At 39.0% G+C, this 72,089-nt stretch overlaps 1 protein-coding gene across 1 annotated transcript; it reads left to right on the top strand.

Annotated features, from left to right (window-relative positions):
* Window positions 1–27,203: 27,203 nt before the first annotated feature.
* On the top strand, window positions 27,204–43,764 carry CLDN1 (claudin 1). The gene is made up of 4 exons (XM_049628414.1): window positions 27,204–27,662; window positions 36,688–36,852; window positions 39,345–39,429; window positions 41,127–43,764. Exons 1-4 carry the CDS (start codon window positions 27,440–27,442, stop codon window positions 41,287–41,289), a joined length of 636 nt encoding a protein of 211 aa, XP_049484371.1. The 5' UTR covers window positions 27,204–27,439; the 3' UTR covers window positions 41,290–43,764.
* Window positions 43,765–72,089: the final 28,325 nt, after the last annotated feature.

The raw sequence follows: 72,089 nt of genomic DNA on the forward strand, positions 1-72,089 counted from the left end.
CAAAGAGAACTGTGTCCCCAGTAGCTCTATAACACCAAGGCCAGCTTACTTCACTGGGGGATCAAATACCATCTTTCACTTTAGATGGCTAATAGATAAAATGACCTGGACTCTCAGTAATTTTTTTTAGTTCATATTTGCATTACTTGTGTATATAGTTTATTTCTTAGTTATTATTTCATTTTTCGTTGATTCTACATCTATTTCTTCCTAACAGTCTTCAGCTCAGAATCTGCTAATGTGTTGCATGTTTTTGACTCAAACAACAACAACAACAACAACAACAACAACAACCTATTAAGGAGTAATAATAACAAGAACAATTATGAAAGGTTCCATTAATTAATTCAAACTTCATAAATGCCAGTCACTGTACAATTTGGCTTTAAGTTCATTGGTTCATTATAATCCTACGGAATAGGTTGTCTTTTTCACATGAGGAAACTGAAGATTCAGGGAGACTAGGGTATTATTCTAAGTGCTCAAGAAGCAGCTGCTGGGGCACCTGGGTTGCTCAGTTGGTTAAGAGTCCAACTTCAGCTCAGGTCATGATCTTGAAGTTCGCAAGTTCAAGCACCATATAGGGCTTTCTGCTGTCAGCTTAGAGACTGCTTTGGATCCTCTGCCTCCCTCTCTCTCTGCCCTTCCCCCTCCTGTTCTCTCTCTCTCTCTCTCTCTCTCCCTTTCTCAAAAATAAACATTAAAAAAAAAAGAAGCAGCTGCCAAGATGGTATTAAATGTGCAAAAAAAAATGTATTAGAGGAAACAACTGTGTGGAAGAAAATATGGATAGAGGTGAAGGAGACAGACCACAATACAATTGGGACCCAAAATGAAGGAGGTGAGGGTGTGGGGGGTTGGGTGTAAGCATCCTAGACTGCCTGAAGTCTAAGGAAGTTTTGGCAAAATTGTTGGGAGCCCTTGAGCGAAAGTCATTGACAAAAGAGAATGGGTCAGCCAAATATGTTTGCCACTCTCAGTCATTGGCCTGAGCAGCCCATGGAAAGGATGGCTTCAAGCAAAACACAGGAAATGTTTTCAAATCCAGCAGCCAGAGACATCAGTCAGTTACACTCCCTATAGTTCTGGGAGATGGGTTCTCATGGCAGCCACAGCTAAATAAGTAGTGAAGCGAAAATTCAACCCAGTATATCCATGACTACAGACACCATCCCCTTTGCTGTTAGGTTTATTATTTTCTTCATGACCTTTGCATATTCTCTCAATTTTGGTACTATTCAATATTTTACAACTGGAATTAACAATTTTTGGCTGCTTTTAAAAATATGCTTTGCCATTTTTCTTTTTTAACATTGAGTAAATCATTTTCAATATCTTTAAGATGATAAGTAATTTGATAATGTAATCCAATATCTAGAATGTAGTTTGTTACCATAAATTGTGATTCTTAAACCCCAAACCCTGCTCTCATGTAGAAAACCTTTATAATTTTACCCTGGGTTTTGGGTCAATTTAGCAGGCTTTATACAGGGAATAAAATGAATCATGTCTCACAAACATATTCCTTTCTAAACCAAATCTGCAGATATTTCTATCAGACTCCTAGAACCTTTGTGAAATATTGGGATGTAGATGTGGGAGATGACTAACTGCTTTTTCCATGCCCTTTCTTGATGCACCCATCAGTACCTCATTATCCCATGGCTCGTTCAACCATTATCCTATGGCTTGAAGGTCACCCCCTTTAAATATTGGTGAATTGGGAATCGTGGTGAATCAAACCATGCCAAAACTCAACAGTTTTGACAGCAAACCTTCATTTTCTAACCTCTATGGTTGTGAGGTTGACGGGGCTGATTTAGGCTAATCTGGGCTGGACTCCTTTATACACCTGCAGCTTAGCCAGGGGCCTCTGCTCTACGGTGGGCTCGATGGGGCAGGGGAACAGGGCAGCTGCTCTCTATGCATCTTTCTCTTCTTCCTGGGTCTAGCTGGGACATGTCTTCCTCATGATGGCAGATGTGCAAGAGTCTAAGAAGACTGGCACACTACCGCTTTACCTCATGCCACTGGCCAAAGCTAGTCACCCAAACAAGCCCTATGAAAGTCAAGGGTTGGAAAATCATACCATATTATTTTCATGGAAACAAAACAGTAAAGTCACATAGCCAAGGATGTGGACTCAGGAAAAAAAAAATAAGAACTTGGTGCCATTGGTGAACAATACCACAAACAGGGAATCCTACCTTGTCTTTGTTCTACTGTTGTCCTATTTGAAATTAATGTGTTGAATATTTACTGATACAGCTTTGTGCAAGATGCCTTTTTCTGGCAATTGAGTGGACGTATTTCAATTTAATAGGGGAAGTAGACACAAAAGCATATTATTTTCTGCTCTATGGTCTGGCCACCACATCTTCACGAGACTTATGTAATGGTAGGCCTTTCTTTTGCCTCACTCTGTTCTCTCCCCCTCTCTCCCAAGGTGGTATCTTCCATTCTCATGGCTTAAAACAAAACAAACAAACAAACAAACAAAAACAAAAGAAAAACTTCATTACTTCCAAACACACACACACACACACACACACACACACTTTTAAGTCTTCCTAAGGACCTTGACATACTGGTCTCATCCCCTACTATCCCCAACCACCCCCACTCCCTATGGAACCTGGCCATGCTGGCCTTTTTTCTGTTCCTCACCAACTACAAAAAACTCCGGGTTTTTGTACACTTAGACCCACGAAGTTAGCTACTATGCTATGCAGGTCCTAGTTCAAACATCACCTCCTCAGGGAAACCTACTCTTACCATCTAAACTGAAGAAGGTAATCTGTAACAATCATTCATTTTCACATTACCTGTTTTTATTGTCTACATATCACTTCTCTCTTTGAAATAGTCTTATTTATTTTTGTTGTTTATTGTCTGACCCCCCTTTTTAAGAATGGCATTTCCATGAGAGCAGGAACTTTCCCTGTCTTGTTCCTAGCTGTGTCCTTGATGGTTACTACACACGGTAGGCACTCACAAATATTTGGTAAATGATGAATGAATGATTCAAATTTCTGATGATCTAGCCCAAACCTTTCTCTTAGGTGCTAGTCTATTATATCTGTCTCTAATCAGATGTTCCATGGGTACCACACTCAACATTGACAGTGCTGAATCTACCCATTTTGTCTCCAAACCCAGGCTTTGGCCAGTGCTCTCTATGCTGGTAAATGGTAGAACCTCCACCCAGTTGCTCATGTCAGAAAGTCAGATAGTTTTTCTTGACTCCTTCCTCTCAGTTACTCTTCACATCTCAATTGTTAACAAATGTTATTTATTCTGATTTAAAAATATTTATCAGAACCATCCATGTTTCTAGTCTCACTGCCACCGCCATCACTCTGCAATGGTTTTCTCACTGATCTCTGTCCACAAACCCGGGTCGCATATTAGCTGTGTAATCTTGTACACATTTCTTAACTTCACAGTGACTCAGTTTCCTCATTTCTCAAATTGGGTTAATCTCTTACAGCTATTGTGGCAGGTTAAATAGTATCCCCCCTCTCTGAAAAATTCATATTGATCCTCAGAATACAATCTTTGGGAAATAGTCTTTGCAAATGCAATCAAGTTAAGATCAGGTCACACTGCATCAGGGTGGGCCTGATAACAAGAGGGAAATCTAGACACAGAGATAGACAGAGGGAAGAATATTGAAGACCCATGAGACAAGGCCATGTGAAGAAGAAGGCAGATATTGAATTGGTGAATTTCCAAGCCAAGGAGCACCAACGACTGTCAACAACCACCAAAAGCCAGGTAGAAGCAGGGAAAGATTCTCCCCTGGAGCCTGCAGAGAGAGCATGACCATGTCAACATCTTCCTTTCAGACTTTGAGCCTATAAGAGAATAAATTTCAGAACTGTAAGGGAATAAATTTCTGTTCTTCAAAGCCATTCCTTTTGTGACAATTTGTTGCAGCAGCTGTAGGAAACTAATATGGTTGTTCTGAAGATTAAGTAGGATCATTTATAGCTATGCCCATAGTAAGCAGGCAGTAAAAGTTATTTTATTTTCATCATCATTATGAATCTAGATTGGAACTCCTAAAATGTAGATATAAGCAAGGAACCTGCCTACTTAAAACTTTTCAGAGGCTTTTCACTGCCTACAGGAAAGAGTCCACAACCTTAAGATCATTCAAAATGCCCTGATCAAAAATCTAACCATGTACCCACCTCTGTTTACTTCTTTCTCCTATATTCTTTCTTCTCCAGCTATACACACTTTCTTCCAAATCCTTGTTCTCTCCCGTCTGCAGGCTTTCTAAGATGCTATTCCCTTCTGGAGTACTCTTCCTTTCCCTTCCCAGGACACTCTCCTTTGGGTCTCTGTCTGAAGTCCTTTAAGGGAGGCTTTCCTGATTAGGAGACACTCCTCTGTCTTGCATCCCTGAGTACACTCTACTTCTATCTTCTGCTACTTTCATCACACTTGTGAATGTTCATTTGTATTCCTAGTTATACAGTAAGCTCTGAAAGGACTGGCTACAATTGTCTTATTCCTTGTGCTTAGCCAATACCTGATGTACAGTCAGCACTACCTTAATAAATATATGTTACATAAATAAGGTTATTTATTTATTAATTTACCTATTTGCCATTAAATTTATCTTTTTTAAATTTTTTAATGTTTTTATTTATTTTTTGAGACACAGAGAGACAGAGTATGAGCAGAGGAGGGGCAGAGAGAGGGGGAGACCCAGAATCTGAAGTGGGCTCCAGGCTTTGAGCTGGGGCTCGAACTCACAGAGTGTGAGGTCATGACCTGAGCTGAAGTCAGACGCTTAACCTACTAAGCCACCGAGGAGCCCCTAAATTTATTTTTTTTAGTTTAAGTTAGTTAACATACAGTGTAGTATTGGCTTCAAGAGTAGAACCCAGTGATTCATCACTTACATATAAGACCCAGTACTCATCCCAATAAGCATCCTCCTTAATGCCCATCACCCATTTAGCCCATCCCCCCCTCACCTCCCCTCTGGCAACCCCCAGTCTGTTCTCTGTATTTAAGAGTCTCTTATGGTTTGCCTCTCTCTGTGTTTTTATCTTATTTTTATACAATGTCACAAATACAATAATAAATACACAATAGTGACCCATAAAGGGAGAACAGACAGGTTAGCTATCAGATCACCTAGAACAAACTAAGAGTCACAGAAAATTATGGATAGGGAAGTTGCTAAAGTGTGCTTATTTCAGTCTCTTCCTATATTTCATAAATGAATAACCAGAAGCCCAGAGAGGTGAAGCATTTGCCCAACAGACACCAATGACAAAACTAAAACCGAAATTCTGTTTCTTCTCCAAAGAGTTCTTCCATAGCATTATGGTGCTTTCACTGAAGAAAGATGGGGCCAGGACAACTGAAAAATAAATGAATGAGAGTTAACACAACTGAAGGAATGGATCTGGGGAAAACACTAGACTTGTTTACAGAGGACAGGAATAGTGATGATATGAGAGTATGTTCAAAAGACTCCAGGATTGCCAAATAGGGTGATTAAAAAATGATAGGAAGTAACTCAAATTCCTTAAGTGCAGTGAGAGAATGTGTAACTAAGGGAGGAGAAATTAAATTCCTGCAGTGCAGTGAGTATGTAATCTGGGGAGGAGGAGGAGAGAAATTCCCTAAATTGAGATGCACCACAGAAGGAACAGAGAATTTATGAAAGACCTATTATCTAGCAGTATCCATCCTGGTTGCCCTCAGAGTCTGTAGGAGAACAAGAGCCAGGAACTAACAAAGCAGTTTCACACAGATAACAGCATTGTGTGTGCCAGGGTAAGGAGGGACATCTTTAGTCAGATTCCTTTACCCACTAAATCCACAAAGTCCTGGGTCAGCAATGGTGTCAGGGTAACTTTTCCTCTGTCCCAGAACTCTGCCTATTTTTCCTATATTCTTCTCTGAGCAAAAGCTGATCTTCCTATGCCCTCTATTTACAATTCTGGGTAAATAGAATTATATCCAATCAGTAAACCAATCTGGAAAACTTCCTTTCCTGATTCTCCTCTGCTACATTCAATCAGTCCCTAAATCCCAACCAAATTTCTGGCATGGACAAGAAGACCTTTTATAATTTGGGTTAGCTAACTCACTACCCTCTCTGCAGAACTTTATCCTCATACATGCTATACCTTAGCCACACTGTTCTCTGAAATCTTTAGGTAATTTTCACATTTTCACACTTTTACTTGTTACTCATTTCTAGAGGAGCAAGGGATAACTTTGTCATTCAATTCTGAATGTCTTTCCAAAATAAATATTTGAGCTAAAAATTATATACTCATGAAGAATTTCAATATATTATACAATTTTAATATATTTTCACATATAGAGAATATATGTTATGTTCTAAGTGTATAGCATGTATAATTATGAAGTTTATATACATAACATGTATTCATTACTCCGCTATACTTACATGAAAATTTAGAGTTAGCAATTATATGCACATTAAACTCATCAAATGCCAATGACTGTTTAAATAATATTTAATAGCAACTTCTTTGTAATTCTTTTAACAGTAATAGTGACGATGATTAAGATAATTAAACAGAGCCCCCGGGGAGATGAATGCCTAAAAATCCACATATTCGGGAAACTTTAAGAAGTTACTTAGAGCTGTTTGGGTAATGTAACAATTTCTTTGCAAACATGTATTTAGTTACAGAAATTAGGCAATTCTGGGGGCGCCTGGGTGGCTCAGTGGGTTAAGCGTCCGACTTCGGCTCAGGTCGTGATCTCATGGTTCGTGAGTTGGAGCCTCGCGTCGGACTCTGTGCTGACAGCTCAGAGCCTGGAGCCTGCTTCAGATTCTGTGTCTCGCTCTCTCTCTGCCCCTCCCCTGCTCATGCTCTGTCTCTCTCTGTCTCAAAAATAAATAAAACATTAAAAAAATTTTTAATAAGAAAAAGAAATTAGGCAATTCTGCACTTTATAACATTAGAGCGATGGTTACTCCTTGTTATGGGCTTTCATAGTCATTTACTTATAACTCTAGTATAGTATTTAATTTGTTTTTATAATAACTCTCAAAATAGGCATGATTTTCCATTAAGACCATAAGCTCCTAGAGGTAAGAATAAATTTATATATAGGAACACAATTATTGTTAATGAATTCATAAGACAACATATATGGTGTTTCAGTAAGCTAGGACATTTTTATCCTTAACCCAATTTTATGGCCTGCCTATCTCTCAAATTTCCCCCCAAAATGCTATGTCCATAAATATTGAAGTTAAAACCGTTTCCATTATTTTCTAGATTATTACAATAACCTTTAACTTGCCTTTCTTACAATCTCTCTCCTACACTGCTGCCAGATTGATCTTTCCAATGTAAATTTAATCGGATCACACTTCCTGCTTGTCCTTACTTTATTAGTCAGGATTGTGACAAGAAATCAATGTCAAAAAAAAGGGGGGGAGGGTGTTGAGAAGAATTAAATGAAGGGACTGTTTTCAAATTGGTGAGGAAGATTAAAGGAAAGACCTCAGGATTATCAGCAGCAGAAAGCCATTATCATGAGGCATCCTAAAGGAAAGGGGGAAAGAGCCTTTAGTAAAACCCACCAAGAGGCTGCCTCTATAGGAAAAGACAGCCACAGGAAACTGCCAGAGGAAACTGAGGAAACTCAGCCATCAGCACACCCAACTGATTTAGATCTGGCAGCCTAGAAGGAGAGGTAAGACAGGTAGTCTTGTGCAAGTTATTGATGAGGGAGTACTCAACTGAAATCTGCAAGGTAGTAAAGGGAGCCAGAGAAGGCTAAGAACAGAATTAGTCAAAAATATGACTCCTTCTCCTACCCTTCTAAATTCCTCTTATTCTCACCTAGAGCTTCAGATGGCCTAAGGTAGCTTGTTTGGTGAGATAACTCAGACTCTTATCCCAGAGAGTTGATGCCCTGGTTACCATTCCTTTACCGTGGTTGCTATTCTTTCATTTATAATTCAAGTTGGTCATGGAAGTACTAAGAGATACCCTGTTGTCCACCTGAGTACCAAACATATTCCTCTTATTAATTGCAGCAACCCTATCTCCATAGGATTATCAGGCTACAAGACCCTAGTGTGTATTAAAATATCCCAACGAGGGGCGCCTGGGTGGCTCAGTCGGTTAAGCGTCCGACTTCGGCTCGGGTCATGATCTCACTGTTCGTGGGTTCGAGCCCCGCGTTGGGCTCTGTGCTGACAGCTCAGAGCCTGGAGCCTGTTTCAGATTCTGTGTATCCTTCTCTCTGTGACCCTCCCCCGTTTATGCTCTGTCTCTCTCTGTCTCAAAAATAAATAAAAGTTAAAAAAAATTTATAAAATATCCCAACGAATACAATTGTGTCACTTTAGTAACTCCTTTCTTTACTTGTTGGTTTACTTGAGGAACTCGGAGTGATCAGGTATCGGCCATGGCTTAAGTTTAGTGGAACTTCTGCATATCTCTGAGTGGAAGCATCCCTCCTTGTGGAAAAAAATCTCTAGATCCATAGCATGTAAAGTAGAGGAGACAGGAAGTACAAATTCTTCCAGGTAAGCCCATGAAGTAGGGTCATGCTTTCCTCCTTCTTTTGATTTCTGAACTCATGTATTCTAGTTATTTGGAATATGGTGTAACAGCCATTGGGTTAGGATAAATAGAGTGCTTTCTGAAGACTCATGTCCTTATTACAGGGTATCATCTCTGGTACTGAAAACTGTGCCCTAAAATTGGCATTTCCATGCTCTTTCAGGTCAGCAGCCTCTAACTGATTGAATATATGATAGTACCAGAGGATTCCTTTGCCATGTTCCTCTACCTCCACACCTCTTTTGCAGTAAAGGGGATATCTTGGTCTGAGGTGATATTACGCAGAACCCCAACCAATAGATCACTGCATGAGCTCGTGCATGTGATACTGACTGAGATATTGCTGATAGGTAAAGTTAAATACATGCTTAGAATATGTGTCACTCTGTTCATGAAAAATTATTGCCTCTGTCATGGTGAGAAGGATCCAATATTATCAATTTGCCATCGAGTGTCTGCTTGATTGTCTCAAAGGATGATATCATATCAGGGGCTCAGAATCAGAATTTGTTTCTGGATAGGTTCAGCATTTGACTGTGACACTAACTGGATCAGCTTCAGTGAGAAAATGGAGTCCATGCTTTTGAGTTCATAAATAGTCTCTGTCTCTGTCCACCATGGGTACTCTATTTATGAGTCCCTTGAACAACAAGAGGTTGATTTATAATGTATCAGACCAGTCATCCTCCATAGCTGGTGGTTTTGTTTCTCTTCAAAAGTGGATGCTTTCTGATGAGTGTTAATATAAGGGAGTAAATTCCTCTTACTTTGTGTTTGTTCCCATATGTTCATCTGCTTTCCTTTTCCCTGGGCCTCCATGTCCCAACTATGCCAGTTTCATTCCTTACATCTCTCCAACCAATGAGCCAAGCCATTCACCACTGTCCATGCATCTGTGTATATGTTTACTTTGAAGGATGTGTCGCTCAACAAAATTGGATGATGAGTAATACTGAACAAAGCTCCATCTACTTTTTTTCATCACTACTCTTTGTCAAGACTACCCCTGAGTAGGGCTGTATTGTAACAGCAGCTGATGTGGGGTCCACACTAAAATACAAAGTTGAACCATCTAGGGAACAAGTCTGAGCAGTTTTATTCTAAGCATTTCCCCAAGAGGTCAAAATTCTGAGCTGCATGACTAGTGTCTGGTGAGACTATGCTAGGTGACATGAAAGTGTGGGACATTTGTTTATCCAGCTTACTTATGCCCTTTGGAACTGCTGAAGGCTCATCCAAGATGTAATCCTTCCATTTTAAAAGTAATTTTTTTCTGGAGCTGCTAAAATGTGTGCTTTGGTGAGGCCGACAGCTACCAGGTCACAATGAGCATCTCTGATGCCATGGTTCTTTGATGTCCTTTGGGCAGGTATTTTACCACTGTGATCCCTACCACCAAATGGAAATTGGACTACTCCACAATGGGGTAAGGAGAAGTATGCCCAGAAAGAGGAGATTCTTTATGGCATCTCTTAGTATTAACATGCCTCGTGAATAAGGTCAATGGAAAATTACAAGCCATTCCAGGTAGAACTATTAATAGCCCAGACACCTGAGGAATGAAGGTTTGTGTCACCCTGTCAGGTAAAGAACCATGACCACCTGAGGTGTTTGCTGAAAGAAAGGGAATACAGAATGTGTAGTAGAAGAAGGTAGTCAGAAACAAGGAGTAGAACTGTCATGCGAATTTCCTCCTAATTTTGTTATGAATATATATATATATAGAGAGAGAGAGAGAGAGAGAGAGGGAGAGAGAGAGGGAGAGAAATAGATAATAGATAGATAGATAAAGCAAAATATCTTTGTTTTCTTTTCTCTCATATTTCTGTGTCACAAAACATAGATTTATTAACTTTATATTAGTATTTAAGTATTGTTAATTTTATTTTACAGTATTTAAGTTATGAGATATCAGAAGAAAAGTATATATCACTCAAGGACTTTCCCACCTGTTCTGGAGAGGGGATAAGACATTTTCGGTTGTATGCAGAATAGTTAGTTATATCATGCAAGATTGGAGGTATGACCATGTTAATGTCTTTATCTGGAGATTAAGTATAGTTGAAGAAGATGCATACAAACGCCAAGTTGACAAGGAGTGGACTTGTGATGGTTTATCAACTGGCTTCAATCTACTTCTCCCACCGTCTAGAAAAAAAAGGCGCGAGAAACCCTGGCAGCCTTGAAGCTGCTTCTTTGAATTTGCAATTCAATATGTTAGTCACTACAGAGCTTGGCAAAAAGAGGGCTTGAACCTCTGTCTTTAGATTTACAGTCTAATGTTTAACTTAGCCATTTTACCCATGTTCATAAACCGCTATTTTCAACAAACCACAAAGATATCGGCACTCTTTATCTCCTATTCTTTGCCTGAGCTGGTATGGAGGGGACTGCTCTTAGTCTCCTAATCCGAGCCGAGCTTGGTCAACCCTCCTAATTTATTAGGAATGGATTGAAGGATTGCGTATGCAAATAAGAAATATCATTGGGGTTTAATATGTGGTGGGGTGCTTAGAGGGTGCTTGTGTCAACTTGACTGGGCTAAGGGATGCCCAGATAGCTGATAAAACACTATTTATGGGTACATCTGCGAGGATGTCTCTGGAAGAAATTAGATTTTGATTGGTAAACTGAGAAACGAAGATCTCCCTCACCAGTGCAGGTGGGCACCATCCAATACACTGAGGGCCTAAATAGAACAAAAAAGCAAAGAAAGGGTGAGTTTCCTCTTTATACCTAGGACACTGGTCCTTATGATTCTCTGGTCACTGGACTTAGACTGAAGTATAGTACCAGATTTCCTGGGTTTCCAGCTTACCGTTGGCAGATCATAAGACTTCTCTGCTTCCATAATCGTGTGAGCCAAGTCCTATGATAAATATAAATAAAATTAATATATTTTACAAATAAATAAGTTTTATATAGTATTGGTCTGTTTCTCTGAAGAACCCTGACTAATACACCATGCCCAGTAACATTCCAACAGCTGTGTTTTGAATGGTGTTCTCTACTGCAGATGACATAATCTTGCTCCAGAATCTCAGTCTCCTGCTTTGAAATTCTTCCGTTGGGTCTGGCCAGAGACTCCACATACATTTTGTATCCTGCAGACAACTCTTGCACCACTGTAGGATCTTCTGGATCACATGATCCAAGTGGTAGGACTGCTTGCTTTATACCCTGGATGTGCCCTTTCTTGTCCAGGGCTCTCACTGAAAACTGGCAGCTTTCCATATCAGTTGATGCATCATTCAATGATGTATTCCCAAGTGTTGTATTTGCTGCACTTTGCTTCTTTTTTAATGTTTATTTATTTTTGAGAGAGAGAGCGAGAGCAAGCGAGAGAGAGAGAACACAAGTGGAGAAGAAGCAGAGAGAGAAGGAAAGAGAGAAGCTTAAGCAGGCTCCGCACTGTCATCACAGAGCCTGGCACACACAGGGCTCAAACTCTGGAGCCATGAGATCATGACATGAGCCAAAATCAAGAGTCTGAGCCACCCAGGCTCCCCCCCCCCACACACACACACACTTTGCTTCTTTTTAAGGGGCAGATGGATAAGGTGTAATGATTTCCCCTTTACCTTCGAGGGGATGTTCCACTGTGCCCTAGACCATTGGATCCCTAAAAGTGTCACAGATGTGACAAGCCACTCAATTTTTGTATGGCTCGTCTCTCCCCCTCTCTGAAGCACACGCGTTTTTATCATGGCTTCCAGAGTCTACTTTGGCTGTGAATTCAGCCTTCTCTGAAGTTCTGTTATTCTCACAGTTAAGTCCTGCTTCTGTCCACCAACTCAGTATATCTTCCAGCTACAGATGATAAGACTCTCTTTGAAAACTGCCAGAGCACCTGTGACCTTCGCAGTTCGTTTTAAATCGATGATTCGTTGTTTTCTCTTCTGAATGTGCCAGCGGGCAACCACCAATTGCTACTTAATTCCACATTCCTTAATTTTATTATTTTGCCCGCATCTCTCAAATGCCAGAGACACTGTAAAAGCTAATGTATCTCTGTCATCTTAGTAATTGTACTGCTACAACGTCCAAGGAACTATCAACACTTCACTTCTCACTAGGGGCAGGGTCGTCACTGCCATCCAGCTAGTGTATGATCCAACTCCAAATTTAAAAGTTTAGAATTTCCTTTCCAAGACAATTTCTGGTACTAATTCTCTTAATTCATGTGCCCTGGAAGCAGAATCTGAGGCAGAGAGTCTTATGCAAATGATTTTTTTTTTTTTTTTTTTTTTTTTTTTTTTTTGGAAATGCTGTCAGGATAAACTGTAAAGGGGCAGTGGAAATGGGTCAGGGTAAGGGAGGAAGCTGGACAAAGGCATCGTTTCAGGAGAAATTCATCCTCAGCCTGAACCCACAAAGAGCTCTGGAGTGTCAGTTGTTTACAGAGGTTGTACAACCTAGATCCAAGGGTGCTGAGCTGTATAATATTCTGACATTAGCCAACCACGGGTTACTGGTCACTGCTAAAGTGGAGGGCTGCATGATTTCCTAGACATCTCTTAGTAAAAGAGCCCTCACGAGCCTAGGACTCTCCTCACGGCTGCTAAAATATGTTGTTGGCGGCCAACACCTGCAGGATCTGGGGGGATGAGTGTCACCATGGTGACAAAAAAGAAGAAGCAGGGCACCAATTGCATCTGCCATAGCAGCCCCACTCTCCTCCAGCTCTCTGATTTCCTAAAGCTGCTTCTCACCATCAAAGCCAGAGGGCAAGAGAGACCATTGATGCACCTATAAAGATGCATTTCCTGGTACACAGAGCCGGGTGGAGATGACTGCAGAATGGATGTAGAGGAGTGCACAGAAAAGGTGCTTATCCATAAAATCATTCCGGATGTCCACATAATCTGACAGATAAAGCCCAAAGTCCTCCGCCTGGCGGGATCTTCACCTGTCTCCTTCTCGCCTGCCTTGAGGCTTTATATTTCATGGTTCCCTACCTAATATAATGTATGCTCTGGCCAAAATTTCTCTGACTTTTTTAAAAATATTTATTTATTTTTGAGAGAGAGAGAGACAGAGTGTGAGCGGGGGAGGGGCAGAGGGAGAGGGAGACACAGAATCTGAAGCAGGATCCAGGCTCTGAGCTGTCAGCACAGAGCCCGATGTGGGGCTCGAACCCATGAACTGTGAGATCGGGCCCTGAACTGAAGTCGAGTGATTAATCAACTGACACCCCAAAATTTCTGTGACTTCTATTTCTGAAATAATTTTATTCTTGCCTGATAGTCCCCTTCCCAATCTCCGTACACTTCCCTGCCACGCTGGGCGCCCCAAAATTTCTCTGACTTCTATTTCTGAAATAATTTTATTCTTGCCTGATAGTCCCCTTCCCAATCTCCGTACACCTCCCTGCCACGCTACCACTACTGTGCCCCCCCACCCACACACATACATAACCTTATCCTAACAACAACCATTTTATAAAATACTTTTTTTTTTTTAATTTTTTTCAACGTTTTTTATTTATTTTTGGGACAGAGAGAGACAGAGCACGAACGGGGGAGGGGCAGAGAGAGAGGAAGACACAGAATCGGAAACAGGCTTCAGGCTCCGAGCCATCAGCCCAGAGCCTGACGCGGGGCTCGAACTCACGGACCGCGAGATCGTGACCTGGCTGAAGTCGGACGCTTAACCGACTGCGCCACCCAGGCGCCCCTATAAAATACTTCTTTATAAATCCATTTCTCAGGTAGATTTTAAATTACTTGAAGAAAGGGATGACTTTGTTTTTCCATTGTTTTGGGACAGAGGAGCAATGAGTGAATGAATGGAATAAATAATGATTATTTATTCATAGCCCTCAATATTCAGTTTTAACGAACCTCTTTTTAATGACTCTTTCCTCTCCCTCCTGTATTGAATTTTAGATACCCCTCCACTCTATTTCCATCACCCTTTGCTTAGATCTTTTATAGAATTTACATTATGGCATTACAGTGGTTTGTTCAGGTGCCTGTCACCCACACTGGAATATGGGCCTTTCATCAGTATAATTCTAGTGCCTGACAAATAACAGGTCCTTGAAAAATACAAAAGATGAATAAATGATTGAATGAGTATAACAGACAGTGAGGAACCATACAGGCTCCTGGTGAGGCTCCTCTTATTTTTCTTTTTCAGAATCGGAGGAAGAATTACAAATTATAGTGGGATTTTAATGAGTGTGGCATGTTCAGCAGGCTGCACAATATTTGACTGAATGTCATAGACAGATGATGCATTAGGTAGAAAGAGAGATAGAGATAGAGGTGATGAGGATACTGTAGTTTTATCTAATTAGTTTTCAATGCTTATAAGGGAAATTTTCCAAATGATAGTATATGTAATTTTATCTATAGTCTTTGAGTAAGGATGCATTTCAGTTAAGAGTGTTTTAAGGTACTCAACACTGTGAATTTGTTAGTATATTTAGAGTGTCACTGGCTAAAAAATTTCTAAGAACCTGATTGATCTCTAGAATAGAGACAGAATGGTTTGAAAATACCTTGATCTGAACGTTGTGGCTCCTTAGAGTTCTCAAACCCCAAATTTCATTCAAAAAGCTTCTCTTTGCAGAATTTTATGGAAAAATTGCCTTTGCAAATCATTCTTTGGGGTGATCTTTCATGAGCACATGCATAACATACATGTTAATGCCTCCAGCACAGTCTCATTTATGAACTCTGATGAGTACAAAAGTTTGTGTAAAGTCTGACAGCCTTTGACAGAATTGGAGCTCTTCTAATGGCAACAACATCCATCTGCTTTTCTAAACACCTGATGAAAAGAAAGCAAGAAAATGAAACCATGTTTCAACATGTTTCAGACTAATAATTAATGTCAGTCCAACACAACTGGAAATACAACTGTTCCCTTGGTGTCCCCTCTCCTAACCTTGGTTCTTAATAAAGCAAAGTGTATGCAATCACAGTTCCCAGTCTCAGGTTGACTATTTTTACCCCATTTCCTTCCCTCCTAGTTCTAATATATCTTACCAGTAACAAAAACAAAAACATGTTCTGCTATCTCCGAATAAATCACCTGTGTTTAATTCTTTCTGTACCTACTGTTTTATTTTATTTTGAAGTAACATGAAGCAATTCTACATTGCTCAATGCTGTGCTTTCTTACAGTCTTATCTTTCCTTCTATCTTAACTCCTAAGGGAAAATGTTAAGAGTTGGAAGGGACCTCAGAGAGAGTTTTATCTGGTGTCCTTCTTCTATCTACCTGAAAAACTTAAATCCAGAGAAATTGCACATGCGGGTCAGGTGGCTATGCTAGGAAGAGAACCCCGGTTTCTTGACTGATATTCCCCAAGTCTTCTTCATGAAGTCCACACTACTTCTCAAGGTGCTATTCATGTCTTTCCTCACTCATTCATTCATGAGTTCATACCTGTAAGCTCTTAGAATCTTATGGTGCCCATAATATTTATCAATATCTTATTTTTCTTCATTACATTATTTCATTATATGTAATGATAATTTTTGTTAAACCAGAAACATATAAATAAATATCTGTAACATATTTACACAGCTGTCTCTTTAAGGAAAGTCACTGTTACTTTTTAAAAACATTTACTTATCCAGGTAGGTAGAATAATAGCCTTTTCCAAAGATGTCTGGACCTTAATTCCCCAAACCTAGGAGTATGTCACATTACCTGGCAAAAGGAGGATTAAGGGTGCAGATGGAATTAAGGTTGCTAATCAGCTGACCTGCAGATGTAGAGATGAACTTGCATTGTCCCAGTGGGACCAATGTTATCACTAGGGTCCTTATATGTGGCAGAGGGAGCAAAAGAGAGGGAAGCAGAGAGTTGGCAGTGAGAAAAGAACTTAGCCCGAAGCTGCTGACTCTGAAGAGGGAGGAAGAGAGGCAAGAACCAAAAGGTGTAGGTAGCCTCTAGAATCTGCAAAGGAAAGGAACAGAACTTCCAGAAAGTTACCAAGCCCTGCTGACAACCTAATTTTAGCCCAGTGAGACCCATTTAAGTCTTCTGAACTACAGAACTGTTAAGATAATAAGTTTTTGGGGGCACCTGGGTGGTTCAGTCGGTTGAGCTTCTGACTTCTGCTCAGGTCATGATCTTGAGGTTCGTGAGTTCGAGCCCCACATCAGACTCCCTGCTCCTGTTGGACCCTCTGTCCCCCTCTCTCTGCCGATGCCCCACTTGCGTGCTCTCAAAAATAAATAAATGTTTTAAAAAGGATAATAAATTTCTTGTTTTGAGCCATTAATTTAGTGGTAATTTGTTACAGTGTCCATAGAAAAATAATTCATTGTTAGAGGGATACAAAAACATTTAAAAAAAAGGTAGAACCTCTGTTTTTGGCCAACTGGATTGCAGAACTGTGACCAGAACACTCTAGCACAGTGCTAAACAGTCGAAGAATCTGAGATGATGGGATGTTCTACATGTGCAAGTGTCCAGTGTGAGGCCGTTCACGATTCTGAGCTCTCAGAATGTGGCAAGACCAAGAGAGAGAATGCATTTTTAATTTTCGTTTTAATTAATTAAAATTTAAAGAACCACATGGAACTAGTGGCTATCAAACTGGCCAGCACGGCTATTATCTGAATTATAATTAAATGCTTCTCCCCTATATCCTGCCAAGGGATTGAAAGGCAATTCTCACAGAATAATAATGGAGCGAATCGGAAACAAGTCTTTGCCTGTTCTAAGTACTGGAGCCCTGTTTATCAGACAACGTGCTCAGTAAATATTTAACAAAGCTTGTGGGAATGTGGTGGCAACCACCATTAACATTAAGGAGGTAGAGAAGACAAAATTCAGACAAATCTGCAGCCACAGTCCATCTGGGTAGGCCCATGCAGCGGTAAGACGCGGGCTATGCAAACCGTAAACTGCTCACATCTAGTGGTCCTGACCCCACAAGTGTGTGTTACTATGGGTCAAAGTTACAGGAAAGCAGTTTCAAATTCACTCCTAACTGTGGGACTTTTGCAATACCACATTTTTTGTCCTTTTCCGATTTCTCATGTTTACTCCCTGATTCTGCTTCCACCTGGTTTAACCTCTACCTTGTGCAACTTTCCTAAAATAAGTAATCTTTTCAAAGCCTTTCTCAGGTGGGGGAAAGATGGGTTGGGAGAGAGGACTGAAACAATGGTAGATTTCCTTTTGAGAGTCTAGTTTCTAACTTGAACGTAACAGTACTTACGTATACACGTGCCTTTGCAAACTAATTTCAGTTAGTGTTGATTTTTTATATGGGTTATGGGATCTTAATTATTTATTTATACTTCATTTTATAGCAGAGTAAGGCAGCTTCTCCCATTGTGAAATCTCTCACCTCCACCCCATTCTCCGTCCTCGCTGTTAGGTTCTAGTTCAGATCCTCATCACTTTCCTCCCACACCATTATTATAAGAGATAAGACTCGTTGGATAGTTAATACGTGCCAGGACATTTTCTACATGTGTTTCATGTAGTATCTCTCTCCTTACTACCACACAACGATGGCAGTAATATTAGTATCCTTATTTTGCAGACAAAGACAGGATCCAAAAGACAGTAAGTAATTTGCCTTATGCTACACAGCTAGCAACCAAGGCCAGGATTGGAATGGAGGCAATCTGGTGATACAGTCCCTGCTCTTTGTCATTTTTGCCACATTGCCTTCAACAACTTGATTATGATACACAGCCAGTGGGCATCAGTTAGAAGAGGGATGACAATTAATTTGTTAGTATCATAAAACAGTGTAGTTACTATAAGTTAATAGTTTATTCTTTTTTATTTTTTTTAATGTTTATTTATTCTTGAGAGAGAGAGAAACAGAGACAGAAACAGAGTGAGCAGGGGAGAGGCAGAGAAAGAGGGAGACACAGAATTCGAAGCAGGCTCCAGGCTCTGAGCTGTCAGCACAGAGCCTGACGCAGGGCTCGAACTCACAGACTGCGAGATCATGACCTGAGCCAAAGTCAGACACTTAACCTACTGAGCCACCCAGGCGCCCCAGTAGTTTATTCTTTAGAGCTATGATTTGTCAGTAAGAGAATAGTTTTTCAGAAGATAGGAGGAAATCAAGTTTATGTTTCTAAAAGTCTCAGGCAGAGGACCTAGAATGGTGAACATATAATCAAGAATCAATAAATGTTAGGTATCATATTCTTGAATTGGGGAACATTTGTAGCCCAAGAGACTAGAATTACACATAACCTTGCATTCTGCAACATATGTGTTTATATATATACATATACATATATATATATATACATATATATATACACACATATATATACATATATATATATACACATATATATGTATATATATATATGTATATATATATACATATATATATGTGTATATATATATACACATGATTGAGGGGGTAAAGATTGAGATCTCTGTTAATAATCCCTTAATTAGGTAGTTAATTGGTCTCCAGCAGTATGCTGATCTTATCCCATCATATTTTTTCAACTGGCTTTTCCCATTTTCCTTTCAATTTGAACCCCACCTCTTTCCTGGCCTCCAGCTCCCCCCAGATTATAGTCACATCCTTCTAACCAGAGTACAGTGTTGTACCCATGCCCAATCCCCTCCACAATCCATTCTTCACTCCTCAGAGCAATATTGTTAAAAACATTATCAAATCAACCTCATTAGCTCTTGTTCTTACCGAAAATTTTTTCGTGCCTCCCTACTGCCCTGAAGAAAAAAATCTGAATATCCCTAGGTAGAACTCATCCTTCACACCTGCATATTAGTTGGAAATAATCTCTAATGCCCATTTTTCCTCACCAACCCTTCTTGTCCTAAGTCTTATTATTCCTCCCTTCCATATAGTAGTGTTGCATTTCACAGACTACAATCATGCATAATGTAATTGTCCTTAAACAGCTCATAGGAAGGAGCCACATTATGTGGCTCATGTGTAAATGTGTAAATCCAAAAGCCCAGCTCCTCCTCCATCTCTGAAATGGTCAAAACAGAGAGGGAGAGTTCTATTTCTCACCCAATGTTCTCTTTCAAGGGCACACATGCCTCTGCCCTGTGCTGGTGGACAAAACCATCCAGCATTTCCAAAAGTTATTATCATCTTGATTCAGTATAAATGTGTAAAATCTCATAAAGGCATACAAGCTTCGTCCCCACCCATCTCTGGCAGGTCTTGCTCTCTGCCTCCAATGTTGCTGCCTTTGACATTGTTCAAACCCTCTCACCAACCTATTCTTATACTGTTAATACAGCCTTTGCATTAACTGACTTCTGTCTCTGCCTCCTGAGCCCAGAAAAATCTGGGCTTGAAATTCTTGTTTGAAATTCTCAATACTCAAATCCTTGCTTGAAATTCTCAAAACTCAAGTCCTTGCTTAAAATCCAGTGATCGCTTCTCATTGCCTCATACATGATAAAGCCCACACTCCTGAGCATGGCACGCAAGTCTTGTCAATTCAATCACTTACTACATGTGCGTCCTATGTGTACGTTGACCCCAAAAGCCTACAGGATCCAGAGAAATAACATAAATGAATAGGAAGAGCGGACCCTGTGGAGAAATGGGAAACCAGAGAGCCCATCTAGAGCTGCAAGATACTTCCATCTCTTTCCGATCAGAATCTAGAAAATTTTCAGCAAAATCTCACAATTTTTCAAAGTCAAAGCTAATTTAGTTTTTGAAAAATTACTGCGAAGTTCAAACAAAAATGCATGTTGAGGCCAAATATGAGCTGCAGCTCCTATGTTCGTACATTTGTTCTATATTTGTAGTGTGAATCCTTCCCTCTACCCAAAATGTCCCTCATGCAGCTGGGAGTTTAGTTCAAATATTTAGTTCTGCATGATGAAATCACAGCTTGCCTACATTTGACCACAGGACACTCACCTAGGTTCTTCCAGTGCAGCTACCCTTTCTCACACCCTTCTCATGTGCTGGGTGCAGAGCTCAGCCCTTCGTAGGCATTGCCCCAACTGATTTTGTTTACTTTTTATAACAATCAGAGTTATGTATATTTATTTTATGTTACAGATGGGGGAAAAGAGACACAGAGAGATTAACGACCTTGTTTAGCATCATGTCTACGGCAGGGAGAAAGCAGTGACTTACCTTCAATTCTGTCTTATCCTAAAGGCCAAGGTATTACAAATTATCATCTTTATCACATTGCCATTTCTTTTTGTTTGATCTCCCCCCACCACCATCACCACCGGAAGAACCATCATCTCCTGAAGAGCCCAAACTGTTTTTACTTCCTGTCGGGTTGTAGTGCCTCAGATACCTCAGTATAAAGATTGGAGACTTCATCCATCTGTTCACTCATTCACTTCATTACTGACTCTTACTAAATACCTGCTATTCCCTCTGATATGACTCTGATTTGGGGACTTGCAGAGAGCTCAACTTGTGGCTGTCATTGCACTTGCTGGGTGGTGTGGGAAGTCGCAAAGGTGGTGGAAGAGAAACATTTGCTTCAGGTGGGTAGAGTGCACTGCATAAAGTATTTGCCTCAGGAGCCAGACCTATTGAATTTGGATGTCAATTCTGTCCTAGTCCAGCTGTGTTACTTGGGTAAACTACTTTACTTATCTAGCCCTCAGTTTCCTCATCTGTAGCTTTACCCAGCTCATTGGCTTTTGTGATCATTAAGTGAGGTCATAGAAATAAAGCCCTTAGAATCTAAATAATCAGTCAGCATTACTGACTGTGATGATTAATTTTACGTCTCCATACGACTAGGCTGTAGTGCCCAGTTGTTTAGTCAAGCACCTGTCTAGATGCTGCTGTAAAGATATTTTACTATATAATTAACATTTAAATCACTAGACTTTGAGTAAAGCAAATTACCTTCCCTAGTGTGGGTGGGCCTCATCCAATCAGTTGAAGGCCTTAAGAACAAAGACTAATAGGGCACCTGGGTGGCTCAGTCTGGTTAAGTATCCAACACTTGGTCTTGGCTCAGGTCATGATCTCATGGTTCATGAAGTTGAACCCCACATCGAGCTCTGTGCTGATAGCGTGGAGCCTGCTTGGGAAACTCCCTTTCTCCCCCTCTCTCTGCCCCTCCTGTGCATGTTCTCTCTCTGTCTTGCTCTCTCATATTATCTCTCTCTCAAAACAAATAATGAAATCAACTTTAAAAAGAAAAAAAAAGACTAATGTTTCTGGGGAGAAAGGAATTTTTCTCAAGACTGCAAGATGTCTGACGCAAGACTACCATATCAACTCTTACCTGTGTCTCCAGCCTGCTGGTCTGCTCTACCAATTTCAGACTTTGCACTTCACATAATAGTATGTGCCAATTCTTTAAAATTAATCTCTTTACCTCTTTGTCTCTTTCTGTACCTCTCTGTCTCTGTCTCTCTGTAACATGTCTAATATCTTGTCTAATGCAGGGATGTATATCAAGGGAGATAAAGAGAGAGACAGATAGAGACATAGATGAGACAGATATAGATATAGATATAGATATAGATATAGATATATACATACCTTCTATTGATTCTCTTTCTATGGAGAACCCTAATTAACATAGTTAGAATTACATTATGCAGATTAAAAGTAAAATATCATTAGTAATTTGACCTTGATTCTTGAAGATGAAATTGGTGGAGGGTTTCTAGTGTCTCTAATGGGTAAAAGTAAACCTTTCCCCCAAAAAATTCAAGCAAAGGGATAAAATAAGGAAATAGTCCTTCACTAACTTGCTTCAAAGTAAATTTTTTATAATTCAAAGTGTAGATTTTATGGCTGAAATTCCACCATCTTTTTTTCCCTTTTCTGAAGAGACAGAACTGTCAGGCTGTGAGCAAGGGGAAGGCATAAGGAGGAGCTCATCTCCACATGATGCAGCAGAGAGCTAATAACAATCTTAAACCAAGGATTCACCCCCACTCCCCCCACGCCCGTCGCTGCCAAACATCTGATAAGCCACACTGAGCTGCAAGACACTTACTTGGTACCAGGCCTCCGTCCTCCCTCTGCTCTTGGCCCACCCCTTCTCAGAAAGAGCCCCTCAGCCTTTGGTCCCTGCCACAGAAACTACCAGAAGGGGAACCTGTCCAGGGCCAGGAGAAGGGGCGTGAACATCTCATTCAAAGCCCCCATCCCTCTCATTGCTGCCTTGTCCATTTCTAAATACAAAATTGCATCTGGCTGCTAGAAACCCTGCGTATCCTGTCACCATGATTTAACTGTGACATTAAATGGGATTCTAATAGAATCCAGGCAAGGAAAAGAGAGTTTCTGAACAAATGTGAGGATCGTTTGTAATTGGCAGCATCAGCAAATTAGATATGTCTGTTCCGTGTGAAATAACAACTATTATTTCAAGTGCTTGCTCTGTACTAACTACTGTTCCAAGTCATGCACACATATAAACTTGCTTAGTGATCATAATATGATAAAGTAACGTTTTACTCGTTGAAAGAGAAAAAAATCTAAGGCCCAAGTGTGTTATACAAATGTTCCAAGATTCCTCAATTAGTAAGCAATAGAACCAGGGTTCAAAAATTTGTGCTTTAAAAAAACATGTTTTTAACATTTTACTTATTTTTGAGAGAGAGAGAGACAGATAGATAGAGCGAGAGTGGGGCAGGGGCAGAGAGAGAGAGGGAGACACAGAATCCTAAGCAGGCTCTAGGCTCAGAACTGTCAGCACAGAGCCCGACGCGGGGCTCGAACCCATGAACGGTGAGATCATGACCTGAGCTGAAGTGGGACTGTTAACCAACTGAGCCACCCAGGTGCTCCAAAAGTTTTTGTTTTTAAACACTTACACCTCGCTACCCTCTAAAAACTGAAAGAAGATTCAAAGGACTGTTTTCAGCAGTTATGACAGGCATGAACCAATGGTTTTTAGAACCTTCATGTTCTAACACTAAAATTCATGCTAAATTTTCACATTTGTACTCTGGTTCCTCTCTCAAGCCCCGAATAATTACACAGCAGATTGTTTGCTTAGAAATGTATCCATCCATTCTGCTTTCACAACCCGAGAAGCGCAAAAAGTCAGTGTTACCATGCAGTGCCACTAAGGGGAAAATGTCCGTTCTGAAGGCTTTCTTACTCTTATCACTAGTTTCTGAGAGCCTCTCATGCCGCCCTTTGAGACTGTGTTTCTTCGCCTGCACTCTATGACCCTTCGTCTCACTTTTACTCTCCACTCTTGGTGTATCTCTTGAACTTGTTTCCAGTCCTCAGGATTATAGCTGAGCCTAAGCATCAGTACAGACGGACATGGATGGAGTAAACCAGCAGGCTATTTGGTCTTTTCGTCCAGAACTCTGTCTTCAGCAGCAACATCGCTTCCACAGGATCTGATCCCCCAGGTGTGGGTCTTAGTGGACAGAAGAAGAGATGGAGAAAGGACACGAAGGAGTCAGAGGGTAGCCACAGTGTGGAACACCTCACTGGAGGAGAAATACAGGGTAAGGATGGCTAAGCCCTGAAAGCCAATGGTCCTCAACGGATTTCATTTACACAGGGAACTACTGTAGAAGCATGCTTAAAGGCTTGTGCTCCAGACCATGGTGTGTAGTTTGGGATCCCAGAGCTTCCATTTACCAAATACGATCTTGGGTAATAGAGGACAGAGCATATAAAAGTCTAGTAATGATAGCGTGTTACCCACAAAGGTCAGCTTTTATTACTTAGGCTCATTGAGCTTTATACTTGGGTGACCTTTTGGAAGTCAATTCCTAATTATTATTGGTAGGGAAATTGAGAGGAGAAAAGAAGTAATTTGTCTAAGGGTACAGAGGAGATCTTCCTGTTCAACAGGCCAAGACATTTGCCATGTCATCGCCAACCTTTCTAGAAACTTCTTGGTCACCGTGATGCCTCTTTTGCTTATGCTTCATATATTAGAGGTCCATGTTTGTGAGTTGTTTTTCCTCTTAAGTGGGTGGATTTATGCTGAGCCATGATCTCACCTCTGTGCACTGAGGGAAGGACAGAAAACTAGACAGGATTAGGGATACCAGAGATGGGCATGGGACACACTGCAGTAAACAGCATTTACCACAACCTCACAAATAAGGCTGCGGTCAGTGAAGTAATCAGCCTCACACAGCCCCGAAACAAAATGAAAACAAAAACACGGGGCCATACTGACCACAGAATTCAAACCTCGGGTTGCCTGCGAACTGTAGGTTGATAGAAACAGGCCCTCCTGCAGGTTAAAAGGACCCAAGCATGAGTGTATTCATTGAATACATATCTTGTCTTTATTAATCCAATCTGAGCAACAAAGAAAAAAACATTTCCAAGAACAGTTTTAATTCTGAATCGACTGGAACGACAACAAAAAAGATCATGATTCACATGGTAGTGGTCTAGACTTACAGCAAATTCTGAGAACCTCCTTTGAGCTGAATACTCCTGGAGGATAGACAAATCACGTGTGATTGATACTTCTGCAGCTACACCCACACGTGCCCGCAGAACATCCACCTGGACCTAGAAAGAATTACTACCTGCAGGCCCAGACTCTGGGGACTCAACATGGATGTGGTCCCGCCCTTCAGAGCTGACTGAGAGCCTTCCTGGGGTCTGGAAGACTTTCACACTCACTTGTTAATCAGGCTTATTCCAAATGAAATCCTTTATCCAGCTCATGTGGTACCCTCTTCATGGCTAGTCCCCAAATTTCTGGGCAGACCTGTCCTTTAGACTTAAACCTTCAAAAGGTGTCTGGAGATAGCCAGGAAGAAGTGAGGGTGATGGGGTTTTGGTTTGTTGTTGTTGTTGTTGTTTCACTTTCATATAGATTTAAAATATTTTTTTGATGTTTATTTTTGAGAGAGAGACAGAGAGCGAGGGGGAAGGGCAGAGAGAGAGGGAGACAACAGAATCTGAAGCAGGCTCCAGGCTCTGAGCTGTTAGCACAGAGCCTGATGCAGGGCTCAAACCCACGAGAACCATGAGATCATGACCTGAGCCCAAGTCGGTTGATTAACTGACTGACCCACCCAGGCGACCCTGTATAGACTTTTTTAAGGGTAGTTTTATGTTCACAGCAAAATTGAGCAGAAGGTACAGAGATTCTCAGGTACCACCTGCCCCCACACATGCACAGCCCCATATCAGCACCTCCCAAGTGTTAGAGTCATTTTCATCCCTCTCATTCACACTCTGAGCCTATCTTTTCTTTTTTACTCTTCATTCCTTGTGACAAACTGGCAGCTCCCATGGTAAATACAGAAGTCTATCTTGTTTTCTCCTCTTGCTTTATCCTTGTTTTCTATGTTTACTTCTGCCTCCGATGTGCTTCTGGTTTTACTAAAATCATAGAAGCTTCTCCTCCTACCACACTCAAACCACATACAGAAATCAGTTGGGAAAACATTTAAATTATTCCAAACCACAAGGTCACTTCTGAGTAACTACAAAGAAGGAAGCTTTAGAGACCTGTGGAGGGAAACTGAAGTCTCAGCTAGAACGAAACCTGAGGGGGGTTCTAAAATGGAACCAGGACCTTGACTTCCTGAATGCTAGCCCAGTTCTTTTTCCTCTGGGGAAAGACTTTATTTTTCATGTTTATTTATTTTTGATAGAGAGAGAGAGAGAGAGAGAGAGAGCATGCATACGCAGGAGAGAGGCAGAGAGAGAAGGGACAGAGGGTCCGAAGCAGAGAGCCACACAGGGCTTGAACCCACGGAACCCTGAGGCCACCACCCCAGTCAAACCAAGGCGCTTAACCAACCAGGCCACCCAGGTGCCCCTGGGGGAAGGCTTTTATATGCTCTCATCTTTGATGAACAGTTGTCTGATAACTCATTGATGAAACACTCTTTGGGCCATGATGGGGGTGCCCATTGGCCAGGTCCCTCTAAGAAATAATCACTGCTTTAAGACAAACTGCTGTGGGAAAGAGACTGGTGTGTGTGTGTGTGTGTGTGTGTGTGTGTAGGGGTGGGGGAGGGTAGGCAGCACTTTCATAACGGTGATAATAGATTAAAGGGTATATATTCAGGTCGCTATCAGACCACTCTGTAGTGGAAAGTACCGGAAGTGCTACTAACTTGCTGTGTGATCGTAGGAAAATCTTGTTTCTTCTCTGGGTCCCAGTTTCCCAACCTATAAACTATAAAGATGTCCTACAACTCACGCAGAAATACGTGATTCTAGGGGAGACCACGAAGGGAAAAAGGGGACGGAGGGAGGAAAGAAGGCGGAGGAAGACGGACAAAAGAGAGACAAGTGTGTGTGAGGGAGGGGAACTGTTGTGGGAATAAACAGAAAATGCCTTTTAATGAGATAGTAAAATAAAGTTGAAAATGAAAACGGGGGTCTCTTGAGGCCTCTGCTTTTCATCTTTTATGCATTTTTAGCATTTCCACATATAGAGTCATTTTGGGGTAAATGTAGATCGAACGAATGGAAAGCCTGAGAAGTCTCACAAGAGGAAAAAGGGGAGGCGAGAAATGAGAGAGAAGGAGTCAGGAGCACACCGGACCCTGAGCCTGCCCAGTAAGTCCCCACACCGTTCCTGCCCAGGGCGCAGGGGCCAGCGAGGAGGGCTCCTGCGCTCCTCGAAGCTTTCCTAGTGAGCCGCCCTGAAACCGCCAGGGGGCGCTGCGCGGCGGCCGGCGGGCCGGGGGCGGAGCCGCTTTAAATCGCGGCGCCCAGCAGGTTGGCGTCTCAGTCCCGAGCCGGGAGCCGCGCAGCTTTTCGCGTCCCAACTCCAGCGCCGACCCGGACCGGACCCAGCGCTGACCCTGACCCACAGTTTCGCCAGAGGCAGCACCAGGAGCAAGGCTCCCCGCAATCACTTTCTCTGCGCGGCTCCATCACCCCAGGGAGTCCCAGGTGCGCACCTGCCAGCTCCGCCTTCTGCACCTGCCACCGGCGAGCCGGCGCGGGCACCGGAGCGAGCCATGGCCAACGCGGGGCTGCAGCTGTTAGGCTTCATCCTGGCCTTCCTGGGCTGGATCGGCTCCATCGTCAGCACGGCACTGCCCCAATGGAAGATTTACTCCTACGCCGGCGACAACATCGTGACTGCCCAGGCCATCTACGAGGGGCTGTGGATGTCCTGCGTGTCACAGAGCACCGGGCAGATACAGTGCAAAGTCTTCGACTCCTTGCTGAATCTGAACAGTGAGTGCCTTCCCCACCCCCACGGCCGTGAACCTGAGACCCCAGGCCCCCAGGGGCTCCTTTTTTGGGTAGAGGCTACCAGTTGATTCCGTGATGTAATTACATGATGAAACTTAAGTTGATCAGGTCTTCTGTTCATGTGCTTTGTGGTGAGGAAGCAAAAGAACTGTGGTTTGGGAAAAGAGACGCCCTGGGCTCAGCTCTGATTTTCCCTCGAACTCCCTGGGTGACACTTTTCTCCTGTAGGTGTGTTTTTATCTTAAATTCCCTTGAGAGTGAAGTGGAGATTGAGTGGGTGAAGGCCAACCTCCAACTTCAGATCGAAGGCCTTTCCTGGACATTGTAAGATTCAGTGTAAATTGAAGAATGGTTGGGTTTGGGCAAGAAAACCCTGTGCTTTAAAAAGTTCAGAGGCTGGTAGTTTTTCCAGATTCTACAATTACTAGACAATCCCAAAGTTTTAGATGAATTGTGAGGGTTTTAAAATCTATCTTTACTATGAGTTTTCATAGTAAAAGTCACATTCCTATATGGACTGTCCCAACCTAGTGTGTACTACCCACACTTGAGCTTGAAGACTCTGATCCTTTTGAGTTTTGAGATCCACTAAGTGTGGGGAGGCTCCATCGCATTCTCTTCCTTGACTCGGGGTTCGCATTCAAGCTGGACTCTGCAGAGGAGGCAGATTGTCATGTTATTTTGGAAAGTGTAGCTGGTGGCAGGTGGAAAAGGGTGACAAGAAGGAAAAGTTCTAAATAAGCTCCCATCATAACAGGGAGGGAAGAGTGAGGGCATAGAGAAAATGTGGCAGAGGAGACACAGTTGAGGAAGGCAGAACTCAGCCGGGGAGGAAGGTAGTGAGAGACACAGTAGGTCTTCTCTGAGCTTCCGTCTTCCTCAAAGGAATGTCTGTGTAACGCACGTCCGTTCTTCTGTCAAGTGGGAGAGGGTTATGCAGAGAGAACTATTTCGAGAGATGTATTTCTAAGGATGATGGGGAGAAGGATGATAGAATGGCCTTTTTACTTTTATTTTTCTAGGTAAAATCTTTTGAGTGCCTTTTCAGAAATGCATTAAATTGCCACTTACCTAGGTCATAACAATTCATGGCTGGAGTACCTTCCTTGAGGTACTCCACTAGTTGTCCTGCACCTGTGTGCCTCGTATGCCCTTGGACTAACTTGAAGAAAAGTTTCCTCTGTCTTTACCTGGACAAATGAGCCTGCCCGTCAGCCCCCTTTGTGTTCTGAGGGTAAACCTCGCTGTCATCATGCAAACTTACTTCTGTTGACCTGCCCACCTGCTGTGTGTGGTTTTGTCAGAAACCATACAGTTTAGAGTTATTAAATCTGTTCTGAATCTGTTCAAACAGCTTGAGCACCTGGTCCGTCAATGTGCATGGTGGTTTTGAGTGTTCTCGTTTCAACTTTTCAAAGTTCCCATATTGTTAGGATCCCTTTATACCAAATATAAGAAGTATATTAAGTATGCTCCCTTATGTAATCATTGAATCTCCCCATGAAAAGACGAATGCGTGTAAGGAAATGATGTCAGGCATTTTGCATGTCATGCTAAGGACTTGGCAGATGGAGAAGGTTTTAAGGGCAATTCCAGAGAGCTCTCTGATTCTTCTGATCAAAACAGTTCATTCTCAACACATTTAACTAGGTTTCCTTTTACTTCCTTAAGCCACCAAATAGAATCCATGACCAAATTGATCCATGTTGTAAATACTCCAACAGGTAGGTCATTGCTGTACCTGATAAAGTGTCAAAATGTTTTACTTCCATTTATTCCCTGCTAATATAGCAGTTGCGGTTTTTTGTTTGGTTTTTTTTTTTTTATTTTTTTTTTAATTTATTTTTGGGACAGAGAGAGACAGAGCATGAACGGGGGAGGGGCAGAGAGAGAGGCAGACACAGAATCGGAAACAGGCTCCAGGCTCCGAGCCATCAGCCCAGAGCCTGACGCGGGGCTCGAACTCACGGACCGCGAGATCGTGACCTGGCTGAAGTCGGACGCTTAACCGACTGCGCCACCCAGGCGCCCCTAGCAGTTGCGGTTTTTTGAAGCTATTGTGGAAGAACTAAATACACTCCCCTGCACATTTTAGAGATTGCTTCCTGATGATTTAAGTCCAGATCAGATTCCTCTTTTTGTTTTGGTCAAAACCAGGGTTTATCCAAAGTGGAGGTGAGGCCTTTCTCTCAAAACTGATTCCCAGAAGAGGGAGCCTTGACTCACAGGTACTTTCCCAAGCTGCCAATGACTGACCAGATGCCTCTGAATGAAGCCTAGTGAACCTGTCTCTGTTTCTCTGCCTGAGCTGTGGTCCTCACCCTCACCTAATGTAGAGACCTGGGGTAGTGGTGATTCATTGGCTGGATTGGATACAGTTTTGTAACATCTAGAAGAGAATGATTATCTTATACGTAAGTAGTGTCCCTTGTAAAGGGTTGCATTCCAGGAAGTGCTTTTAGCTTATAGCTTAACTAGAAGTTTCCTGAAATTGTACCTTGTTCTCTTTGCCAGTAGAGCCCACTTGGCATCTTAGGGTGGAGATAGAGAAATTTATCAAGGTTTGTAACAACAGACATGTTAAAAGCCCTTGATCCCCTGCTCTAGCTAGTGTCAACTATAAAAAGCATGTGGCATTCATAAAATATCTAAAGGAATATAGGGTATTGAAACCAGTATAGGAAATGGGATACAAGGGGGCTTTTTTTTTTTTTTATGTGGTTCTTGCAAAGTAGTTTATTAAAATGTAACTGAGAAACTTCCTGGGGCGGGGGGGTGGTGGTGGTGGAATGTTACACTGTGTATTGTGGTTTTACTATGGCCGAAACCATTTCAGTTCCATCCCAGGTATGAGATGCTTATTGACAAGATGACTCCTGCAGCTGAGAATTGGCATATACAATGAGGAGTGCCAGATACAGCTGCAGTAGACCTTTCCTGATCAAACTGTACATCTCGCTTTGTGTTGATCCAGTTCTCAAGCTTTTGGCAAGCTTGTGTCTATTTTATGTAGTTAGTTCATTGTTTCTTCTTGCTTGATTTTAGTGGCGAGAGCGGTCCAAAGGATTGGGCTGTCCAAGTAGGCTGCAGTGTGGGAGGTGTGCAAGTAAAGAAGTAAGCATTTTGTAGGAATGTTGTAGGGAAAATCCAAGCACCAGACAAATGGAAGGTTAGGCTAGACTCTCCTAAGTCTCATGTAACTTTGGGATTCTGTAATTTGTTTATAAGCTCCTCTAGCCTGTTCCACTTGCTTTGCATGAACCCACATGTGTGTAGGTGTGCTTAATGAGTATGGGTTGTCAGTGAGGTTTCCCAGCACTCTCCCCATGATGTCAGGCTCAATCAAAGAGACGAAATCACTGACTTGGATTTTAAGTCTTTAAAGCATAGGCAGAGAGGAAGGTACTCACATTTCCCCAGTCTACATAATGCATGCTGCAACCAAGGGGTGTTCAAGGGGCCACTGGTGTTCGACTCTGTTTCATGAATTAGTTTTGACTCTTGGAATGATGAAAGTAAAAAAAAAAAAATTAAAAATCTAAGCTTGAAATCAGAAGTTCTCAATGCTTACCCTAGTTTTGTGCTAAGTAGCTATGTATATTATGGTAAGCCACTCCATCTCTCTGGGCTGTAGTTTTCCCACTTATAAAATAGGGCAGAGCGAGGGGGATGGGGAGATGAATCCATGATTCATTCATCAACTCAACAAATGTAAGCCAGGCCCTATTTTTGCTCCCAGGGATACAGCTGAAATGACTTAGAAGGTGCCAGTGTTGATTCCTGCCTGTGCCAACATTCTTTGTTACTGACTGCCATGACTGAAGGCAAAGAAGCAAGGGGCATAGTTTAGGTTTCCCTGATGGGAGCGATGGGTAAGTGGTAATATGAAAGCTTACATTCAATCATGAGGCAATTTCTCTAAGAAACAAACAAAAAAGATAGCGAGACTACTCAGGACATCCTGAGAAGTGCTAAGTCCTGACTCCTCCCAGACCACTTCAGTGACTGTGGCAGTGTTCTGAGGTCATACGCAGTGGCCACCAGCTTAGGCGTCAATAAAATGGAAATCATAACAATGAGAACTCTTGAGAAACTTTGAACTTGAGTAAAAGTGAAAAAGCCATGGGAGTATATAGTTCTGTGAGTCTGTGATGAGCTCATTTAATTGCAGGGAAGAGAGCGTTTTTGTTTCAGTCACCCAATGGCCGGTTCATTTACTTGCCTAACACTTATTAAGCAACTACTCATGCAAAGGGGGACCACGTGAGGGTGTGGAATTAATGAAAATCGATTTTGTTTTATACATACTGCGTAAGGTAGTGATATAGCAATATGGCCAGTAAATAGCATACACAATTATACAATGCCAGGTATCTACAGGAGACTTTGCTGCTTGTATAGTAAGACTTAAAAAAAAAAAAAAAAAAGAAACCTTTAGAAAACAAAATGGACATACTTGTCTATACTTGTCTTTCTACACTCATGTTGATTAACCCAACTGTAGTCGATCAGTAACTTCTCACTCATTTCTTGTCTTGTAAGTAGAGGTCTTTGTAAGTACTTTTTCAAATTATACTTTCGGGTCGAAAGTGGTGAGAACCCCTTAGGGGGTCTTTAATCTCAAGATTATCGGTCTAGGTAAGTGTAATTAAAAGACTGCCTCCTCTATTTACTGCTGAATAATGATGAGAAACAATAGTGTAACTTTCTGAATGTTTGCTAACCATTTTCCCCACAGACAACTTTAGTCAGTGATAAGAATATTGTAGAGGTGTCTCTAAACTTAAAGGGCCAGGAAAGGAACAGATTGCTTCCAGAGTTGATCCAATTAGGCCAGCTCAGAGTTAATAGTTCAAGGCTATACTGTATCTATCTGGTCTAAAATGCTGTTTTGTGGCTCTCAAAGATTTCTCAACTTCTTTATCCTTCTCATCATTATTCTACTAGGAAAAAAAAAGAAAGAAAGAATGAGCTCAGAAGCTCATTCAATGCAGAATTCTAAAATTTTGAAAGCTAAAAAAATAAAGAAGTTAAGCACAAAATATGATTTGTTCCCTCCTTGTATAAGTTTCTGCCTTTTAATGATTGAAACTAAGTCTAGCTTTATATAGGAAATTTTTACTCTACCCAGGCTCACTAGGGAGGCGTTGCTCATGAGTATATCAAAGACTAAGCTAAACACCAGAGCATTTTCTCTATTGTATTAGTGCAAATTTGAAAAAATAAAAACATGCTCTAATTTGAATTCGTTGAACACAGGTTGAATAACCCATGTAGCTTGCCAGGTACTGTTTGTAGTGTTTTGGATGGAACAAATATCTGCCCCAAGACCTCAAGGAGCTCACAATTACATATTTTAGACCTCTGACTTAAAAGGCTTCCATAAGACCTTAATTTGAAGGATTCATCTGGTTCCAGCTTAAAATTGTGCAATTTAGATTCTATCTCCACATAAAATTCTCATAACTTGTAACACAACACTTGCTCACTTTGACTTTGTAATCCATTGTTACATACGCCTAACTAGTGAGTTTTCATGTTGTTATGATTCTCAGCCTTTTTTTTAACAACCCCCCCCCACCCCACACGTATCAATATAGTTAAGAATTCATCCAAATGTCTCCAATGAAGCAAGATGAGATTTTGTGTTTGATGTGCATCCAGTATTGTAACATAGAAATTGTGCAAGTCAGTGGATGCCGAGACATAAATGAAAAGAGAGAAGGAGAAAAATACTGCTTTGCAAAATAACACTATTGCTTTATCAGATCTTTAAAAATGAAACATGATCTCTGTTCCATTCAGCTTATATGATTCCCAAGCAATTTTTTTCTATTTTTGCCATTATTTTTTGTGCATTGTACAAATAATTCATTATTCTGTGAAGAAATAAAACAGAGGAGGTTTGTAATGAACAGAAGAAAATGTTTCCTCCCCCTTAGAAGCTTTGTGAAATAAGGGGAAAGAATAAAATGGGTATGGCATGAACCAACTGTGCTTTCCCGGAGGACCTGAAGGGGGAAAACTTAGAGATGAAAACTGTGAATATTCGATCATTCCAGGTGAGTACAGATGGAGACGTGGAGTAGTTTATCTATGTGTGCTCCCTGTCTGGGTGGTTTTATACAAGTGTGACTCATGAGACTGAGGCACAGTAGACTTCCCGTGAAGAATACCTTGTGATTCAAGTGCTCAGACCTGCTGGGCTGGTGGCCTGGTGTTTTTACATGAAGTGCAGATCAGGATGATTATTACAGTCTCTGAGTCAGGTTGGGGGCCCTACAAGACAAACAAAGTGGAAAACTTGGAGAGACATCATAGTTTAACAATAAAAGTGGTTAATAAAGGTTGGAAAACTGTTTATGAGAGAAAAAGGCAGAAGAGGCTGAGAGATGTGGAAGGCTGCATGTAATTTAAGGGTCGTCATGGTAAGAATATTTGCTAACTGTGCTCTCTATATTGAAGGTAAAAATCCTGCCACCCCTTCTTTTAGCCCCTACAATGACTTCTGATTACACTTAGAATAAACACCGAACCCCGTACTCCAGATTGCAAAGCCCTGCATGATCTATGCCTTCTGACCACCATGCTAAACCCACCTCATTTTATTTGTCACATTCTGTCATCCTCCAGTAGAATGACCCCCTGTCCCCATTTGCCCAGGATTCAGGTCCTTCTCAGGAGCTAGGACTTGTAGTTTTAACACCAAGACAGTAGGGCGCCTGAGTAGGCTCAGTAGGCTAAGTGTCCAACTCTTGATTTTGGCTCAGGTCGTGATCTCACAGTTCGTGGGTTCGAGGCCCCACATCAGGCTCTGCGCTGGCAGCATGGAGCCTGCTTGGGATTCTCTCTCTCTCTCTCTCTCTCTCTCTCTCAAAATAAATAAATAAACTGGGAAAAAAAAAAGACAGTGCCAGGCAAACAGACAGGAGTCATCTATCCTCCTGGCATATGGATTATCTTTGTGAGTTTCAGTATTTCCTCTTCCGGTATTCTTTTGCTCTCAGTGGCATTTGGAACCAAATCTGAAATTTGTGTTAGGTATAAGAACTTAGTTATTTTGCTTTTCATTTTCCTATTGCATAATGATTGTCCTTGCAAAAACTGTTGGGAAATGAGAAGGAAGGACACACTGTAACAGTGGATTCCTTGGTACTTTCCTCCTCTTACCTCAGGATTGTTTGTGATTCCAAGGAAGAAGGTTTACATTAATCTTGTAAGCAGCTTCAGTTCCTGGGAAATGCATAGGGAACATGTGTTTTCATTCAGCAGTTCTTATACTACCCTGGAATCTTAAGCGAAGTGTGTGGGTAGGGTACACATGTGCCCACACATGCTTATAAGGACGTGGATATGTAAGCGGGGAAGGTGTTTCCATTTTGGCATGTAATTAAATCATGGGGCGCCTGTGTGGCTCAGTCGGTTGAGCATCTGACTTCAGCTCAGATTATGATCTCGTGGTTCACAAGTTCGAGCCCCGCCTCAGGCTCTGTACTGACAGCTTGGAACCTGGGACCTGCTTCAGATTCTGTGTCTCCCTCTCTCTGCCCCTCCCCTGCTCCTACTCTCTCTCTGTCTCTCTCTGTCTCTCTCAAATAAATAAATAAACATTAAAATTTTTTAATCAAATAAAAATTTATCTTGGCTTCCAAAATATCTGTCAGATACAGTAAAATAAAATACCTTTGATTCTTGTGATTTTATCAGAGATTGGATGTAAATATTAAAACATTAAAATTGAATGATGTTTTAGAAATCTTTAGAGTTAACTGCGACTGGGAATGTAAGTTTTGAACATAATAAGACTGAGCTTAAGTATCGGTCTGATAATGAGATACAAAACCTTTCCATCATGTCAGCCACTTTTGCAGACCATCAAGAAGTAAGGTGTTCCAACTTCTTGGCTAGAGATATGGTCATTCACACTTTCCATAATAGAAGCATGGTCCCAAAGAATAATAAGCAGCTTACCCAAGATGGCACAGTATGTTACAATGTAAATAATATTTATATCTGCAAAAATAATTGTCACATGTTAACACTGTCAATAAGATAAAGATCTTTATCTGAAGGAGGAAAAAAATCTACAATTAATCAAAGTCATTTCCCCATAAGTGAGTGAAAAAGTTGAAGGGGAGAAACTTTTATTTTCAATCTGTGCCTTCATTCCACAGTGATGGTATCATGGTTTTTACTCTTTAGGTAACATACTGGTATAACCTCCCAAAGCCGACTGTATCTATATGATCATGATTTAGTACGCCAAGGACAATAACAGGATATGAGAAAATTAGTGGAATCTTGAGAAATGCTACATTAAATTATTGTCTGCTATTTTACAACCTGACAGTTTTGGACACTGGTGATACCTCTGAAAATATAAAACTACTATGTTCCAAACTAATATCTCAAAGTTTATTTGGTTTTGTTCTAAGAAAATGCCATTGATATCCCCCACCCCCAGCCCAATCACTGGAGATACAAATGTTACTTATCCAGCCATGATAATCTTTGAGAAATTTGTTACTCGTCTTCTAAATTCACCTGTTTTTTTCTGAAGCTTGATGACTGGAGTATAAAGCCATTGACTATTACCAAAGTATATTGCAAGCCATGTTAATTATAAATGGTTTAACATTAAGGATAATACATAGGATTGTTATTTCAGAATTAAAATACTCTGCTAGTGAGGATTAGAGATGTATTAGTTCTGCTAAACCTATTCAACCAGGTCATTAATTATTTTTCTAGAGAATTTGAAGTTCATATTGAAAACATAAAATGTGAGAGCTGGAGGACTTCTTACTCATCATCCAGCCAGGCGTTTCTTTTTCTGGAGAGGAAACTTTGTTGGTTACCTGCAGAAACATTGCTGGAACTGGGCTGTCCTGACTCCTAGTTCATTGTTATCTCTTCCCTACAACATTAGAATATACTTGGCCTTCATTCATTCTCCTCTTGTTGGCCTAGGCGTCCTTTTTCCATGTTGTAAAATGTTTCCTTCCAGGCACTTTGCAAGCAACCCGCGCTTTGATGGTGATTGGCATCCTTCTGGGACTTATAGCCATCTTTGTGGCCACTGTTGGCATGAAGTGTATGAAGTGCATGGAGGACGATGAGGTGCAGAAGATGCGGATGGCTGTCATTGGGGGTGTGACATTTCTCATTGCAGGTAAGAGTGGCCCCGTCCCCCCGCCCCCCATGTCTCTGGCACAGTTGAAGACCTCGGTTTCGGTTTCCTGAGAGTTTATTGGATTGGTTGCACTTAAACTGATTTATTTAAGCTCCTTTCAGATCTTGAAGGATGTATTTCGGTTCCTTTAAAATCTTGAAGACACAGAAACCTTGAGTCGACTTTCACTCTCTCAAATAGGATCCAAATGAAAATTTGAGATCTGTGCTCTATGGCGGCGGAGGTGGGGGGGGGGGCGGGCAGGTCTGTTCATTGAGGTCCCAGGTGCCGGCTGTTTTGCTACAACCTGTCTTCCAGGTGAAGAGAGGTATTTTCTATTTGGCAAACACTAAGGAACAATTCTATATGATTCAGAAATTTTCTGTAGTGTCTCCACAGACACTATGTAGCAGAGATGGGGAGTAATGACAGAGAGAGTACGTGAAGATTGCGTGAATTGTAAAGGTCTGTGAGCAATGGATGGGATTGAGGTTTTTTGGAGAAAAATGAGGACAACATTCCAGGCAGACAGATGTGATTCCAGAATAAATAGGATGTACTATAGAGAAGTGAAGAGAAAGGCCAAATGGAGTAGAGGTGGAACGTTGGAATGGCAGGAAATTAGGTTAGATGAGATAAGAAAGAGAGAGCCTTGATAAAGTAATAAAGTTTTGTTTTCCATAGACAACATACATGTATTTGTTGCTTCATTCAAGTGTTGATTGATGTGTTACATGTGTGACCTTTGAGAAAATGAGTACCAGAAGAAGACGTGGACAGTTCCATTATAAAATTCTATAATGAGGGGTGCCTGGGTGGCTCAGTCCATTAATTGTCCAACTTCAGCTCAGGTCATGATCTCACAGTTTGTGAGTTCAAGCCTCACGTCAGGCTCTGTGCTGACAGCTCAGAGCCTGGAGCCTGCTTTGGACTCTGTGTCTCCCTCTCTCTGCTCCTCCCCAGCTCATACTCTGTCTCTCTCTCTCTCTCTCTCAAAAATAAACATTAAAAAAAACTTTTAAGCCTATAATAAGAATTATATTAAATAAAATTGTTTATATGTATGTATACACATATATACACATATGTATATATGTGTGTATATAAAATAATAGACTACTATATAAATTATAAACAGTGTATATACCTTATATAGTATATGTAGTAGTCTATTATAGTTTTTTAAAATGACGCTAGTGATATAATCTATCATTAGGAAGAGCTAGAATTAGACTTTCTTTTCTCATTTTCTCTTTGACAAAAGACTTTGTAGGGCCTTTAGCCCAGCATCATATGTGGATTTTACCAATAGTGAAGGAAGAGTGTCTGTGGCTTTACTAAAGATTTGGCTAAAGGGATCAGTCTTTGAATTTATTCAAATTAGCTCCTGTCAGAAAAAGGACGGATGGCATTTTATTCCCAACAGTTTGGTCCCAAAGGCTATGAATAAACTGCATAGTGCCCCTTCTTCGCTTACCTTCTTATAACTTCTGTAAGTGCAACACCCCTGCTTCTGTTTTACGGTAGTGAGGATAGCAGGTTCCGGAGCCTTGTCATCGGTAGCCTTTGTCTTGGTAGCCAAAAGCAATAGTGTTTTCTGTCAAGTATTAGAGACAATTAGATTGGGCCAATTTTGGCGGGGAGTAGGGAGGGGAAAGGGAAGGAGGGAGTAGCATGGACATATTTAATCTGTTTATAGTGATAGTTTTATAGAATTACTGTAAAAAGAAGCTACTTAATCTCTTTGGATAAGAAATACTGAGATATTTTATACTTCTTATAAATGATAGGAGTAATTATGTTGAGTAAGTAGTTTCCCTGGTATTACTGAAATAGGAAGTGTGTGAGAAATTGAGGGCATGCTACGTAAATCGATCTAGCATATGGCACCTCACCAGTTCTCAAGGCAATATCTGGCATGTCTGGCCAGTGGGGCAGTAGGATTTGGTCCATACTGAGACAGGTCCTGCTCTTCCCTGCTATCTAGTTGTTTACTTTCCTTTTGGTCCTGTAGAAATGTAAATTTCGAATTTGGGTCAAGAAAAATGGAGAAGGGTTTTCATCTCTTTTGCAAGTGACTGTCTATACTAAAACGGACATTGGTTTTATCAAAAAGTTTAGTACACTAATGTGTAACAATATCTTTGAAGGAGATCTTAGCTGACACCAAGCTGTTGAGTTATTTCCCAAGGAAGTGTTATTTGTACCTGTGACCTTGGACTGTAAGTGAATAAGATGATATGAAGAGGGTAAACCATGCCCAACTTCAACTTAATATTTTTGCCTGTCTTAACAGAATACTTGGAATAAATCATGTCTGAATCTCCAGGCTCCCTCAGTTAAACTTGTCTAAATTAAAATTGACTAAATTAAAAATGTCAGCACTATTGATGAGGTTCAATTCTTGTAAAATGCTTATAAATGTAATGGGTGTATATTTTATGTTCATTGTTCCACAATGATTAACAGTCTTTTGTTTTGAATTTCTGTAGGTCTGGCTGTTTTAGTTGCCACAGCATGGTATGGCAATAGAATTGTTCAAGAATTTTATGATCCCATGACCCCGGTCAATGCCAGGTAATGCTATTCATGCATAAAATAGTTTGTTCTCTGAGAAAATACCCTTTTTATGTTCTGCAAAGTCCAACTAGTGCTGTAACTTCCCAGATTTGCTGGGAGGTTTATGAAATTTTAGTCAAACTTGAAAATAATCTAAAAGGCCTCTAACTGATGTTAAAATGAGTTTTAACAGCCTATATTGATGACAAAATTCGCTTAAAAGTAGAACATTTCCAAACTTTATACTTTTCAAGTATATACTGGACCTTTATTTCTTGTTTATTCTTTTAATATCAATAAAGATGTTAACATATTTAACATTTGCTTTTTGAAGTATATCCCAATACTTACCGCACTTGATTGATTGATTATTTGTAAGTTAACACACTGTTTATGATTGGTTGAAAAAATAGTAATACTGTAGAGGTTAATGAATAGTACTTCAATCCCAACAGTTTAATTTTATTTAAGAAAAAAAAATATAACTTATTTATGAAAAAAATAAGTTGAGATACTACTTTGAAATTTTCTGTTCCATAACAGCTATAAAATTGGCTTTGCTAAGGTCATTTTTCTTAAAATTGCAAGTTGTAGAAATAACAGAGCTGAGTCTTAGCTCTCATGTAACAACACTCTTTGATCAGCGACGAGGCTCTTTGTCTCGCTGTGTTCACATCATTAAGGCCTAATAACTGCATTCAAAGTCAGGATGTTAAGGTATAATTATTGTTTGTTTAGAGCTAGGATGAATGGATGAAGAATCACAGTGATTGGAGAGATAAGGTGTGCTTCTCTTCTTGTAATCACCCACATCTAGGAGAACACATACTGCGGTGATCATGATCCTGTTGGAGCCCATCCCCTAAGACTTACAATATAGGGACGGAAATTGCAGTCTCAATAGGCTAAAATTGTATCAGTAATGCATGTGAAAGCACTTCATAAATTGCTTGGCACTGTATACTTGTTATTTACATGGTGTTCCATGATCCTGAAAACCATCCACTGAGGCAGACGAGATTATCCTGCTTTAAGAGAAGCAGAAACTTAAGGCTGGGATGTGAAGGTACTTACTAGCCAAAACTGCAACAGTGGAGAATCCAGGCCTCATCACTCTAGATCCATCCCTCCTCTACTCTGTGGTCCACCATCATTCACAGATCCTCTCCTCAGGAGTCTGGCTTCATACATCCACCTGAATCAGCTAATCTGAATGGTCTGTGGATTGCTCAGAAGTCTTTTTTTTTTTTTTTTAAGAAAACCATACATTTCTGACTTCAGCGTATGTAGGTATCTAGGATCAACTATTGAAATTTTAATAGTCTCCATCGCTCTCTAGCAGTTTCTTTACAGGATACGGTTGCTACTTGGCAAGAGCATAATTGTTCAGTTTTAGCCTGAGAATCATGGTCCAAGTCATAAACATGCTTTACAGGTCTCCTACATGTGGTAAAGTCTATGGAAATATTTGTGTGATTAACCTGGTGTTGCATGCCATATTGCCTGAGCTACTATTGCAAAGTGTCTACAACTGTAATGTAAACATTCTTATATGTATGTATTCATAAACCTTAGAGTACCTCCCCCAAGGGATCATGGGGGATTTGTTTTTAATTGGAAAAATATTAAATGGATATGATACTGATTTCCATCCTTAATTATAAAAATTTTCAATGGTTCATTGATTAAACAAATGCATTGTCTTTTCTTTTTAGGTATGAATTCGGTCAGGCTCTCTTCACTGGCTGGGCTGCTGCTTCTCTCTGCCTTCTGGGAGGTGCCCTACTTTGCTGTTCCTGTCCCCGGAAAACAACATCTTACCCAACGCCACGGCCTTATCCAAAACCTGCACCTTCCAGTGGGAAAGACTACGTGTGACACAGAAGCAAAAGGAGACAGCACTATCGAAAGAAGTAGAAAATGGACATTGTAATACTGTCATTGACCTTAGACTTTTGACTATTGTAGTCTGAACTGTGGTATTACCAAACCAAACCAAACAAAACCAAAAAAAAAAAAAAAAAAAAAAAAAAAACCCGAAAAAAAAAAACCCCAATATTTAAAAAAAAAATACCCGTTGCTAAAAATGGCTCAGTCTTATTTTATCTCCTTTCCTTCAATAGAGGAGGGAAGCCTTTTCCATTTTTATTACTGCTTCCCACTGAGTAATCACCTCAAATGTGGGGAGGGGGCGCTCCATAAATATATATAGATATGTATATATACATGTTTTTCTATAAAAAGTTCGATAACAAAAGCTCTTATCATTATATTGGTACCATTATACTTAAAGTATATCTAAAAAAAGAAAAATATATTTAATTCTATATTGATTGAAAAAAGCAGTTTATTTGATATATTTCTATTCTTCTGTATGGACACATATATAATAGGTCAAATATCATTTTCTCTCTTTCATGAGTTATTAGTGTCTTTGACAGAAGCCCTAATCTATTTTATCAAGTATGACTTTTTTCACTTCTTCACATGTGCCCTTTTCATGTGCTTCTTTTATATTATTTTTATTATAGTCTTACACTATGTGCTTTGTCATCAGTCATTTTTCATGTCTTTATTGTTTTTTTTCATTAGGCTGAGCTTAATATTGAATCTGATAACACATTTTATATGCCTACAATTTAATGCCTAGAGTCAGTAAGAATCTCTTACAAATCAGAGCGTTAGGAGAATATCTTTCTGTATGACCAGATGATATATTCCTGTTGACCTTCCCACACGATTTCTGTACTCTGCCTTACAACACTCTTGTTTGCTTTGAAAATATTTGTCTGATTGAGTTGCTGTGTGCTACTTTCCCAGGTGTTGTAACACAATTTTATTGATTGAGTTTTTAAGCTACTTATTCACAGTTGTGTATCCCCCCCAAACTATCTTTTTCTCCCCGCACCCCCTCAACCATATTGTTTTCTCATATGTAATTATCATATAGTTTACTTCTTTCTAGAAAAAAATGTCTCACATGTCTGAATGAAGTGCTAAACTTCCTGTAGTGATAAGCTGATGACGAATATTCCCTCTCTAGCTGTAAGCGAGTCACTTAATCTTTCTCCTTTTTTCCCATCTGTCAAATTGAGATAATGATACTTAACCAGCTGGTAGAGGCAGTGTGAGTATCAATTAGTTGATATTATTCTCATGCTTTGAACATGAACTATGCCTAAGTAGTGTTTTTATTTGCTCAATTGGCTGTTAAGAAGTCACTGAACCCAACCTCTACAATGCCTTTACATCACCCAGCACCTTCCTTTCTCTATTGGTCCATTTCCTTTCTATCAGCTGTGTATGCCATGCTATTGGTTCCCTGTTCCATTTTAACAATTGCTCTTCATGTTCCTGTCTGAGAAATTACTACTTCACTTGAGCAAGATGATGTAATGGAAGGGTGTTGGCTTTGGTGTCTGGAGACCTGATCTGAATCTTGGTGCTATCAATTACTACGTGAGTTTGGGCAAGGCACTTTGCTGCCCTAGATTTATTGCCTCATCTGTAAAAAGGGGATTGTGACTCCTGACCTGCCTACCTCACAGGGCTGTTGTGGGGATCCAGTAATATGGGATACATGTAAATATGGTTTGATAAGGTAAAAAGAAAAATACTCTATGAAAAAAGAATTAAGGATTTGAGTGCATAGGTTTTGGGTTGCTTTTCAAATCACTGAAAAGAGAGAAATTTTAAGAAATGGCTTTCTTGCCTTAATCTCTCACATGATGGGACACTAAAGTGGAATTCAGCTTACTAAATGGAAAAGATTCTGAGGAAGTCTTAGTTTCTTCAGTTAGTATGGCCTGATGCTTTTTGTGGCTAAGCTCTTCTTTCAGTAATGCAGACCTGACTTAGCACAAGTTTGCAGATGTAATGGGTAAAACAGGAGTGTAAGCATTAGCAAAGGCAAAATATGGAAGATTTTTTGAATTATAGTAACTGGCCAGCATATACAAGGTGTTGCTATTAGCTGGCAGCTAGCACTACTTGAATAGGTAGTTTGGAAATGGTAATTCATGGTGAAACCACATGGGGAAGTTATCCAAAGGGCTGCATCATATGAGGATATGAACCAGAAAATTTTAGTGTGTCTTCCAAATCTAAAACTCTATGTTCTTAGAAGGTATAAATCAAAGAGACTTTCTACTTACATACGTCCTAATGATGTCTGAGTGTAAATGTATGTGGCTACTGGTTGCTAAACTCTACAGAGAAATTGATAGTCTAAAATGGCCAACAGAATTGGTACACCAGAATTTATCCAATTCTGCTATTTTTGTACTCCTCTTCTGTGCCTGGAAACAGACAAATAGATATTTTGGAGTTTTGTAATGGGAATTTGTATAAAGCATTACTCTTTTTCAATAAACTGTTTTTTTAATAAAAAAATAGCTTGCTTTTCTAATTTCAAGATCGTCATGGTTGGAAGAAGTTATGGTTTAGGATAGGATCTGACTCACTGTACGTTCCTGGGAAAGTGCTATTGTGCCTCTGGGCCATCTATCAAGTAGTTGAGTAACTCTACCCACTGTAATGGCCTATTTCTCTCAAACTGAGTTTCTACCTCATCAAGGCTGGTGATAGAAGAGAATTCCAAGAGAAGGTGCTTTGTTTTCCTCATCCACAAATAGGGGACATGCTACAAAAGATGACTAAATGGTAAAATAGCCATTGTACAGTATTGTGCAAGCGTAAGGTGGTTGTGTTCCTCAGAAGGTGGAAGAGTGACAGACGGTAGGCTAGAAATTCATTATCGTTTTTGTGATGATTATTATCAAAACTACCTCTGAGGAAAGCAAGTGATGAAACACATTCACTAATTACCTGAAAATATCAATAATTGATAAAGCCTTAATTGTAACCCCTCCCTGGGCAATTTTCATATTAAAGATATAGGCTTGTAAACAAATGATTGCAGCTCTGTGTGGAATTTCAGACATCAACAGGATGGGTGAGAGACTAAGGTTGTCAGTCAGTTTGATCTCAACTAATTGAGCAGATGCAACAGAATCCCAACTCTTGCTGTAGAATTTAAATTTATGTGGGTAGGGTCCAGGCCCATGCAGTTTGAGAGGAGATAAAATGCGTAGGTGCTCCTGACAAGAACTCTGAAGTAAATCATACCGAGTAGACACCCACTTCTGTGTGAGCTCATCCTTGTTGGATGCCATTTTTCTGCAAACCATGCCATTTCCCCTATGTTTTAGCACTTCCTATGTAGATGTGTGTCCGGTTCAGGGAAAACTCCATGCCATTTTTATATTCCCCATTTGTAAACCTGTTGCTAATATCCTAATAAAATCCAGTAGTGGATACTTTCCCTTCTCTCTGCATGTGGCAGAAGTGTAAGATTTCTGCAGTACCCTCCTCTCCCAGCCTAGACATATTCCATGTGTCCCCAGCCTGCCCTAAAATCTCTACAGTTAGCTGGTACCATGGAAACTGACAGAAGTTAGCGTAGATTCTAGGGTTATGGGAAATAGCTTGTTGAGTCCAAAAATAATCAAAAACATTCTCAATGTTCTGAACTTCTGCAAACCTCATGGCATTTTGTATACTAGACTTCCATTGACAGGTTTTTCCAATATGGCCAGTATTGGTAATTGGACTTGAGATATAAATTTACTCAACTAATACTTACTGAACACCAATGATAAGTCTAGTGTCAGTGAATGCAGACAAGGCTAAGTGATGTAGGTACCAACAGACCCTGTCCTGGTGGTATCTCATCATGATTTTGATTTGTATTTTCCTAATGATGAGTGATGTTGAGTATTTCTTCATGTGTCAGCCATCTGAATGTCTTATTTGGAAAAATGTCTATTCCTGTCTTCTGCTCATTTCTTAATTTGGTTGTTTGTTTTTTGGCTGTTGAGTTTGATAAATTCTTTATGACTTTGGATACGAACCCTTTATCAGATAAGTCATTTGTAAATATCTTCTCCCATTCTGAAGACTGCCTTTTAGTTTTGTTGATTGTTTCCTTTGCTGTACAGAAGCTTTTTATCTTGATGAAGTCCCAATAGTTCATGTTAGCTTTTGTTTCCTTTGCCTTCAGCGATGTGTCTAGTAAGTAGCTCTGGTAGAGGTCAAAGAGGTTGCTGCCTGTGTTCTCCTCTAGGATATTGATGGTTTCCTATCTCATATTTAGGTCTTTCATCCATTTTGAATTTATTTTTGTATATGGTGTAAGGAAGTGGTACAGTTTCATTCTTCTGCATGTTGCTGTCCAGTTCTCCCATTACCATTTGTTGAAGAGACTGTCTTTTTTTCCATTGGATATTCTTTCCTGCTTTGCCAAAGATGAGGTGACCATATAGTTGTGGGTCCATTTCTGGGTTTTCTATTGTGTTCCATTGATCTATGTGCCCGTTTTTTGTGAAAAAATAAGTCAACCAGAGAAAGACAAATATCTTATGATTTCACTCATATATGGAATTTAAGAAACAAAGTAGATGAACATATAGAAAAGGGCAGGGGAAAAGAAGAAAGGGAAACAAATCACAGGAGACTCTTAATGATAGAGAAAAACTTGAGGGATGATGAGGGGATGTCAGAGATGGGCTAGATGGATGATGTATATCAGGGAGGGTGCTTGTTGTGACGAGCACTGGGTGTTGAGTGTGGTTGATTAATTGCTGAATTCTGTTCCTATAATCAATATTGCACTGCATGTTAACTAAGTAACATTAATAAAATAAGATAAAATAAAATAAAATAAAATAAAATAAAATAAAATAAAGAAAAAAAGACCCTATCCAGATAATGAGCAGGGTGAACAATTATTACGTGGGAAGAGAACTAAACTTGGAATCTAGCACTGGTTCCACCATTGATCAGCCACAGTGAGCTATGGAGAGCTCCATCAATTTTTTTTTTTTTTAATCTGTAAAATGAGGAGCTTGGCCCCATGAAATCAATGGTTCTTATCCATAACAAAATCAGATTCACCTATGGTTTTGAAATGTCCCATTTTTAGGGTCTTACCCCAGATCAGGGGAATCAGAACCTCTGAGAGGAAGTCCCAGGTAGTAGCTTTCCAGGAGACTCCAATGCATGAACTGGGTTGTAAACCACTGGACAATGTCATCCTTCAGCAATAATGCTCAAAATCTTTTTCTGGCTAAACACACACCCAACTACTTCATAGATTACATTGTTGTCTAATTACCCTTTCTCTAATACTGTGGTTTTATTTTCCAGTTTTAGGGTTTTTGTTGTTGGTGGTGTGTGTTTGTTTGCTGAGGGGAGAGAAGGAGTTAAAGGGAGGCAGTTTTAAGAGGTTTTTCTCATATTTCTTTAGAAAAATAACTTCTTTTCTTGTCATTTTCTATTATTTTTAAGTAACCCTCCAAAATAGCCATTAATGCAAAAGAAATTATTTATTAAAGAACAGCCTTCTACTTAAAAATAACATTCTCTCAAGAGGATAAATGATCATAAAACAGAGCCTGAGTTATTTTCCTTTACTACAGGAAATTTTCAGAAAGTCCTTAGCTAAATCATAATTTTACTTCATTTGTTTTTAATTGATTAATTATTTTATTTCAGTTTTTTCATCATCTCTATGACTTTTTGTCTTGATTCTCTTTCCCCACAAAAAGAAAAAGTAAACACACACACACACACAAACACACACACACACACATAATTTGGAAAAGGTAAATTTTGAAAACTGGACAAGTATTTCTTAACTAAGTTGACCTGAATTAAAGTCCTTTATTCTCCCAAAATGGATATTTTTCTTTTAATCTAGCACAAAAATGAATTCCATATGGGTTAAGGACTTGAATATGAAAACAAAAACTTAAAAATTTCAGAAGAAAAAAAATTGAACAGATTCTTTACCATTAATTACAGAATTTTTTTATTAAATAAAACACAAATGGAAACCATTTTTAAAGGAGATATACAACTACATTAAAATGAAGAACTTCTGTTCATCAAAAACAATGTAAGAACATAAAAAGATAGTCCATAATTGGGAGGAGAAACCATGACATAACATATAATAAACAAAAATTTTATATCCAGAATATAAAAATAACACCAATAAATCAATTTAAAATATATAACTCAATAGAAAAATAGCCAAAACTCATGCAAAGGTATTTCACAAAAGATGAATGATATAAGGTCATTAAAGATATGAAAATACACCCAACTTTATTAATAACCTTAACAAAAAACCTTATATAGAAAATTAGTGAAATGCAAATTTAGGCCATAGGCATACTCCATAGATTGGCAAAATTTACAAGTCTAATAATACAAGTGTTGATCAATGGTGGTGAGTCTCTCAATTGGTCCAACCAAGTTTGAAATACTGTTATATTATAAATTTAAACATCCAAACTCCTATAACAATGAACTACTAGAAAAAATCACATATATACCAGTATACATGAATACAATTGACCAATGTAGTAATTTTAATAGAAAGAAAACTGGAGTTCTTTCAAATGTTCACTGGTGAGAGTGTGATAAATTGTGGTGTATTCATACAATAGAATATCTTGTAGCAGTGAAAATGAAAAAAAGTACAGCCATACATAAAATAAAGTATTTTATGTATTCAATGATTATGTTATTTAGAAATGTGATTTTGAGTGATTAAAAAAAAAAGTCCCACAGGGACACACTGAGTATAATACCATTTTTATAAAACTCAAAACTAAGTAATATATTGTTAAGGCATATATACATAAGAGACAACCTATTGAGAAAGAAAATCCTGGGAATGATAGACACAAAATTCAATACAGTGTTACATCTGGAAGAAGGCCTGTGGTGAGATCAGTGAAGAGCTTACAGACACGGATGTTGTTGGCTATGTTCTAGTCCTGGGTTTGGTAGAGGGTTCACAGGTATTCATTATATATAATTATTATTCTCTAAAACTTACATATATATATTCTTTTGTTTGTATCAAATAGTGTATTGGAAAAGACAATAAAGAAATGTGTTATAAAACAAAGAAATGTCAACAGGCTTCCACTTTTATGTCCCATTAGCTAAAATGGTGTTCCTGTGGTCACATTCCACAGCAAGTTGGGAAGTTTAGTTACACAGATGAGCACATTGTTGCCCCTGAGTATCAGATTTTGCTTGTCTCAGTTAGATCACCTCAACCAATTTACTAATGTCTCTCAACCTCAGCAATAACATGTGTGTGACTTAACCCACAGAGTTTTAGTAGAAATCAAATGACTTTACATAATGTGAATGTCCTTTGTAAACCAAAAACACTGAACAAATATAAGGGATTGTGCTTTTCAGGCATAATTCTCTTGGAAAAAGGAAAACCGTTATGTTTTTTATTTATTTTTAAAAAATGTTTAATGTTTATTTATTTTTAAGAGAGGGAGAGAGAGAAAGAGTGAGAGACAGAGAGCGCGAGTGAGGGAGCGCAGAAAGAGAGGGAGACACAATCCGAAGCAGGCTCCAGGATCCGACCTGTCAACACAGAGCCCGACTTGGGGCTTGGACTCACGAACTGAGATATCATGACCTGGGCCCAGGTCAGACTCTTAAATGACTGAGCCATTATCTTTACAATTTCAAGTGCACAATTGATTGGGTAGGGTCTTTTCTCTGATTTCATATATTAACCAACCTCCACGTCTGTCTTTCACAATAATATATCTACTCAGAATTGAGAGACCCATATTACGAATCAAAAAGTCAGGTTAGCACTATACATCATATAGACAAGCACATTTCCTGATGATGTGACTTTAAAAAAATGATAAAACATAAAATGCACATAACAATAAAAATGTCTAGATGCAGCAACTTTACTCTTTTACATCCTCATGAGATGTTGGAAGCAAAGCAATTTTGTTGAAATGTTATCAGTGAAACTGTCCTCTCTGTACGTTAGTGCTTACTCTGTGCCAAATTCTGATCCAAACAGAAAGTATAGAGATGAGGAAAACATAGCCTTTGCCTCAGAGCCACCGTTTTGCAAAAACCCAGAATGATACCATCGCCACTGTGGTCTACATGAATGATGTACCATAGGGGTTGCGCAGTGGATAGCCCAGAAGGCCATACACAGAGGCTTCAAAAAAAGAAATTATGAGAGAAATAAAAAATTAATCAACTAGGATACAAATTCAGGTTGTGAGAGAAACCTTGAATGACCACTAATGACCAGAGAAAAACCATTTATTTCCTATTCTTCAGAGTGGTAAAAGTCTTAAAACCTAAAAACGCCAAGTGTTGGCTAGGATATGAAGAAATGGGTTCTCAATCTCATTTACAAGTGTGAACTGGTAAACCACTAACTATAGAAAGCCAATTTGAAAACACCTAGGAGAATTGCTCCTTTCACTGTGATCTGGCAATTTTAACTTGAGATAGAAATCCTTGACTAGCAAATATCTGGGCATACCATGATTGCATGTATATGAGAGGTGAAACTGTTGGTGTTGAGTGCTAAGGGAAGCCCAGAAGCAGGGAGCAGTTAATAACTTTAGAGAGTTGAGAAAGCTGGTAGAGAGAGAAGCACCGAGGCATGGTCAGGACAAAAAGAAAGGCATTCCCAGTGGAGGGCAAGATGTGCACAGGTGAAAGGGCAAGCAATGTGGTGAACAAAACACATAAGTTATGCTAAGCGACTCAGCATACTTAAAGCAAAAGTGAAAAGAAAGTGTAATAAAGGTAAGGCATATGCAAAGATTCAAGTTTCAGATTAAGAAATTTGAGTAGGTGCTTCCCTATCTACAAAGATTCAATAACTTTTTCTCTGAGAATTAAAGGGAAGATCTGATACAAGCTCTAGAGTTTAAGAAAATTTGGCACTAGACATCTTTTGATACTGGACATCTCTTGTGATTTTTTTTTTAATGTCCAGTATTCACTCCTCCTTCTAGTAATGGCACTATGGTTTGTTTTAGATAAATATCCTATATTACTCTCTGTAAGTATTGTTCAGATGGTCTATCCTACCACCCAACAGGATAGAAACATAGGTGTATAAATATCTACAATGTTTTTGAACATCAGTATCTTCCATATTTCTGGCAAACCTGTAATAATTGTTATGAATATTATTATGGAATATAGAGGAAAAATAACCAAGACTCCCTTAGACATGCATATCCAATTTTCCATCTGCATTTCATCACTAGGAAGATTGGCGTGTCTGATGGATTCTTCCTACATTATGGTTCTTAATCTTTCTCTTGAAGAAAGAGATTTAATCCATCAATGAACCCTGTCAACTCTACCTTCAAATTTCATCCTGAATCAGGTTGTTTCTCTCCATCTGTTACTGCAGTCCAAACCATAGTCATCTCCTACCAAGACCAGTAGAAGAACCTCCCAAATGATTCCCTGCTTCCAGTCCTGTGCCCTACAGTCTATTCTCCAAATAGTAAAAAGATTGATCTTTTGAAAACGTAAGTTAGATAATTCTCCTATCTTTGCTCTTCACAATCCTCCAGAATTTCCAAACAATTTAAAATAAAATCTGACCCGAGGTGTCTTCCCATCCTTGTAACTTACCGCTATCCTCCTAAATCATTCTGCCCCAGCCTCTTGTCTCATTGCCATCCTTGTAACGCAACAAGCAAGCATCTTTAATTTATTGGTTTTCTCTGAGCTTCACTTTTCTCAGAATTGCAAGATTTCACCATACCAGAAAAGTCTTGTCTAATCACCCTATTTGAAATGGTGCCCCATCACTCTATTCCTTTGTCCTGCTTCATTTTTCCTAACATGACAGCAAGGGCAGAATGTTATACTGTATATTTATTCATGTGTTAGTGTATTGCCTGACTGTTCCTCTGATTAAATACCCAAAGAAGGCAGGAGATTTATATATTTATGTAAGTTTTATGTTTGTTCACCACTAGATCATAGAGTCTAGGACCATAGAGCTTACCCTGTAGTATAACTCAAGTAGTGGCTAGTAAATAAATTCATTAATCAAGTGAATGACTATTTTAAGGCAGAACATATGAACCAGGTTGGGCCAAAGAGATTTCATTCTTTTTGTTCATTCTTTATTATAATTATTAGAGAGGAAAACTCTCCTTTTCTAGAATTTGTTAGATGAAAGAAGGAAAACATAAAGCCAAAAAATAAATAATAAATAAGGTCATCTCTATAAGAAAAGCAGCACTGCAGGATGGAAAGGAACAGTGCCTAATAACGTAATGCCAACCCGTAGATGCAGCCACACCGAAAAGAGCTGTAACTCTGGACTTTTGGGTGCCAGTACACTACTTATTTCCTTTCTTTAAAAAACTTTAATGTTTATTTATTTTTGAAAGAAGGAGAGTAAGGGAGGGGCAGAGGGAGAAGGAGACACGGAATCTGAAATAGGCTCCAAACCCTGAGCTGTCAGCACAGAGCCCGGCATGGGGCTCGAACTCACAAACTGAGAGATCATGACCTGAGCTGAAGTTGGATGCTTAACCAACTGAGCCACCCAGGTGCCCCTTTTATTTTCTTAATGCCTTTGACTTAGATTTCTGTCATTTGCTTCTGAAAGAGTCCTGACTAATATAATTACCAATCTCCTCATATAAAAATAGATCAAGTGAGATCTGGGAAGATGGTGGGGGGGGGAGAGTTTTCACCAAATTCACAAAATTAATGATGGAGCCAAGATTTACGCTTAGAACATCTGAATCCAAATCCTGGTCTTTTTTTACTCTATCGCTTAGCTGGCTGCACAAATAGATTCAACCGCCCCATGATCTTAGGTTGTTGAGCATTAACAAAACAGCCTAGTATTTGGGCCAAGAATCCTAGGAAATTAAGTAGATTGAGATGAAGTTCCTTGTATTATTTAATCTTTTAAAATTTAAACTGCTACTTCACCGTGGGGGAGTCTAGCTCAGGAAAAAGAAAAAAAAATTCCTTTAAAGAAAATATGAGGATTAATCCTCTCAGTGAAACTTAAGCTATAGGTTCCCTGAAGAAAGGAAAATCACTTTTATAAAGACTTGTTTTTCCTCAGAAACTTGTAACATTCATGCTTTTTTTTTTCTTCCCCTGGGTTTATTGCACCTCACAAATCTTTTAATTCCCTGCATCCGGATGAATGTAACTGAATCATAGTTTCTGTGCAATGCTGTGGACCTGCCAACCCCAAGTTCAACCTTGGGACTGTCAGAGTATCTAACAAAGTGTGGAGCTCAGTAACTGGCACATAGTAGGCATTTGACACGGGGCTCCAACTTATGAACAAACCATGAGATCATGACCTGAGCCAAAACCAAGAGTCGGATTCTCAGCCCACTGAGCCATTCAGGCACCACCCCCAAAACCCCAAACTTGACATATAGCCTTTACTCAACATCTCCACCATAAGTCGAATAGGAATCTCAAAACAAAACATGGGCAAAACCAAATTCCTGATACCAAAGCAAACCAAATTAAGAAGGTCTCTCCATTCTCAGTCTAAGTGTGACTGCCTCTTCAGTGTTATGAGCCAAAGTCTTAGCTATATCCTTGACTGCATTTTTTGGTTTACACACTATATCCAATCCATCATTGAATCCTGTGAGCTGCAGTTCAAAATCGATCTCAAATCTAACTCTCAAATCTAACTCTCACCGCCTAACTCCAAGCCCCACAGTCTCTCATTTAGACTACTGATGTTTTATTAGACCTTTTCATTGTTCACTGGGATTTAATCCTCATCTACTTGGAGTTCAATTTCTAGGCAACAGCATGATTATCTTAAAACCCAAATCATAAGTGTCTTTCTTCTGCTTAAAACCCTCCACAGTTTTTACATTTTACTTGGAATAAAATTCCAATCCCATACCTTGGCCCATTGTCTGTAAGGACCCCTGTATTATATGACCCTTGTTTCCCTCTCTGATGTCATCTCCTTTCCCTGACTCATTCTTTGTTAACCACAAATATTTCTCCCCTACAAAATCCATATTACCAACCTAGGACATTTGCATTTGCCATACCATTTGACGACATAGCTCTTCCCTCAGCTATCCACATGGTTAATTCATCTCTCATTGCATCCAGGTTTTTGCTCAAATGTCACCTTGTTCAAAAACGCTTCTTGACCAATCTAAACACAACAACATGTAACCCAGACCCTCATCACTGTCTAACATCTTATCTGCTTTTTATCCATAATTCTTATCTACAATAGATACAGTATATGCTTATTTGTTCATGTGCATATCATTTGTCTCCGTCAGAATGCACACTTCATAGAAATGGAGAACTTTTCTGTTTTTTGTTTTTATTTTTTTTAGCATTTATTTATTTTTGAGAGAGAGAGAGAGAGAGAGAGAGAGAGAGAGAGACCACAAGCCAGGGAAGGGTATAGAGAGTGGGAGACACAGAATCCAAAGCAGTCTCCAGGCTCTGAGCTGTCAGCACAGAGCTGATGTAGGGCCTGAACCCATGAGATCATGACTTGGGCTGAAGTTGGTTGTTTAACCAACTGAGCCACCCAGGCACCCTGAGAATTTTTCTGTTTTGTTCACTGCTATATTTCCAGCTGCTACAACTGTGTCAGAGCAGGTATTCAATGACTTCTTAATTGATTAGTAATTAACTTTTCTTCTTTTCCTTTAACATTGTCCTATACCTTGTTCCATGGATTCTTAACAAAGAAGAGCGGTAATAATTTTTTATGTCTGATTTTTCCCCACATCCTTTGTATAAGATATAGTATTATATTTCTGTTTTAAGATACTCATTGTGAGATGGTAGAGGCATGGGAGAGAAGATGAAATGCCCTGCTTAGTTACATGCTTGTAGAGTTCCAGGGATAAACTGACCACCAGGAGGGGAACTTGTGGAAATGAAAATGAGTAGGAAAGCAGTATTTTCTCTTTGCTCAAAATTTTCTTCCATGTAGGCCTGAATGAGATCCTAGAGATCAATGGTGCAATCTAGACTATGTTGAATCCTTCTTCCAGCATCCTGCACGAGTGATCAACCCTTTTACCTCCAAAGGCAAGAAGCTCACTGAAATGCAGGGCCATGGATGTCATAAGTCAGAAACTTCTCCCCAGTAAGCTCTGTTCTCTGAATTATCTTTCAGTACATTATGAGGTTATATTCCATTTGTCACTAGAGATTTCTTTTTCCTGCCAAGTCCCCAGAAAACTACCTTCCAGATCCCCTGTCAGTCTTGATCCTTAACCAAGTGTAAAAGCTGTCATCATTTCTAAAGCTCACATCAGGCCCTTCTCTCTCTGCCCAGCCTCAAGGCCTTATGGCTACATCATCAGGCTTTCTGTAACTGTGACTCATCCCATAGATCACATCAAAGACACACTGGTGCCTGAGAACCTCTCAGGAGAGACTCTTGCTGGGAACATACTCAAGCGTTAGATTTTGTGAGGCTTGTCAGTGCCAATGAATAGTAATGCCAGCTACAGTTCTAAGAATGAGGAGCACCCACTTAGACATGAGCCTTCTTACCTCTCCCTAACCAGTTTTGGAGTCCACAATGACACTTAAATATAGTTTAATGATTAAGTCTTTTCCATTTACTACTCTGTGACCTTGGTGAGGTCATTAATCCTCTCAAAGCTTCAATTGCCTCAGCTTCAACTGGGAATTATGAGTACCAAATTTTTTTTGAGTTGATGTTAGTATTAAATAGTTATATTTCTTGTCCATAATAGTCACTCAGGAAATTTACCTACTATTAGTTATTCTTTTCTTTATAATGGCATGGAATAAACATATATTTTAGTTTATCTTCTCATATTCTTTGCGACTGGTTCAGCAAAAGTTCTCACTTATATGTAACTGAAAGGTAAGACTTATCAGAATGTGGGATGCCTGGGCGGCTCAGTTGGGTTGGCTCTTGATTTCGGCTTAGGTTGTGACGTCACATTTTGTAAGTTCAGCCCCATGTTGGCTCTGCATTGACATTGCAAAGCCTGCTTGGGATCCTCTCTCTCTGTCTCTCTCTCTGTCTCTCTTTCTCACTCTCAATCTCTCTCCCTCCCCAGCTTTTACTCTCTCTCTCTCACCCAAAATAAATAAATAAAAACTGAAAAGAAAACTTACCAGAATTTGTAAAAAAAATTGAATTATTCATCATTCAAATTGAATTTTTATAAAATATTTTGCAAATGTATTGTTCTAGTGAAATGTAATCAAGTATTTGAAGACATTCTTCTTAACAAATAGTATCATAATTACAAAAAAAATTTTATTCAATTATTTAGACAACTTGGTAACTTCCATTTACATTTATCTTCTTTTGGTATTGTTATCAACATTTACTCTCCATGGTAAGACTGGGTCTCTCCGATATAATGAGATTGGATCTTTGCACAAATAGGATGGTCCTATCAATGTGTTAAAGGAAATCATAAAATTAAAATCTTTTCCAGTTCTATAGCACAATCACCTAAATTCATAGGTTTTCAGAGTTTGGTGTTCAGTCTTCTGGAGGACCCTGGGACTTGTCAGCAGTCTTCTGAAGTCAAAACTAGTGTGCCTTTTCCACTGATGGTACAAAACTTTCGGTGTATGAGCATGAACCAATGCTTTGACATCAAACTTTATTTGTAGTCACTGTATTCTTCTCTGCCACATCAGTTCCATTCATTCATTGAAGAATATCCTTCATGAAGTGCTAAGAATTATTGATTTTGTTAAACCTCAACCTTTAGCTAAAAGCCTAGTACACATTTTGCGTGATGAAATGAGAAGTTTGCATAAAGCACTCTGCTCCATACCAAAGTGTGAAAGCTGTCTGAAGGAAAAGCAATTTTATGGTTATTTGAGTTGAAAACTGAACCAGCTGCTTGTTTCATGGGACACCATTTTTACCTGAAAGAATGATTAAAAGACAAACTATGGTTATTCGAACTTGGGTATTAGGCAAACATTTTCTTGAAAAAATAAGCGACAGCCTCACTTCATGGAAAACAACTGAGAGTATTTGTTGCCAATGATACCATTTGCACTTTCAAATAAAACTGTACAGCCATTCGCAATTTGTAAAACATGTATCTGCCACCATGAGCTTGACAGCTCACCAATACTTAGACTTTCCTGATGAGATTGGTAGTATTAACAAAGATAATTTGTCAATGTTGTAGAATGAAATGAGCCATCCCTTTGGAAGATCTACAGAACTTAGCGATCTTAGTTATCAACATAACCATAGTATTTTCCATGTTGGCTATGCCAATTTACATTCCCGCCAACATTCCCAACAAAAAAGGTTCCCTTTTGTCCATGTTTCTTGCCTAATTGCTGGCACTAGGACTTCCAGTAATATGTTAAATAGAAGTGGCAAGAATGGATATCCATGACTTGTTCCTGATTTTAGGGAAAAGGTTTTCAACGTTTCACTATTGAGTATGATGTCCACTCTGGGCTTGTCATTTATGTTTTTTACTATGTTGAGGTACATTCCTTATATACATAATTTGTTGAGAATTTTTTATCGTGAAAGGATATTGAATTTTGTCAAATGCTTTTTCTGCGTCTATTGAGATTATCATATCATTTTTAGCCTTCATTTTGTTAATGTGATGGTCACATTTATTGATTTGTATATGTTAAATTATCCTTGCATCCCACAGAGAAATCTTAGTTGCCCATAGCATATGACCATTTTAATGTTCTGTTGAACTGAGTTTGCTAGTGTTTTATTATTTTTGCATCTATGTCTTTTCTGGTTTTCTTGAAGGTGATAATAATATCCTCATTCTACCTAGATCAGAAAATAAAGTAATATCCCATGCTTCTCATATAAATAAAAATATCAGCTTTTTTCTGTAAAGCTTGATTAGAAAATACTTAATCAAGAACATCTTGGGCCCAAAAGAACATCCTATTTCTACCCCATAGAATTGATTTATGCACCTAGTCATAGGCAGTGGAGTTAGAAAATGTCAAGAATTCTCTGCAGGGGCAGGGCCTGTCCCAAGATGCTTACCCACTGGAGGATGCTGGAAGAAAGAATGTCTGAAGGCTGAACCTTGGCCAGGACCCAAAAAAGAGAAAATGCTAGATTATACATGTGCGATGACCTCTTTTCCCCAAATCACCAATCAGATAAATCACCCATCTCTCATAGGCAAGGATTGGTGAAGGAAATAGAAGGCAGATTTCCCCCTGCCCCCCAGATTCCAAGATGATAGATGTTCTTTTATGAGCTGCTGCAGAAAAGCAAGCAAACAGAGAGAAAGATGCTTACCATCGTCCAGTATCTGTCCATGGCATATGATTTTTTTCATTGCTATAACCAGAATATTCCTTTAATTTAGTGTTCTACTCATTTCATTCAACATTTTATTGTATTAATACTTTACACGCTTCTGCTTAGTCTCCATAGTTACTGTTTTATCACCTAATATCTGTCCATTAAAAATGGGACATATTACTTAAGTATTCTCTTACAGCTGTACATTTCAATTGTTTCTCATTTTCACTTTGGTAATCATCTTCTTGCATATGGCCCTTTCCCTACTTTTAAATTTTCTTTGCTGCGTTTACATAAATGGGATTACTGAATACTTTTATAGTCCTTCATACGCATTGCCAAACTGCTATCTACAGGATGATGCACAAATGCCAGACTTTGGCGTAAATATCACAAGGTGGAGGGCTCCAAATTGGAAAATGGTTTTTAAAGAGTGTGGACATTTTAAGTCTCCTCCTGACCTCATAAATATATTCTACACCTTTCCTTCTGTTATCTTCCTCCTCCCATTGACCAGTTTGTCAAAGCTCCAGAAAAAATGACTTCCCTTAGCCTTTTATGGAGTTGAATAAAGCTGAAAACCCAAGGCAAATTCAGGGAACTTTCCAGAGAAGGAGAATTGAACATTATTCTGAATCTACTGAGGACCCCACCCTTTCCTCATTTCCTTTCCTGAATGACTGTCCAAAAAATTCTTTTTAATTTGAGGACTTGCTTCTTGCTTGTTTAGAATGTCAAAGTTCCTCATTGGACTCTTGATAGTAAGTATCAAGTATCTTATACAAAATCCTGGTTGTACCTGTAAATCTTTTCACTATCTTCCAATGTAGTTCAATTGTTTTTGTATACATAGAATGCAAGTTAGATGTTAATATCCTCCACAAAATCAAAGACCTCAATCTCAATTTACCTTTCATATATTTTTTATCCAGACACTTACACCCTGCTCTTCAGGCCCCCAACTCAGGAAGTCACCTGATTTCCTAACTGGTTTTCAATTGTTTTCCTTTGTAGATCATCCAATTACTTCCTTATTCTTGGTACAAAAATATATCTCCTATAATTATCTTGTTGGTCTTCAGAGATCCTGTGCAGGTTAGAATAGCATTTGGGGGATTTTCTGAGAAGACTGTTTAATATCTCTTTTGTCTATCTTAGACTTCTCATTCATTATAGTTTGATAATATCCACATAACAATTATCTACTCAAGTTCTACAACCTTTATACATACATATTAAGTTTTTCTGATTCAAAAATTCATACATTCATAGATTTTTTTCCATGAATGTACATGGAAGCTTCAGTATATGTGAGATATCAATATATACGAGAAAGGTGAATTTTCTTGGACTTCAGTGCTACTAGAGCTAATAAATTGTGTTGCTAAAATTAAAAATGAAAGACTTTTGTTGTAACTGTGCTGAAATTTGCCCTATATTTCTTTGTCATCCTTTCAGGAGCTGGCGTAAAAAGCCCTGGATGTGGTAAGCCCTTAAATAATGTCTCCTTATTGGGCCACAGAGATGCTTTCTCATTACACACTTGGATTATTATTAATAAAATTGCTTCAATTATCTTTTGCTCACACTGTTACTAAAGTTAAAAATTTATAAAATAATAATAATGGAAGGATCTCATGTCATGTTTCCAGCTTTCTGCTAAGAACTTAGCTGGCAATAGCTGCTGATGGTGAGTCTAGGGACTCCTGACCTCTCTTGTTCACTCCACTTCCCCCACTCCACTTAGATGCAGTGGCAAGTGAATGAAACAAGTCTGGAGCCATTTGTGTTTTGACCCATGAATACCTTAGCCACACCTTAGACTCCACCTTTCTTCTGATACCTTGAATTTAGAAGCTTATTTTTGGACTGCCTAGTTGGCTCTTTATAGAACTTCTCAAAGTTCTTAATACACAGACACACAGACACACACACACACACACACACACACACACTCCTGGCAATTATTACCGAAACTGCTTGTTATGGTATCCTTCTCATTTTTTTAGGGAGATGATCTCTGTAACCAGTAAAACAATACTGCTCTTCAGCCTGAAGAGATATCCAGGAAATATATTACTCTGTAAATCCTCTGTTCCTTGGTTATATAACTTGCTGCTTTCTCCTGTGGTTCCTGATAACAATAACCAATGACAATAACTGTGGTAACCCCAGAAGCAACCAATCTCCTTCTTTCTCTAAGGTCCAACCAACCACTGACCACTTTTTCTTGTTTGTCAATAATTGGGGGAATAATTTGGTTAAACACTCAGGGATTATTTTGAGTGGCAGCTTTATAGTTCTGCGGAAAATACAAAATAAACCCCTTCAGTGAAAATGGTTAAAATTGTTCACAATATATTTTTTCCCATACTTTTCAATCTAATCTGTCACTAAGTCATGCTCTTTTTTTCTTGTAAATATGCCTCAAATCATCTATTTTTTTTTCCATTTCTCTGCTGCTACCTTAGTCTAAGCCACTGAACTATTTAAATACCTCCAAATATGCGACCCCTCACCCATCCATTCCTACCTCCTTTGCCAATCCCCTTAGATCAGTCCCTCCCTCTTCCCATGTACTGCTTGATATTGTAGGAGGCTAAATTTTGCAGATCGTGATAACCAGGCTATATGTCAGCTGGCTTCCTACTGTTTCTGCTAATGGGAGATAGGAGATTGGAGAATGTAGGGAGAACCCAGCTATTTCCCTCTTCCTTCCCAGCCATAGTCAGCCTCTCTGACTCCGTCTCTTTTCTGTGATCTAGTTCCCATTTCCCATGGTTCCAGCTTCTTCCAGGAGACCCTGGACCCTAGACACCCAGTTTGCCACCTCCTTCCTTGGTCCCTCCAGCCATGGCATGTTAGAGACTTCCAGCTGTTGCTAACTCTGGGTTACCTTGTTGGTAACAAGGGACCTGGGTTACCGGTTGACTTTTAATTCACTTCATCAACTGTCAACTATCAGCAGACTCTTTACAGACTGTAAAACTGTCAGGGAGAGAAATGGACTACTATAACCAAGGAATTTAAGGTCTAACACTGTTGTCCTACTTCTTAAGACAAAGACTATCTCCACTGGCACAAAATAACAAAGCTATTATCATGGATTAGTTGATGAATGTTCTTTGCAAGAACTAAGACTCCAACCCACCACTGAAACCAAATAAAGACACCATTTAGAAGGAAAAATAATCAACAACACACACACACACACACACACACACACAAACACAAAGACACCAAAAACTGACTTTGAACTGTGTACTCCCCAACATAGACCACTAATGATTGTTTATAATGTGGATTCTCTCTGGCATTTAGGTCTTTCTTTTTGAATATGATGATGGGTGGGGGCACCTGCCTCTGGCTAGACAGACTACATGAGTGTAGGTGCAGCTGCAGCAATATACAAATGGTGTTGAGATAAAAGTCTCTAGTGAGCAGGGTCTTCTTTGTTCTGTTGTTTGTACAATCACTGAGCAAAGAGTACCAGTATGAGCTTCATCTTTAATTGCCAGACTTCTCTGCAGTGCATACAATTCCCTTTCTGCAGTCATGCAATTTCTCAGCAACGCTGGTGGTCAAAAAACCCTGTACTGTTCAAACTCTTTGGACCACTGCGTAATTTTAAAATATACAGCCTTTAGTATTTATAGCCCATGGAAATCATACTTTGAACCTGGCTAAGTCTCATTCCTCACAGACTTAATTTCTTATAAACTTATTGCAGCTACATTGGAAAGAAGGAAAAAGGCCTGATACTATATTCAATCAGGGGCAACATAATGTTTACAATTTGATAATTATGATTGCAAAACATCATGGTCTCCTTTAATCGGGGCTCTGACTATACAGCAACCTAGTTCAAGCCAAGTTTTTTAGACAAATGAGGATATTAATATTTGGAAGACACAGTCCAATCCTTAAGAAGTTCAAAATTAGAAAATTTCACAAATGATGAAGCTGAATTATTTTTTTAAGTTACACAAGAAATAAAAGAAATGTGTTAAGTGGTTGCAAATAATTGGAAGAGATCACATCTTGTTATAAAATTTAGAAAAGACTTCATGGAGAAGCCTTGAAAGACAATTAAGATTTCATCATGGAAATATAAGAACAGCAGGAACAAAGATATCCCAGGATTGTCAGAGATATTTGTGGGGGGCACAGAATAGTCTATTGCCTTCGGATTCTCCTGACCAGAAGTAGTAAATAGCTAAACATGAGAAAATGGCTGGGACCATTTTGTGAAAATTTAGAACATTAGAATGGGCAATGTGCCTCTGATCTGATAGCCAATAAAGAAATTTTTAAGGCAAGATAGCAGTGTTTATTATTATATTTTTATATCTTGCCATTTACTTTGATGTCAGGTTCAAATTCTAGAATACTTAGACATGAAATATAACAACACTCAAAATCCAAGAATAAGATCTAGCCAGTGCTTCTGCTTAAAATATCAACATCTGGATTATTGCTTAAAGATTTAAGCAACCAGCGTTTTTTATACTTTAAATTCTTTGGGCACAAAAGGAAATATATCCATACCTATATGTTTGCAAATTTGCTTAGTTTCATTACAAGCCATAAGACATGTCAGAGTTACTCAAGTCACATTCTCCTGCCTGTTGTGAGCATAAAGAGAAATTCAACTGTTTTAGTTCAATTCACTTGATAGAGAATTGGGGAATTCTTGTCTTTTTATGGAACTTCAAGGAAGAAGAGAAGATTATGTTCTGTATTATGTGTTAGAATGTTCTGGGAGGATAAATGCTATTTTTTTAATCAGCAATTGAAAATTGTAAGGGGAGTGTCAAATCTAGTTGCTATAGTAAATCTCTGTGGAAAAAGTGGATCATTTATAAAAAAAACTGCTTTGCAAAAACATATAAAACATTTACCCACCCTCATTTGAAAAGACACTGCCCATGATAGCATTCTTCCCTTCATTCTAACTTGGCTCTTTCTTTCCAATCATTAAAGTGAAACAAATCCACTTTCCTTCTTGTCTTTCTTTTCCCTTGATAATCTCACCAAGGATTAGCAATTTTATTAGTCTTTCCAACAACCAACATTTGATTTTTCAGATACTCTCTGCAGTATAATTTTTTAAAATTTGATTGATATCTATATTCTCTATATCTTTTGTTCTGCTTTGTTTGGATTTAACTTGTTACTCTTTATTTTATTATTATTATTATTATTTTAATGTTTATTTATTTTTGAGATAGAAACAGAGTGCAAGTGGGGGAGGGACAGAGAGAGAGGGAGACACAGAATCCGAAGCAGGCTTCAGGCTCTCAGCTGTCAGCAAAAAGCCCAATGTGGAGCTGGAACTCACGAACTGTGAGATCATGACCTGAGCCGAAATCGTATGCTTAACCGACCAAGCCACCCAGGTGCCCCTAACTTGTTATTCTTTAAGGGGGAAAAAAAAACCCTTGAGATAAATGAGCTAGGGTTCATTGATTTTCTCTCTTCCTTCTTTCCTAATACATAAATTTAAAGATAAAAATTTTCCTCTAAGCACAGCTTTCTCTGCATCATCTAGGTTTTGAAACATGGAAGTTTTGTTATCATTCAGTTAAATATATGTTCTAACTTCCATTTTTATTTCATTGCTCGATGGGTTAATTTGAAGCTCTCTCTCTCTCTCTTGTTTTTTTGAAACCCATTAAAACAGTTTAATTGAGAAAAAAAAAGTGTATGGTACACTATTGTAACCTATAGTCACCATGCTGTGTGTGAGATCTCTAGAAGGTAGTCATCTTATATAACAGAAACTTTGTGCCCTTGATCAGTGTCTCCCATTCCACCCCCTTCCCTTGTGCTGTCCCTGGTAAGCAGCACCCCACTTTTTTATGAGTTGGCTTTTTAGATTCCACACATAAGTGAGATCATACAGTATTGGTTTTCCGTGGCTGGTTTATTTAGCACAATGTCTTCCAGGTCTATCCACATTGTCACAAGTAGCAAGATTTCCTTCCTTTTTTAGATGGAATAATATTTCCTCATCTGTGTATACCACATTTGCTTTATCCATTCATCCATCAGTGGACACTCCGGTTGTTTCCATATCTTAGATATTATGAATAGTGCTGTTGCAGGACTGAGGTATCTCTTTGAGATCCTGATTCTTTTTTTTTTTTTAATTTTTTAATGTTTATTTTAGAGAGAGAGAGAGAGAGGTAGAGAGAGAGAGAGAGAGACAGAGCACAAGTGGGAGATGGGAACAGACAGAGAGAGGAAGACACAGAATCTGAAACAGGCTCCAGGCTCTGAGCTGTCAGCACAGAGCCCGATGCGGAGCTTGAACTCGGGAACAGCAAGATTATGACCTAAACCAAAGTCAGACACTGAACTTACTGAGCCACCCAGGCAACCCCTGCTTAATTTTTTTGAATAAAAATTCAAAAGTAGAATTGCTGGATCCTATGGTAGGTATTTCCATTTTTAATGTTTTCAAGTACTGTTTTCCATAATGGCTGCACCATGAAGTTCATTTTTAAATTTTAAAAACTGTGACAATTTTTATTGTAGCTACCTCTTTTTCTAATTATTAATTTTTATGTTAATTTCATTTTTGGCCAAAGGATACACACTGTGATGTCAGTCTATTGAAATTCACTGAGATTTACTCTATGATATAGAATATAATCAATTATTATAAGTGTTTTTTCAGGGATTAAAAAATGCACCTTTTGAAGTTTGGAGTATAGTATTTCATGCACGTTAATTAGGTCAAGTTTTTACATTTTCAAATATTCATAGAGAATTTTTAGTGTTTTGTTAAACAGCTTTTATTGTATCGTATATAGTTTGAGTCTGTACTTTTAGTAAATGTTATTTGCATACACATTTAAAATTATTATAACTTCTTTGTGAATTAAATCTTCAATCATTTTCAAGTGACTTTTTATATCATATCAAGTGACTGTTCTTTTGCCTTAAAAATCTACTTGTCTGATATCACAATAGCTACACTGACTTTCTTTTGGTTAATATTTGCATGGTATGTATTTTCCATCCTTGCACTTTCATTCTTTCTATATCCTTATGTTTTAATTGTGTCACTAGTATAATTGGTTTAAATCTATATCTTCTAATTCATCCCAATCTTTTTATTGTATTTTTGTCCCCTTCTTTTGAATTTTTTTTTAGGTTTTACTCCATTTTCCTGTTTATAGTAGCAGGAAAGTTATGTATTCTCTAACTCTTCTTTAAGATACTAGATATTCTGGGGCACCTGGATGGCTCAGTTTGTTCAGCATCTGACTCTTGACTTCTGCTCAGGTCATGATCTCATGGTTTGTGAGTTTGAGTCCCTTGTTAGGCTCTGCAATGACAGCCCAAAGCCTGCTTGGGATTCTCCCTCTCCCTCTTCCCCCTTATGTGTTTTCTCTCTCTCTCTCTCTCTGTCTCTTCTAAAAATAAATAAACATTTTAAAAAAGGATGCTAGATTACTCTTTCAAAGATTCAAGTATGATTCCTTAATTTATTAAGTCTAATACCCATTTGCTTTTTAATCTGTGTTCTACAAGTAGCAAAGAAATTTTTAACTCCAATTAGATCCTTTTGACTTAGACACCACTGTTGTAATATACTTCAATCCCGTCTATGCTGTAAACTCAGAAAATACTACTACTAATTGGACAATACTCATTTATATTGACCCCCATCCTTTTCAAATTTATTTGTGACTTACCACCTGTATCTACAGCCTCCAATTTGGGATAACTTTGTTTTCCATAGAAGATCATCCTTTCATATTTCCCCAGCTACAGATCTACTGGCTCTATTTTTCTTTTTGTTATGATGTCCTTATTTTTATCATATTCATGAGTAATAGTATAGAATTCTAGATTGGTAGATATTTTTATATAGAAAACTGGATATGTTATCTCATACTTGCTATTAAAAAGTTATCTGTTAATTTCTGTGGAGATTATCTTTTCCTGGCTGCTTTTTTATTAGGTTTGTATGTTGCTTTTTTTTTTCTAAAATAACTGAATATATTTATTTCTGTTTTTTTTTTCTTTTTTTTTTACTAAATGGGCTTCATGTCCATCATGGAGCCCAACATGGGGCTTGATTTATGACCCTGAGATCAAGACCTGAGCTGAAATCAAGACTGGGATCCTTAATCGACTGAAACACCCAGGCACCCCTATCTCTGCTTTCAAATTTTAAGTGGTTGAATTTTTTTCTAGTTAAACTTTAGAAACTAATATTTCACGTTAGGACATTATGAATAAATATCACAGATGTTCAATTTCAATTTTGCAGTATTTTACTTTAATAGTTTTATAAATGATTAAGTTTTATAAATGTTGTATGATTATTCAAAAAGAATGTATATTATCTGTGTTGCAAATATCAGTATGTATCTTCGGCTCACGAACTTCTCACAGTTCGTGAGTTCAAGCCCCGCGTCGGGCTCTGTGCTGACAGCTCAGAGCCTGCAGCCTGCTTCAGATTCTGTGTCTCCCTCTCTCTCTGCCCCATCGCCACTCATGCTCTGTCTCTCTCTGACTTAAAAATAAATAAAACATTATTTTTTTTTTTAAAGAGAGACCTTTCTGAGCTGCAGGCTTCCTCAGGTTTTTAGGGAGGTGACTGGCATCAGCCAGCTTATTCCATAGGGTTTGGACGAGAGCTGGCCTGGGCTTTTTGAAAGGACAGTAACAAGGTGGCAAGCTTTACTAAGCCTTGGAAAGGATTTCATAATTCCATTTGGTATAATTTTTATGGATGAGACATGCATAAAATCCTCTTCTAAAATGATGAGATAAAGAAATGTCTCAGTGCTATGAGTTTCAGCTAACTTTAGTGCTTCTGTATGTTAAACATGTAAACAAGCAGATGTTTTAGTTGGAATATTTCAATATGCTGAAAGCCTCTTCCTTTTTAGTTTAGTGCTATTTTAAAAACTCAAGTTCTCTGGGACAACTGGTCAGATACAGGGAGAGAGAAATCTTAGCTATAAAAGAGTTGACAGGGTTGGAAAATTCCAATGCATCCTAATTGTTGTTAATGCTGAGTGCTTGGTGCCTGTAGCTCTATTCTAATAGTATTTTCTCAAAGATCCTTCTTGAGGAAATGCTAATAAGTGTTCTTACAAAACGAAGATGAGAGAAGTATTTTCCTTTTATAATTTATGTTTAATACCACATTAAAAAACAAAGGTACTTTGTATTCTTTTATTATTGAAAAAATGCAATGTCTTTTTAAAAAATTTTTTTAAAGTTTATTTATTTTTGAAACAGAGAGAGACAGAGCATGAGGGGGAGGGTAAGAGAGAGGGGGAGACACAGAATCTGAAGCAGGCTCCAGGCTCTGAGCTGTCAGCTCAGAGCCTGACACTGGGCTCCAACCCACGGACCAGGAGATCATGACCTGAGCCGAAGTCGGACACTTAACCGACTGAGCCACCCAGGCGCCCCAAAAATGCAATGTCTTTTATGTTTATCTTGAATACCTAGGTTACACAAATATAGATTCTGTGGCTAAAAGGATAATACATTAAAAAAAATCTTGAGTCTCTCAAAGTGTGACTAAATGGAATAAGCAAAAATCAGATTTACTCAAATTGAAATTAAACAACTAGAGACTTTTTTTTTAAATCATGTTGGAGGGGCGCCTGAGTGGCTCAGTCAGTGAAGCATCTGACTTGGGCTCAGGATATGGTCTCAGAGCTCATGGATTCAAGCCCTGTGTCAGGCTCTGTGCTGACAGCTCAAAGCCTAGAGCCTGCTTTGGATTCTGTGTCTCCTTGTCACTCTGTGCCCCTCCCCAACTTGTGCTCTTTCTCTCTCTCTCTCTCTCTCTCTCTCAAAAAACAAAGTTAAAAAAAATTTTAAATCATGTTGGGGGAAAAAAAAAAGATGGTGAGAATAGTGATAATCTTTCCAAGATGTATGTACTGATGATGTTTGAAAAAGCTTAATTCAAATCTATCAGCTTATTGTTAAGCACTTCATTTTTTTCCTCTTTACTTTAATGGATATATATAAAATATGATTTTCATATTCAGTAGTACTCACAAAATATGAAATAATTTGAATTATCCATTTTCATCTGTTATAAGCTTGGAAGGAACACATTTGAAAACAATTTTTTTAATCAGTTATTGCAGCAATTCAGTTGTGAAATCATTTTTAGTGTTGACTGTATTCAAAGTATTATAGCTCATGGTTCTCTATTGGGTTTCTATCAGTACATTATAACATTAAAAGTATTTCTGTGGTCTGCAAAGTTGGAAGAATGTACCTAAAATGTTGGGAGGTGTTTATATACAGGAAAGAAAGAAAAAAAGTACACACCCACACCCACATTCACACATACACACTTTGGGATCAGATATCCCTAGATTTAAGTTTAGTTATCCTAACTAGCTTTATGACCTTGGGTAAATGTATTAATTTACCCAAGGACCTTTATACTTGCAAGGAACACAAAGATGCTGCAAGTGAGAACACGGCCATGGACTCTCAGGATTGGAAGGAACAACAAGATACCTTTCAATATTTGATGCCGGAATACGTTTAAATAACATCTATACTTGATGCGACGCTGCTTGAAGATCATTGATAGGCCAAGCATCTACCAAATTGAAAGACGTATAAAGAAGAGAATATTTATGTGTCACAGAGTAAGATAGTTATTCAACGTATTATATTATTCAACTTTCACAAAAATGATGACATTTTTATTTTTATTTGTATTTTTATGCCTTTAGGCTCAAGAAAATTAGATGACCAAACCTAAATCATAAAAGCTAGAGACTGAATATACAAATGGACAATAGCCAGGCCATGTAGAAAAATAGAGCACTGATACACAACCTGCAGCAACTTGCCCAGGAAATCAATTTACTCTCTATAATAAACAGCCCAGAAAGCCAGCTTGCTATTACAATGGAGACTTGTAGGAAGACTGATTTCCATCTCTAGTCATAATTCAGGAAGCTAAACAATAACTCCTCTAATAATTGACTCCAAATGACCAGGGCTTCATTATTAATTGATAGTTTCCTTAATTTTCCCCACTTCCAACTTACAACCAACCAGGGAAAGTCAAATATGCACCCCTCACCAATCACATATGATTTGCCACCTCGCTTCTGGTTGGCCCACCTACAGCTTCGGCAGGTTAATAGTCTACAATCTTAGCACACCTGAAGCCTTCCATTTTCTCCACTACAAAGCTGTCCCACCCTGCCTGCCTTTGAGTCTCTATCAGAATGCAAGTGACAGTGGCTGACTCCCTTGCTATAGCAAACTATCAGTAAATAGGTTTTGCTTTTCTTGTTTAGTCTGTATTTATTTGCACAAAAGTTAATAAAAGGTAGGATTTAAGAAATTATTGCATGTGTACAAATAGGCTATAAGTACAAGATGCATTGTGATGTAGTTATGATAGGCAAATGTCCATCAGTAAAAGACAAATAAAAGACACTGGAAAACCTTACAATAATGAAAAATGAAGACATTACACCTATAGAGAGCAACACTGGTAACTCTTTCTTTCAGGAAAAAGGTACTTGTGGTTATTAGATAGGGACATATGGGGGATTGCAGCACACCAGCATCTGGAATTTATTGACCTGGCTGGGTTTCATTAGACATTCTTGATTTTCAATCCAGACTTGTTGGCTAGAATATATTTCCTTCCCAATATAAAATTCACAATTATTTATTGAACTTGTAGTTTGGGTGCAAAAGGTATGGGACATTCCAACTTCTAGGAGATCCATTTTTGTTTTATTCTGAGAAAAAAAATTCTTTTTTGGGAGCACAAGCTCCTTTTAAAATCTACTCCTAAATTCCTGTCTCAAGCCAGATCTGTGCGTTTCCCACAGTCAGACTTCTCTGCTCCACAGCTGCTGGGAAAGAATGACCACTTAACAAACTTGTTCTGGGACTCAACTGAATTCCTGATGGAAATCTAGCCCATGTATGCGACAGGGAAGGGGTGAGGGGTCACTTTTTAGACTGTAACCAGGTTTCTCCTTCTTATCTAGGCTTCTTCTTAACTCATCCCATTAGGGTTTAGAAAAATATCTCTGAAATTATGTAATAGAATTCCAAAACTTTGTTATATAATTTCCACCATAACGGTTGATGGGGGGAAGGACAGATGACACCTGGTGGGGTGTTGGCCAAGGTTGAAAGTTCTTTCATTTGTTTAAACATTTTAACATGTCATATGACCTTTTTTAACCTTTTTCTTTTCCCTTAAAATTTTTTTTAACGTTTATTTATTTTTGAGAAAGAGAGAGAAAAGAGAGAGACAGACAGAATGAGAGAGGGGGAAGGGGCAGAGAGAGAGAGGGAGACACAGAATCCAAAGCAGAGCTGTCAGCACAGAGCCCGTCACGGGGCTCAAACTCACAAACCGCGAGATCATGACCTGAGCTGAAGTCAGATGCTTAACGGACTGAGCCACCCAAGCACCCCTCCTTTCCTTTTTCCTTTTTATCTTGAAATCATTCTAGACTTGTAGGAAAGTTGCAAAACTAGTGTGAAGATTTCCTACATATCCCCACCAAGCATCTCCTAATGTTAACATCTTAGAAATATATGTATATATACTGACTAAGCATATGTACGCCTCTATATTTACGTACGTGTGTGTGTGTGTGTGTGTGTGTGAACATCAAAAGTCCATACTGGTATCTCTGATCCTATTTCAACACCATAAGATTCATTCTAATCTAAAATGGTAAGGTTTTGATGGTAGAGGAACTCTTTCTTTAATAAAAACAAAAACATAAAGGTCCCAAAGCCTTAGCTCTGCTGAAGACTTGCACAGGTTTTGCATGGATTAAGTGGCAAGAGGAGAGTCATACCGTGAAAAGCATTTCCAGTAGATGGGGAAGGGAAGGGAAGAGCTGAGGCTGATATACATAGGGATATAAAGCTGAGCTACCCAAAGAAACCCATATACAAATATTTGTTTCCTTTATTATTGAACACAGGACTGTAACATAAAGCTATATTCTAATGAGTACTTCATGCCTTATTAGGAATTCTGTCTCAGTAATGAAGAGATTCTCTCCTGCTCACCCATTTTTCTCATCCCCAAGTCTACATTTGCTGAATACTCAGAAATGCATGATCTCTTGCTTCCTGAAACTTGGAATCAGCTAGGTTAAGACCCATTTCCTCTCTCATGATCTTGGCAGCATCTGGGAAGTTCTCTGCCAAAATTCCAGGAAGCTATGTAAAATATGGTGCTTGGGAATGAACAGACATGTGAATGAAGTATGTGGGTGCTATTGTTTGGTGAAAATTTATAGGTTGCCCTTTTGAGTTTCAGACTTATAAGCAGCATGAATAATAATGTACTTGGTATTAATGTTGTAATTTTATTCAAAAATGTACATCTAACACCACAAAATATTATTATGCTTTTGCATTGTGCAAGTGACTTCTATGACTTATGCAATTATTATGGTTAGAAATATTCACTGATTCTGGTGATTAACTTAATTATACCAGTTTCTTAACATGTGGGAAAGTTTGTCCCTTTCTGTTGACTCAACACTAATACTTTACAATCTGTTGAGTTTCCACTCAACAGAATTCCACTCTACTCTGAGCATAAAGCTAAATGCAACGTTCAATAACATATAGCACATACATGTCTTTTTCCTGAAGACATTCCTTTTACATCCAACAAATTCTGGCTTGTGCTCTGACAATGGAAAGATCTTAGAAGTCATCACTCCTGTCCTTACAACAACAACAACAAGCTGAACAAATTAAAAATCAATTATTTTTTTCTTGGACTCATCAGAAAAGTGAGATCACAGGGAAAACTACCACCCTGGAAAAACACATAAATTCAGAGAGACACAGTTGACCCACCTATCTGATTTGGAAGGTACGAAGCTAATAGGAACACTTAAATGATGATTTTAATGAAATGCTAGAGTCTGAGTGTAGACTATCATGAGAATGAGAAATTCCTAGGGGCTGCAGTCTTCAGTAAATTCCCACATTTTTATAGGTTTTACTTCCAGATACCCCATTGGGTTCTTAAATCAAAGATCCAAGAAAGATGCTCTGTCTCTGGCAGGGGAGGGGAAGTATAATCATTGTGAAATATACAAGCATTCTCCAGTAACAAAGGCCTACTCTCAAGAAAAAAGGACTACTAAAACTTTATTCTACTTGAGGGAGAACAGTCCTCCCACTTCAGTCCCCTCTAGCCTTCCTGTACCACCTGAGGGGGTGGGGAGAGGAAGCTAAATCACTGAAGAAACTCTCCTGAAGGTCATGGCCAGAAACAAAGACCCATTAAAAGACTGAGATCTAATCACAGGATTATGGAATGATTTCCCTCCCCCATATTTTACCACCAATAAGCTCCAGCATAATAACAATGGATTACAGCTAAAAGAGCTACAAGACATATACTTTCTCTGAGGAAGAGTACTTAGGGAAGCTCAAAGTCAAGACAGGAGATAAAACAAAGACTGGACTGGAATCAGAAGCC

This window comes from Panthera uncia, chromosome C2 (genome assembly GCF_023721935.1).
Source record: "Panthera uncia isolate 11264 chromosome C2, Puncia_PCG_1.0, whole genome shotgun sequence".
NCBI lineage: Eukaryota > Metazoa > Chordata > Mammalia > Carnivora > Felidae > Panthera > Panthera uncia.

Excerpts from the sequence above, each read along its gene's own strand:
- CLDN1 (XM_049628414.1), top strand. The coding sequence starts at position 27,440 with ATGGCCAACGCGGGGCTGCAGCTGTTAGGCTTCATCCTGGCCTTCCTG. Across the intron at positions 27,663-36,687 it reads CTCCTTGCTGAATCTGAACA|GCACTTTGCAAGCAACCCGC; the intron begins GTGAGTGCCTTC and ends GTTTCCTTCCAG. Across the intron at positions 36,853-39,344 it reads TGTGACATTTCTCATTGCAG|GTCTGGCTGTTTTAGTTGCC; the intron begins GTAAGAGTGGCC and ends GAATTTCTGTAG.